At 31.9% G+C, this 72,089-nt stretch overlaps 3 protein-coding genes across 5 annotated transcripts; 2 read left to right on the forward strand and 1 right to left on the reverse strand.

Moving 5' to 3' along the window:
- The first annotated feature begins 29,059 nt into the window (after positions 1-29,059).
- On the forward strand, positions 29,060-36,951 carry LOC124832956 (haloacid dehalogenase-like hydrolase family protein). Its single transcript, XM_047307309.2, has 12 exons — positions 29,060-29,388; positions 30,566-30,702; positions 31,192-31,287; positions 32,137-32,256; positions 32,398-32,487; positions 32,755-32,931; positions 33,384-33,539; positions 34,635-34,784; positions 34,856-34,957; positions 35,862-35,971; positions 36,052-36,170; positions 36,733-36,951. The coding sequence occupies exons 1-12, from the start codon at positions 29,169-29,171 to the stop codon at positions 36,822-36,824; spliced, it is 1,569 nt and encodes a 522-aa protein (XP_047163265.2). The 5' UTR covers positions 29,060-29,168; the 3' UTR covers positions 36,825-36,951.
- Positions 36,952-39,716: 2,765 nt separating this feature from the next.
- LOC124832957 (VQ motif-containing protein 4) lies at positions 39,717-41,662 on the reverse strand. Its single transcript, XM_047307310.2, has one exon. The coding sequence runs from the start codon at positions 41,264-41,266 to the stop codon at positions 40,571-40,573; it is 696 nt and encodes a 231-aa protein (XP_047163266.2). The 5' UTR covers positions 41,267-41,662; the 3' UTR covers positions 39,717-40,570.
- A 21,541-nt stretch (positions 41,663-63,203) lies between these two features.
- On the forward strand, positions 63,204-67,194 carry LOC124832959 (lipoyl synthase 2, mitochondrial). Of its 3 annotated transcripts, none has more exons than XM_088093054.1 (4): positions 63,205-63,682; positions 64,684-64,895; positions 65,428-65,801; positions 66,753-67,194. In XM_088093054.1, exons 1-4 carry the CDS (start codon positions 63,252-63,254, stop codon positions 66,873-66,875), a joined length of 1,140 nt encoding a protein of 379 aa, XP_087949180.1. In that variant the 5' UTR covers positions 63,205-63,251; the 3' UTR covers positions 66,876-67,194. The 3 variants fall into 3 exon arrangements, with proteins under 3 accessions (XP_087949181.1, XP_087949180.1, XP_047163267.1); XM_047307311.2 differs by having other exon boundaries at positions 63,211-63,682; positions 65,422-65,801; XM_088093055.1 differs by lacking the exon at positions 64,684-64,895 and having other exon boundaries at positions 63,204-63,675.
- The last annotated feature ends 4,895 nt before the right edge of the window (positions 67,195-72,089 follow it).

The following is a 72,089-nucleotide window of genomic DNA, read 5'->3' on the forward strand; positions in this document are numbered from 1 at the left end:
ACTTTTGTTGTTTTTGAACGTTGAACATTTAATGTCATTTAATGCTTGTTCAGAACAATAAAGTACTTTTTTGATTCCTCTTATTATGGTAGCATTTGATGATTAAGCTTTTCTTTTATACATACCAAGCGTTGAGTAAGACTTCATATTTGGACAAAGTATTGTTTTAGCTCATAGTATCGCTTAGGCAAGTAAACGCTTCTTTTGATCTTTGTCTCTTCTTTAGACAAATAATGTTTAGCTTGTTTATGTTTTCTTTTGTATTTTAGGCTTTTAAACTTTTAGAGTGTTTTATCAGAAACATTTTCTTGACATTGTTTTGTTTTCGAGAGCTAATTGAATACCCTTTGGGTATGATAAGCCTTAAACGTTTAGTTTTTAACTCTCTTAGACACTTTAGGCATAACAACCGTTTAACATAAGGTCTGAGTGTTTTTGACTCTGATGTTTTTCTAATTCCTACGAACCTAAGTGTTTTAGTAAGGTTTTCTATGTTGGGGATTCATGTTCTAAGTCTTGTGTAGGTTTTCTATGTTGGGAGTTCAGGTTCTGAGTCTTTGTGTTTTCATCCCAAGTTGATTTCATATTATTATTATGTTTTAATGTTATTTGGTTAAATTTTAAAACATGAGAGTGTTTAGGTTCATAGACGATTTTGTCTCAACAAAACACACTCGTCAATAAAAGTGCTTTATCACATATTGTCGTAGTTCACTCCGATAATTGGGGTCCTAGTTGTGTCTGTTCTACTTTGGGTTTATACATGAAAATTGGACTTGATGGCCATATTGATCAGTTAAAAGCTCGCTTGGTTGCCAAAGGATATACACAAATTTTTGTTCTCGATTATGGTGACACCTTTTCCACTATGGCAAAAAAAAATTATGTTCATCTCTTTCTAGCTATGTTTGTTATTCATCATTGGCTTCTTTATCAGCTAGATATTAAAAATGCATTCTTACATGGTGAATTGCAAGAAGAAGTTTATATGGATCAACACATTGGTTTTCTTACTCTTGACGAGTCTCATCTTGTTTTGAAGACTAGACTGTCCAGCAACCCAAGTTTTGAATTTTAACAATAAACATGAAATGAAATATCCTTTTAAGAAGAGAAGTGCCTACTTGACCTATAACGTCTAAGCACTTACTTGAATCAAATGAAAACCTAAGGCTTTATACGAGAAGCCTCAAATACTATCTCAAAGTAAGAATATACACAACAACGTTTCTCTAAGGTCTATACCATTTAACACATTGCTTACAAGAAGCTTTTGATTGTTAAGGAAAGCCTACATGAAAGCTTTAGAGACAACATACTTAAAGACTTATACTCATATAGAGAAGAAGAGAAGAATATGTCATAACTATCTTAGAAATATGTGCAAAATAGTCGAATATACTTTTAAGCTATCAAACTAAAATATCCTTTAGTAAGAATCATATTAACCCTGAGCTTAAACATCTTACATCAAAAAGAAGTGCCGAAAGCAAAAGTATTTTGTAAACATAACATCATCTAATGAAAAGTATGCTAAAACATACATTGAAAAATAACTGTTCATAAGAGTTTAATGACTTATGTCGTCTACTATCAAAAGCGTTATACATCATCTAATCTTCTTTGAAAGATATACTTGAACGATGCATTAATTACTAGCAAGACAAATGACAAGATGTTTTGATCAAACAATACAAGTTAATGACTATAAACGATAAAAATGTTTAATGCATGAACTGTAAAGTGTTATTTTGCATGTATACCTTGTCCTTGTTATATTGCAGAACAAGAAGACAGTGGAATAATCAAAATATTTGTACATGTTGGATAAAGACTTATACTCTGATAGAGTCGTACAAGTCACTTCTCAATGAAAACTTTGATAAAGCATTGTACCTCTGATAAAAAGACTATAGTTTGATCTCTCACCTAAAGACTACCCACTCTCCTAAAAATCAACTTAGTATCCATTTGTCATATTTAAAAAGGGACGAAATAATGAAGACCAACTTAAGAGGAGTTTCTACTAATGAAACGAGAATTAATTGAGAGTATGAAAGAGAGAAAAGGTGAAAAAGATAGAGAAAACGAAGAAATACAATCAAGAATGATTTATTCTATTTCACCTCAGCATATATATAGATTGATGCTCTTCAAATAAAAAACATGATGGAAAAATGAAGAGATGAAGAAAAGAAAAAGAGAGTCATAAAGTATTATGCCCAAGATGGGATGAAGAAAAGAAAAGGAGAAAAAAGATGAGGTTGAAACATTTGAGGTTGAAATGAAATAAAGAAAAGAAGAATGAAGTTGAGAGCATAATGAAAGGAAGAGAGGAAAAGAAAGAGGGAATGCATTAAGCATTTGTTGCTCCCCACACTTATACACATCGTTTGAAGCTCTTCCATCCTGAAGGAACAGAGAAGAGAATGAGCATCCTAATCAAATAAGTTGAATGCTCAATAATGCTGCTTCTTAGAGCCTACATCGTATATAGCTCTTCAATCAAAGGAAACAATTTCATTAAAGAAGAATAAAAAAGATAAAAAGAACAAGTATTCGTCTTACTACTTTTCACGCTTACAAAATATATTTCTTCTCAAATTAAAGAAACAACCTCACTAAAAAGAAGAGAAAAAAAAGAAAGGACAAGTATGAAGATTGAAGATCAATATTGTTGCTCATCAAGCTTACATTGTTTGAAGCTCTTCAGTAAAGGAAGTAACCTCCAAGTTACAAGACTACACCTTATTATACGTATCCCCTCTTAGAGAGTTAATCGAGTATGTAACCACACAAGTGTCAAATTGTAAATGTAGACATATCCTCTCTATTAGAGTTAAACATTTGTACCTTGTAATATTCTGTAGTGAACTTGTTATGTGTTTTGGAGAGAACTAAAGCACCTGCAACTTGGAGTGGGTGATACTCAACTAAGTAGCATATCCAAAGGATACTAGAATGGTCTAGAGGTGTTAGGAGTGACTATAATACTCAACTGGGAGTGAGTGATACTCAACTAGGCAATGTATCTAGAGGATATAGGAAATTTCTATGGGTTCCAGGAGTGGTTATAATACTCAACCATAACTGGGTAAACTAAATCTAGACAGTTGTCTAGGGATAGATCTTGGAGAGGCTAAACTCGGACTAGACGTGTTGTCTAAGGATGTTATGAGTGGCTAGAATACTCAATGTGGGTTATAATCGATGCCAGGAGTGGGTTATACTCGGTGCTAGCAGTGACTAGAATACTCAATCAAGAGTGGGTTATATTTGGTGCCAGGAGTGCCTAGAATACTCAACCAGAAGTGGGTTATACTCAGGGCCAAGAGTGACTAGAATACTCAACCAGGAGTGGGTTATACTTGGATGCCAAAAATGGCTAGAATACTCAACCAAGAGTGGGTTATACTCGGTGCCAAGAGTGACTAGAATACTCAACCATGAGTAGGTTATACTCGATGTCAGGAGTGGCTATAATACTCAACCTAGAGTGGATTAAATTGCTTTTAATCCTCGAAAAGATTAATGAAACTTTTTAAGAGTTCTTAAGAGAAAATTGAATGTAGTTCAAGTTTGAGTGAACTAGTATAAATAATGTGCCTTAGTGCTTTATTCTCTTAAACAATTGTTATGTCTTTATGTCATCATCTAAGAGAATTTATATTTGTTGACCCTACATACACAACGTCTAAACATAATTCATGTTTGCATACTACTATTACAAACTATTACGAACCATTAAACGTTGTTTTCCAAAAATATTTTGAAAACACTATTCACTACCCTCCTATAGTGTTTTCATGTGTACTTCAATTGATATCTGAGTCTATCTCAAAATATAGTTCCTAACAAAAACTTGAAGAGATGTAAATAAAATTATCTATTTAAATTGTTTTAAAGAAAAAATTTCATGCCCATTAATATCAATTTCAACTTATTTTATAATCAAGAAAATGGTTTAGAAAGCTATAATGAAATTTATGTATTGTTACACTGGACTATTTATTTAGTAGCTATTTAAAAAATAATAACTATTTAAACATTAGTTAAGCTTGGTTTTAATTAAAAATATTGTATAGTTTATTTTTGTTACACATATTACTTCACCATTTGCTTCTTGGAGAACTAAAATGGTGTTGTCCTTTTTAAGCTACTGAATTTAAATTTATTTGCTACGTCATAGAATCTTCTATAGACAACAACTTTGATAATTAATTACATGATAAAAATAAACAACTCTTCTATTCCTTAATGTAATATTACCTAATACTGATTTGATCCTGTTAATGAAACACTAAGAATGATAATTTCTAAACAGAAAAGCACAAAAAACTTTCACCACAAAAAAATGACATATTTTTATTCACTAATATTATCAGTTAATTCTAAATAATTAGCACAAAAAATGATTATATTTTTAGTCATTAATATTATCAGTACACTTTTAATTTAACATTATCAGAAAAATTAAAAGTATCCAAAAGTAATTATTCATGAAAATATTTATCAGTCTCACTGTTAACTTAATACTGTATAATAATTATTAGTATATATTAATGAAAAGAATTAAAGTGTTAGACACATTTCACAGAAGATGTTAATGTTTTTCAATAAAAAAATTAAAGTGTATCACCACTTACTTAATCTGGTTAATATAACATAAAATCGATATATATATATATATATATATATATATATATATATATAATAAGAAAATGTTACTTTTTTTATATTTTAAAACAAGAAATGCATTTTTATGAATATTTGGTTCAAATAATTTAAAGAATAATTTTAATTAGAGAGTGATTATTAAAATATAAATATATTAAAGTCATGAGATTAATTTAGAGTTATTAAAATTAATTCATCTCTTTTAAAGATGTTTTTGTTATTTTATTAAATTTTTTAAAATATTAAAATTTAATGATAGTTTCTACTATAAAAAAGTTAGAAAATGTTATATTCTTTAATAAACTTAATATACAATAACTTCAGTTAAGTTCTTTTCTTTCATAATTTTTATATATATATATATATATATATGAAAATTTGTTGAGAATCATAAAATTTAAGATAGGTATGATTTCAGAAATTGAAATATAAAATTCATATAATATCAAAATTACGTTTTTGGATTTTAAAATTTTCCTTCAATAGTGTTTTTTTTTTCAATTATAGAAATCTTAATTTTTAAAATTATGGATTTTAGAGATTTTATAATTTTTGCTGTCCATAGTGAAATCATGTATTTAATGATTAAATTATTGTCAAATTCTATTTGATTGAATTATGTTGCCTTGGTAAATGTCAATTTAAATTAAATGAAAAAGGAAAACAACTTTATTGTGGCGACATGAAGGACAAGGGTACGCATTGAGTGATATTATTAGAAATTTGGAGGGTATTATTTATTCTATCACCAGATCATTGGTGCATTTAATGAAATGTGTTGATTTAAACTTTAATATGATTTTTCGTGTAACGTGAATTAAAAGCCAAAAGCCTATAATATAATTTAATTGTTGTTTAAACCCGGCGAATGGTTAAAATTGAAAGTCAATATGTTGGATTGAAAAGTTTTTACATGTTATGCGAATTAAAATCATAGACCATATGTTTGAATTATGATTGGAATTTAATTAAAAACCTATGACATGAATTTGATTTGAATTTAATTTATTAGCTTTGTTTTGGAAAGTCACATATCGTATCTCAGGGAATTAAAATCTTTTATCCTGTGACGCGAATGATTACAGTGTTGGATTTAATGTTTTGCAATGCAAGTTCATTGTTATAAAACATTTATGAATATATATTGAGTTGTCATTAGTTAATAAGGAATGTTTATGTCATCGCGGACCTAATTAATGACAATAAACTTTGAAACTTTTAACATGCTTAATAAATATATTTTTATATCCAAAAATAACATAAATATATAGATTTAGGTTTGATTATAGACAATATGAAATTGGTTAATTTAAGTGTCACTGAAAGGTGAACTTAAATAAATGCTTATATGATTACCTATCAGTTAATTGTCATCCAAAAGTGAACTTAAATGCATGACTAGTGTACTTATTTTGTATGAATTCATTAATTTTATCAAAGCATTAATGTATTAGTTTGTATATTGTTTCCAGCTTCCATGAATTTATTTAGTTTAAGCAACAATGTGGTCAAATTTAATTGACTAAACTATGTTAACTAGTTAGAACAAATTCAGTTCCAACTAGGTGTTTTTAACTTGAATATGGCTATTATTTGTGAATAAAATGCCCATAGCCATTACGGAGACCAATACAAGTGATGATAAGTCTCTTTATGAGGCTTGACATAGGTCTAATAGGTTGTCCCTAAACTTGATATGCATGTCTATGGCAGAGAATGTAAAGCCCTTCATGCATAAAACGAAAAACGACCTTCAAGTGTTCATAAATAAGGTGGAAAGCCAATTAAATAGAAAAGTAAAAGTAGTGAGGTTTGATAAAAGTGGTGAATATTATGGTAAAAATGATAAGAGTAGACAATGTTTAGGTCCATTTGCAAAGTATCTTGAAAGTCGGGGTATATGTGCATAATATACAATGTCTGATGCACCACAATAAAATGATGTAGTAGAAAGGCAGAATCATACTCTTATGGATATGGTTAGGAGTATGTTAAGTCATAGCAATATTCCTTTATCTTTATGGATGTATTCATTAAAGAATGTTGTATATTCGCTTAACAGGGTTCCTAGTAAAGGAGTTCCTAAAACTCCTTATGAATTATGGACGGGAAGGAAACCCAGTTTAAGACATCTTCATGTTTGGGGTTGTCCAACAGAGGTAAGGTTATACAATTCTCATGAAAAGAAGCTTGGTGCAAGACCTATTGGTGGTTACTTCATCAATTATCCTGAAAAATCAAAGGGATATATAGGTTTTATTGCCCTAACCAAAATACAAGAATAGTTGAGTATGGTAATGTTCGGTTCATTGAAAATGGACAATTTAATGGGAGTGACGAATCACAGACAGTGGACATTCAAGAGAATACTAGTATCGTTTTTAGACCTACTATCTCTTCTCAACTTGTTGTCCCTCTTATTATATCACAGTCACACAACAAGTAGAGACAACAAGTTAATGTTCCAATCCCACAAAATAAACATACAAATGTTGAACTAGCTGACAATGAACAAGTAATAAATGAGAAACTGATAGAAGAACCACAAGATGCAACATTAATAAGGTTTGTAAGGCAGAAAAAAATTGTTATTTTGAATGACTAAGTGGTTTACTTTGTTGAATATGAATGTGACTTAAGCATTGAGAAGGATCTAGTCTCTTTTAGACAAGTCATGGAAAGTAACAATTGAGAGAATTGATTGAATGCTATGAAAGAAGAATTGAAATCAATGGATGATAATAAAGGTATGAGATATAGTTAAATTGCTAAAGGATTCAAAAAGAGTTGGTATCTAAAATTTGGCGTGTAAATTAAAGAAATCAATTATTAGACTGAAACAAACTTCCTGACAATGGTATCTAAAATTTCATGATACCATAACTTTATATGGTCTTGTAGAGAACACTTTTGACCGGTGTATAAACATAAAGATCAGTGGGATCAAACTTATTATTTTTGTTCTATATGTTGATGACATTTTTCTTGCTGCTAATAATATTGGTATGTTACATGATTTAAAGAAGTTTCTCTTAGTTAAGTTTGAAATGAAAGATATGAACGAGACATCTTATGTGATAGGAATAAAAATATTTCGTGATAGATTACCACCATTAACCAATGTATATACATAAAGATCAGTTGGATCAAGTTTGTTATTTTTGTTCTATATATTAATGACATTTTTCTTACTGTTAATAATATTGGTATGTTGCATGATGTAAAGAAGTTTCTTTTTAACAACTTTGAAATGAAAGATATGAATGAGGCATCTTATGTGATAGGAATAGAAATATTTTGTGATAAATCACAAGGATTGTTAAGTTTATCTCAAAAAGGATATATTAACAAAGTGCTAGAGAGATTCAAAATGGAAAAATGTTTTCCTGGGGTAGTTCCAATTTAGAAAGGGGGCAAGTCTAGTCAAATGTAATGTCCTGAGAATTATTTGGAATGAAAGGCCATGAAGTCTATTCCTTATGCGTTAATGATTGGGACTGTGATGTATGCTCAAACTTGTACTTGACCATATATAAAAATTTTGTTGTTGGAGTTACGCCGATATCAACGTAATCCTAGAATGGATCATTAGAAAATTGCAAAGAAAATTCTTAGGTACTTACAAGGTACCAAAGACTACATGCCCACCTATAGAAGGTCAGATCATCTTGAAGTGATTGATTACTTAGATTCAGACTATGTTAGAAATCCATATTTGGGTATGTTTATCTATTGGCTTGAGGAGAAATTTCTTGGAAAAGTGCAAAACAATCAGTCATTGCTACTTTCACCATGGTGGCTAAATTTGTAGCATGCTTTGAGGCCATTATTCATGCATTGTGGTTATGAAACTTTGTATTGAGGGTTGGTATTATTGACAATGTTGTTATGTCGATAAAGATTTATTGTGATAATTATGTAACCTTCTTCTTCTCTAAAAATGACAAGTACTCAAAGGGTACAAAACCCAAAAATTTGAAGTACTTGTCGGTTAAAGAAAAAGTGCAGAAACATAAAGTGTTGATTGAACATCCTTGTGCTGATTTGATGATAATAGATCTGTTAACTAAAGGAGTACTGTCGAAACTTTTATATGCCATGTTAAAAGTATGGGCGTTATGGATAAGTTAATATTAACATGATGATGTTATCTATTTATATGCATATGTATAGTTATATGTTTGTACTGATATGACACTTGTGAATTTAAATAAAATGTTTCTCTTTATAAGTTATATACATGTATTATTGATTGTGATAACATGTTATGTTTCTTTTAGAGACCTGAAAGTTATAAAATTGGTCAAAGTTGTGTTGAGTTGGTTTGATTGTGTGATATATGGAAGGAATCTTGTCATTCATGACTTTTGCCCACTGTGATCCAATCATTTCAATTCATATAAGGATGATGACTTGATAATTCTAATTGTACTGTATGACCAGCCAGTCAGCCAAGGACCGAGCGGTTGACCATCTAGTGAGAAAATGATCGACTGGTCTGGAAATTAATCTGAGTAATCAATGAGAAGTTAATGAAAATAATAGTCATTTATTGACAATTAATAGGAATAATGTCATTTATTGGTAATAAATGGGTCAGACATGATGGTAAGCTAAATATAATATTTATAAATATATGTGTGACGAATGAGACAGGTAATTTTGAACTATGATTACTCATCTTTATTACAAAATAATTGAGTAAACCATTGACTTGAGCGTCAGAGTGTCTTTAACAAGTACCCACACCCACGCCAAGGACAAGGGGAAGAGAGAGAACAATGTGATCTGGATGATGGAATGGAAAACTTTGAATGCTTTGAGTAAGAGATCTCAATCCTACCCGAAACACTAATGAATAATGCAAATTTGAATTTTAGTATTAGATCTTCAAGTCACATGAACCAAATGGGAAGATGTTAAATTATATTAATTTAATATTTGGTTCATGAACAACTTTAATATAAAGATTATAATGCAATGGTTATTATAATATAAATGTATTAAAATTATGAGATTATTTTAGAGTTATTTTGTGTAAAAAGTTGAAAAAAGGTTACATTCTTCAGTGAAGATAATATATGGTGACTTTGATAGAAGGAGACTTCTTATGCAGGTAATTCTACATCATCAAGAAGTCATTAAAGAGAAGTAAAAGAAAGGAAAACATTGATTAAGAGAAGGGAACACACTGATTAATAAAACTTTGCAATGGATTCAAGTAATTATGTATAACTATAGAACTTGTGAGAATTTGTATAAAACTTGCAATGGATTAATAAAACTTATAAAATTTGTGAGAACTATAGAATTCAAGATCCTTTATGATTTTAGAAATTAAAATATAAAATTACTTACACTAGTGAAAAAACAGCGTATAACGTCACACGTTTAACGTTTAACCACTAAATAACCAACATTAAAAATGATTGGTGGTAATTTTGTAAATAAATGCAATTATTAAACGTCGTTTAGAATTATAATTCGACGTAAGACCATATAAAACGTGGAATGCCTCAGTGTTAGACGTCAAAAGGCTAGTGAATTCAATAAAAATTTGAGCGGGAGATTGAAAATTCATTAACTTTATCTTAGCACGCGAGACCCTCTTCTCTGCTCAAACTTTTCTTGAACGAAGTTTGACAACCATCACATGTAATATTTCTTTCATTTGATACAAATGCATGTTAATTGACTACTTTAAGTATGATTTTCGTTTGTTTTCACCGATTATTTTTGTGTTCTTGTCCTTCATAGGCGCATTTTGCTTTCTCTCTCACTGGTGGCAACACTTTATTCTGATGAACCCACCTTTTAAAGGTTAGTTTTCGTTTTCGTTTTGAAGAACTTATTTGTTAAACTTGTTTGTTGTTTTTTTTGTTGAATTTGTTTGTTGTTGTTTGGTTGAACTTGCTTGTTGTTGTTGTTGTTTGATTGAACTTGTTTTTTGGTTGATTGAACTTGTTTTTTGTTTGATTGAACTTGTTTTTTGCTTGTTATTGTTATTTGTTGTTGATCCTATATTGTTCATAGGTCTGCTTTTCAAGTTCATAGAGTTGTTAAAAAGGATTATTATTAATTAAAAAAATAAAAAAAATTGATTAACGTCGTATATGTTCAAAATTCGACGTTAAATTAACGTCGTATATTGACAAAATTCGACGTTAAATTTGTTGTTTTTTTAAATTCGACGTCAATTTAACGTCTCCCGAGATGACGTTGTTCTCAAATTCGACGTGAAAAGCCAAAAATATTCGACGTTATACGATGTTTTTGTACTAGTACAATTCAAAGTCTTCTTTTTTACAACATAAAATACGATAAAATTATGAAGATCATTTAGTGTATATTTAAATTTCTTCGAGGAAAAAAGTAAATTAAAATAAAAATTTGAGATAAAATAAAACCAATGTATATAGTATTTTTTTAAAGAAGTGACTAATAAAATTTTAATTTTTTAAGGCGTTGTTCATGTACGTTTATCTATACATACTCATATATCATCACAACATATTATTATTGAAAAGACATAAAAATAACCTAAGTTGATAAAAGAAAAGTCACATTACATACAAAAATAAATTTTTTAACATAAGAAACTATAAATAAAAAAGATATTTTAATTAAATTAATGTACCACAACAATTTAATTAAATTCAAAGAAAACAATATATATAACAATCATACAAATGACACATTCATACTTAAAAAAAATCAACGACAGTTTTTAAAAGATTTTATTTGTAAGATCCTCAAAAATCAAGTATTAGATGTAGTAGAGTGTTTTAAATAATGAAATTCCATTATTTTATTTCAAAAATACCAAAATTATAAATAAAATTTTCTAATCAGGAGTTTCATTATCTAAAAAAGCTTTATGTCTCTAAAACATCCTTCTTTAACATTTCCTCTGCCTTCTCTCTATAAATTCTAAATCCCTACTCATGTATCGGAAGATCAGAGACCGCCTGAGGGATTTTTTAGGCGAGATCTTCATTTCCAGCTGATTGATTTGAACTATAGAATAAATTGTTTTTTTATCATTTTTCCTTAAATTTTGGTGTATTTGAATGTAGGGATTTTCTTCACTCTTTTGGGGTCTGAGTATTCTCTAAGACTCTCTGTTGACCAGTGGTACTAATGGTATGCATTGATCAAATTTTCATGAATTGTAGGAGCAAATAGAGATCTTGGGCCATAGGAGGAATTTTAGAGTTCTTAGAACCGTTAGAGCGTCAACTAGGTAAGGGAATCTAGTTTATTTGATTTTGATTGGTACACATGTTATATTTGATGTTTGTATGATGATGTGGTGGTCAATTTGTGAAATTTAATTGAATCATGAAATTTGGTATGTTGAATTGCTTTTAAAAGTGGTGTATTGAATTGAAAACTTATGAATGATGGCGTGTAGTTGGATTGCTAATGTGAAAGTTGTTTCTTGATGAATTTGGGAATGTAGATTTAGTAAATCTAAGTTGATGTATTTTTACGGAACTTTAATTTGAAATAAATTAGAAGAAGAGTGAGTTTTGGGAGTTTTGATAAGTCAAATTCTAAAATTATGGTTTTGGGGAAATTTTGTAGTTTTGGGAATTGTCTTTGGGCTAGGACTTAATTGGCTTCTTATTTTGCTAAGATCTGGTGGTAAGCATCTGGTGGAGATTGTTTGGTTGTAAGCGTTTGGTGGAGAGTGTCTAGTAGTGAGCATGGTAAGCATTTGGTGAAGAGCGTTTAGTGGTGAGTGTCTGGTGGTAAGCGTTTGGTGGAGAGGGTCTGGTGGTGAGTGTCTAATGGTAAGCGTTTGGTAAAGAGCTTCTAAAAGTAAGCATATAGTGGCAAGCGTCTGGTGGTAAGCTTCTGGTGGTAAGCGTCAAATGGAGAGTGTTTGGTGAATTTGGGTTGTCTAACAATAACTACGTGGTTTGGGATCTCGAATTTGGGTTTTGAACATAAGTTTTGGATGTTTTTTAGGTCATTATGGGGGTTTTGCACCCTTCCTGAGCTGTTTGGTGAGAATTTCCAAGTTGTTTTCCCTGCCTAGTGTGTATACCAAGTTGTTATGAAGAAAATATTGTTACTATGTGATTGGTTTACGATGCATATGTGTTGATAATTGTTGATGTTTTTGAAATGGTATGAGTATGTTGTGAGAATGAAATATGTGTGTTGTGAGAAGAATCTCAAGGAGAGATTTTATGTTCAAGTAAGGTTTGGTAAGTGCTTGATAATGAGACTTTAGAGATAAGGTATCGTGATATTTTACCAACCATTCAACTCATGTCGACATAAATGAGGTGGTAGAGAGAATGACAAGAGGTCTTTACCCTGACCCTTTTGGGTCTATCGAGAGAAAGATTAATCTCATGGGAAAGTAGGTTGATTTATCCTTATTTATGACTTTGCAGAGTACAAATACTATCTTGGGTGCACGCCTTCAATGAAGTCTATGTCACCATCGGATCCGATAGTTGAGTATAAAGGTCACTTATTGTATGATTATATGTTTATGGAATTTTGTAAATTGTTGATTGAAATTTGATGTATTAAGTTATGATACTGTCGAGTGATACGCGAAGTGTAGTATATAAACATGTATATAGATGTGAATATATACATGGATGTTTTGTATAACAGTTTAACTCTTTTGATATACTATATGGTTAGGAGGTTTTGTAAACATGTTTTTTTATTGATATAGTTATTACTTTGGATAACTATAAAAGAAAATTACATGTTTTCTTGTCTATCTCCTATGTAATATCAAAACATATAATATTTGTTTTAGTAGATTACTCTCTTAAATGAGATGTTACATTATTAAGAAGTATGTCTTACCATATATTACATCTTATCTAGACTAGTACTTATATTCAATAAGTGAACTTAAGAATATTGGATCATTATATATATATATATATATATATATATATATATATATATATATATATATATTATGGTGTAAAAAAACTCTCTTTGATATTCTCACCTCCAATATATTAGTTTATATCAACAAAATCTAAATCTTGTGAACAAATCATCTTTATATTCACCTAATCTATTTCAAGTATCTAAAAAAATATATTTTGTTAACTATAGTTCCTTTTTCAAATAAATATCTGGATTCCAGTAAAAGAACCACTTAAAATCTAAGAACTCCGAATAAAATATTCAAATATTGTTAATTTTTAGTTGAAGTTTAGCCACCATGAAAGGGTTAAATATGTTTTTAGTCCCTAAACTATTGACCGTTTCTGGTTTTCGTCCCTCTTCCAAAGTAAGGTACAATTTAGTCCTCAATCTTTAAAAAACGTTCGTTTTAGTCGAAAAAACGAACGTTTTGAGGACTAAAACGAGGACTAAAAACAAAATTTTGAGGACTAAAACGAACGTTTTTCTAAAGAATGAGGACCAAATTGTACCTTACTTTGGAAGAGGGACGAAAACCAGAAACGGCCAATAGTTTAGGGACTAAAAACATATTTAACCCCACCATGAAATAATCACTTTTCTTTACCAAAATTATGACAAATTCATAAAAAAAATGAAAAAAAAACAAAGAATATGTAGAATATATAAAAACTTATTGTAATTGAAAATATAATAATATAAAAAGTATTCCTAACTTTTTAGCTTATACAATGTGTAAAAGGTGAAGTTTGAAGAAAATGATTCAGAGAGAAGACACAAAACAAATATTTTAGAAAGAAAATAAGATAAAAAAAAACCTTTCAATATACACGTAAAAAGAGAGAGAAGAAAACATGAGCTTACAGACTCAATATGCAAAAGTAAATTTAATAAATTTGTCAACTTTAATAAAAAGATATAGTTCACCATTTATCACTTAAAATTACTATTATTTATGGTTATGTTTGATTCTAAAAGTTGTTGTGGAAGAAAAAAAAACTACTTCTAGCATTAGCAATATTTCATTAATCCCTTTAGAATCAACTATTGGCAATTAAAAAAATCTGATGTAATATAAACAAATTTTTATTATATCAATTTAAAAATATTATTTAATTTATCAATGATAATGTTTTCAAGGTATTTATCGATAAATTTTTTACCCTCGAGAAATATTCATCGGTGAATTTTTATCATTGAGAGATTTTGTTTGTCAATAAATTTAGTTTTCTTAGTGAAAGACATGACTTGAGAATTCTATTAAATGAAAGGTTAGTTTCAATCACTTTTTTAGTAGAGTATAATAAAATGAAAGAGCTATATTATTTTTTATATTCTTAAGAATAATCACTATGTTATGTAATTGGACAACTGCGTAAGGTTATTTCACAACGTCAATTATAGTCAATTTTTTCTTTATTTTTTTATATAAGTTTCATTCACGGCTGAAAAATTAGTTTTAAATGGAATTAAATAATAATAATCCTAAATAACATAAAAAGAATTAATTTGTTAGATTTAAGTTGAAGATAACATTTATTACTCTTCAACATAAAGACAAAAATGGAAATCACAACAAATTATGCCCCAAATACGGTATCTAATATAAAAACTAAAACACCCAACTAATAGAAAATAGAACGAAATATCCATGTCTAAGTTGTCTTATTTTCTTTTATTTTTTCATCCTTCGAAAGCTTGAGAGTGTTTTATTTTACTCTATAATTTCCAACATTATTTTAAGTTTAATGTCTTTTTATTTTCTGATTCCATATAACATTAATTTCATACTGTTTTTATTTTATAGGGTATCATTCATATTTTACAATATATTTATAGTTTACTTTTATTTTATATATACATTTTTCTCTTATTTTTTAGTGGAACTACATTTCAATTACTTATATTTTAATTTTGTATTATTAGATTTATCTTTTCATCCTATTTTAATACAATGTAACATGAATGTTGTTATTATTATTACTTATATTATTATTATTGATATTGGTATTATTAATTGTATTTTTTAACATAAAAATATGAATATTAAAATAATATTAGTTATAACATCTCAAAAATATAGTAAAATACTATATTAAAGAGTCATTACGGATTTAATATGATAGAACAGTTGTTAACTATAATAAGTATAAACTTATAGTCATTCAAAATAACTATAAAATTTAAAACTTTATATATAGACAACTAAACAAAACTGTTTACAAGACTAGTCTAAAGAAATCTACAACACAGGGTCTCTTCCATTAAGCGTCTATTCTAGAGAAACTTCATCTCACTTTGCTCACACCCACAGGATGATCATCGCAAAGGAAAAACACATACAAACACAAGCATAAAAAAAGGGTAAGCTAGTTTATAATAAAAAAACAATCAATATAACTCAATAGCAATTTACATACAACAAACATATCAATTCACAATCATAAAATACGTTATGCATGACATTATTATGAATGGACTGTTCGGACTTAGAATGATTGTCGAGCTATGGCGGGTTGTGTACTTGTGGTGGCTTCTACTGCTTTACAAAGTCATTGGCAATGGATTTCACCCTACCACACTCACAAGGTTAGTTTGTTCCATGCCTTGGATCATACTAGAAACATCCAAGACTAAGACCTCCTGCTACTCCTCACGACATGGATCAATCTTCTCTACTTGAGAATGAAAGACCATTGGATTTTCAAGATAATCCCTTGAGCTCCTGCATTCATTCTAAACATACTTGAACCTCACCAAGATATTCCACTTTGGAACTACTTTCATCACTTTGAAATCACATACTTATACTTTGAATCACAACACATAACTTTGATAATTATACAATCTCAAAAATACTTATACATCATTCACAGTGAATCAATACATAACTTTGGGTATCAAAAAACAAGGATGGAAAGAATAAAATAAAAACCTGGACTAGTCGCTCAATGACCAAGTTCACTGGGCGACAATAGAGTTCTCTCGCTCAGTGACCCAACTCGTTATGCGAATAAAGAGACAGTGTTCCCAAACTCCAACCTCTCGCTCAGCGACCTTGCTTGTTGAGATTGTTGATAGGGGGAGCAAAGGTTCAGCTTAACCCACAATTTCAATTATATATGTGTTTTTGATGATGACAACACATAATTAATAATACATGTGTATTCTGTCTTACATGTTCTATATTTACATGTTATATGCTTTTGATCAATGTGTTAAATCTGTTTAAGCATATATGAGAACATGATTGTGTTGTTCATTGCATATCATTGTGTTACATATGTGTTTTTATATGTGAATGCATGACATATGATGTTGAAAAGAAAAACCACAAGCACTTATGTTGAACTTCAAATGTTTGGAAAAATAACAGTTTTAAGTCGATTTCATTATGGGATGAATCGATTAAAACTTGTGTCTTTGCACAAACTATTTTCAAGTGTGTTGTGAGATTTTTTCAAAGAGAAAGTTTTTCAAAACTATGCTTAACTTTTTTACTTAGTGGATTGCATGCGTGTTGTATTCGATTAAGTCTGTTATTGTTTTGAAATTTTGTTAATTCTTGACATAAATGTTTATCGGTCATATTTTCAATTGTGTTAACCAAGCATTAAATGATAGTCGACTGCATTAATTGCGCATTCAATTAATTGTCGTAATTGCTGCTAACTGTTATAATAGAATTGTTGTATTCAAATGCATTAGTAGCTAAGTCGATTAAAATTGCGTCTGATATGTGTTATACTATAAATTGACGCGGATTTGATTTCTGTAAGAACTTTTGTGATTTTGACATTTTCATATCTTTTGCAGAAAATTGTGATCTTACAGAAAGAGAAGAAAAGCTCCAAGAAACAAGAGTGACTATGGTGATCAAGGCTACTGTGTTTTTCAAAGTCTGGTCAACTTGCACATTTGGGTGTCATTGAGCGATCAGATTCTGCAATCTTTTGAAGATTGATTTGAGGTTCCCTGTTGTGATTACAGGAAGCAAAGCGTGTGTCGTTCTTGACTTTAAGAGTGTCTCAAAGGGTTTAGACAATAGTAAAGGGGATTCTTGGTGCTGGTGTAGTTTGTTTATTGCCTATATTTTAATTAGAGTGTTAGAGAGGTGTTTTATATTTTTGACGTGTGGTCGCTATAAAACCTTGTTGTAAAAACCTTGATCATTATAGTGCATTGGCTTCCTGTGGTTGGAAGGACACTAGATGTAGGCTTGGCCGAACTAGTATAAAAACACAGTGTTTGAGTTTTCTCATCCCTACACTCTTTATTAAATCAATTACGTTCTGCATTCATTCGATTAAGTTTTCGCTGCATTGAAAGTCTTTTACCTTGCGATTCAAGAAAAGTATAAAGGCATCATTTTTGTGAAAAATATTTCAAAAGATTTTGTTTTTTACATTTCACCAATTCACCCCTCCCCCCTCTTGGTGTGAGAAATTGAACCATTCTATTTTTAACAATTGGCACTAAAGCTGATTTTCATAAAATATTTGAAAAACGAATCGATTATTATTTCTGTTTAATCGATTGATCCTGGAAAATGGCTTTCAATTCTCTAAACTTTGGTGAAGGTGCATCCACAAATAGACCACTATTATTTGCTGGAGAAAACTATGTTTTTTGGAAAATAAGGATGCAAATCTTTCTTGAATCTGTGGATAAAGGAGTTTGGGATGCAACTCTAAACTGTCCATACGAGCCCACTCAAATTGTGAATGGAAAAACTGTTCTGAAAAACTTTTCTGAGTGGACTCGGGATGAGAACCGTAGAGCACAATATGATGTTAAGGCTAGAAATGTAATTGCTTATGCACTAACAATGGATGAATTTTTCAAAATATCACAATGCAAGACTTCCAAGGAAATATGGGAGGTTCTTGAGTGATGCATGAAGGCCTAGACGAAGTGAAACGGTCCAGGAAAAACTCCCTTGTACAAGAGTATGAATTATTGAGGATGAAAGCTGGTGAGACGATTTCTGAAGTGCAGAAAAGATTTACACATATAGTATGGCTCTAGGAAAAGTGTTTGATAAAGAGGAGATCAACATAAAGATTCTGAAAAGTCTCAACAGGAACTGGTAGCCAAAGCTAACACCATATCTAAAACAAGAGATTTGACTAACATGAATATGGCAACTTTGTTTGGCAAGCTTAGAGAGCATGAACTAGAACTTGGAAGGCTGAAGGAGAAAGAAGAAATTGAAGAAAAAAAGTCAATTTCCCTCAAGGCCACAAGTAAGAAAGTAGTGAAGAATCTTCAACCAGAAACTGATTCAGAAGCAAACCTGAATAACAAAGAAATCTTGAACATGGTGGTAAGAAAGTTTAAACGATTTATGAAAAATAGAAGTTCTACCACTGACAATGCAGGTCCTGCTAGAGGAAAAAAGAATTCAAGAAACAACATTGTACAATGTTATGAATGTGGAAAGGATGGTCATATCAAGCCTGACTATCCAAACTTGAAGAACAAGCAGAAAGAAATTACCAAGTATCCTCAAGACAAGAGCAGAAAGCAAAAGAAAGCATACATTTCCTGGAAAAACAGTGATGGAGACTCCTCAAGTGATGATGATTGTAGCATTGAAGAGGAGTCAAATTTATGTTTCATGGCAGGCTCTGCACACTCTGATGATGACAGTGATAATGAATTTGAGAATGAACCAATAGAGGTCAAGTACCACATGTTGTTGGATGCATTTCAGGAAATACATGTAAAAGCCATGCGACTCCGATATAAGGTAAATCGATTATCCTCTGAGAGAAGAGACTATGGATATAGAATTGATAATCTAGTAAAGGATAATAAAAAGCTTGAAAAAGATCTTGAAAATGCTTTAAAATCTACAAAGATAGTTAAGACCGAAATACAAATTGTTGAAAAAGAAGGTGATAATTGTCTAGTACATCTTGAGAAAATTGATTACTTAACCAGCATGTTAGCTAAATTTTCACAAGGTAAAGAAAATTTCGATGTTGTGTTAAGATCATTTGGAAGGGTAATCAATAGACAAGGTATTGGTTACAAAGCAAAGAGTAATAGGATTAATTCAAAGAGGTTTATTGATCTCAGTAAGCCTATTACTAATGCATTTTTTTACTACAACAATATTGGTGACAATGTTAGAAACTGCTATTACATAAAGGTTGGAGTTCCAAAGGGAAAATTCAAATGGATTCCTAAGGAACTGCCTCCTGCAACTGACAAGACAAGACCCAAGTTCAAATGGGTACCAACATCAAAATCATTTAATTGTTTTGCAGGAAAGTATCTGCAACTGAAGCAGTATAGAACTCAAGGATGAACTACAAAGTAAGATTCACAAGCTCTTGAGTCTTTAAATGTGGTAATTGAAACAATTTTTTTTCATGCATCATGCATCATAAATATTTGGATGAATGACTGTTTTATGCATGTTTGTTGTGTTCTGTTTGATTGACTGAATTTTGTGAAAATAATGTTGCGCGAATTTTAATCGATTGTGTTATGAACTGAGTCGATTATAATTTGTGAATGTGTTTCTCTATTTTTGGTAACACTCTGTCTGATACTAGTCGACTATGTCTTTATTGAATCGGTTAATAATCTCTGTTTTAGGCTCACTAATTTTGAAAACTTAAATAGGCCTAATTATAGGTGATGGTTGTTTGTGCCCTTATAAGAGTTCATGTACTTTACAAAATGTCTCTAAAATATGATGCTCAAAACTGTTACCAATGAGGAGCATTGATGTCTTAAAGGATAATGATTTTGATGATGCTACAAAGTGAAGAATATGAAGACCCTTGCATTATTAAGTTTAAAAGCATATTTTGACAACTAAAGTCAATAATGACCAAGCGGTAAGCACTGAACGGTAGACTTCATGACCAAGACCAAGCCGTCAGGACACGAGTAGTCATGACCAAAAACTTAGGACCGAGCGGTAAAGTTATGACCGAGCAGTGGAGGGCATGACCAAGAGCACGTAAGAGATGAACAAGACCAATCAATCAGGACTCGAGTCAAACACAGATGAAGACCGAACGGTCACTATCAGCCAACGGCCGAATGCAGATGCAGACCGAACGACTACAATCAGATGAAGGCCAAACACAACTGAAGGCAGAACATTGTTCATGGTCGAACACAGTTCAAGACCGAACGTAGTTGAACATTAGCGAAAAATCAGTTGTATACCAGACGATCACCAATATTGGCCGAACACAAGTTGAGGACCGAACGATGTTGAACATAGTTGAAAGATGAACACTCCTAAAAAGTTGAATGACGCATAGCAATTGAAGACCGAACGGTGTCAAAGACCAGTCGAACGACAGAAGGCAATCAGGGTCAAACCGAACGGTAGACGAAGTTGAACAACTGAAGACCGGCCGGTTTGAAATGTCAATATTCAAACTATTCCAAGTCTCGCAGATAATCGATTACCACTTACAATAATCGATTATCACTTGCAGTTGAAATGAGTCTTTTCAGTTTCGGACCAGTAGGCTATATATACCTTTGTCAAACACTTCATAAACCAACTTTGCGTAACTGATAATATAATGCTATTTGAGGAAGTTCTCAAGTGCTAGTTCATTGCTATTGTCAAGTCTTGTGAACAGGAGAAGCTCGCGCTTTGTGTGTCAAAGGTCGGAGTGGTTCTGTTCAAGTTGGCAGATTGTTTCCTTCCGATTCGTTCGTCGAAGGAAGGTGTTTTTGTTACTGTTATTGTCAATCACTGTATTGTAACTGTAAAACTGTTTTTAGTGAAAAGGTTAATCACTCTTCATAGTGATTAACGACTGGACATAGAATCTTTTGATTCGAACCAGGATAAAAATCATTTGTGTGATTTTTCTACTCCCTACACTCTTTATATTTTTTGTTCATCAACAATTTGATAAAACGTTTAAGAGAAAATTAAAGGAACCATTTTTCAAGTGACTGAACAAGCTTTTTACTTTTAACAATCTGTATCGAACCTTGATTTAATATTTCCGCTATGCAAAATCGGTACTGGTTGTTCCAACAATTGGTATCAAAGCTTGTTTTGATATTCTTTCAAATTTTTCAAAAATGGCTAGTCATCAAAATCAAGTATATGCCGAGGGTGCTTCCATCAACAGACCACCACTTTTTACTAGTGATAATTATGCCTTTTGGAAAGTCATAATGGAAATTTTTATGGGGTCTATTGACAGAGGCATCTGGGAAGCTGTACTAAATGGTCCTTATATTCCTAAAAGAACGGTTGATAATGTAGAAGTAGAAAAAGCATACTTTAAGTGGACTCCTGAGGAAAATAGAAGAGCCCAATTTGATATTAAGGCTCACAATATTATTTCATTTGCTGTTGTGCTTTACGAATTCTATAGAATTTCTGTTTGTAAGACAACATAAGAGATGTGGAAGGTCCTCAGAGTCACACATGAAGGCACTAATGATGTGAAACATGCAAGGAAAAACACGCTCATCCAGGAGTACGAGATATTCAGAATGCAACCTGGAGAAACAATTTCTGATGTTCAAAAGCGCTTCACTCATATTGTGAACCACTTAAATGGGTTGGGTAAGACATTTGATACGGATGAATTAAATGTAAAAATTATGAAATCATTGGACAAGTCTTGGCAACCAAAGGTGACAACTATCTCAGAGTCACAAAATCTCACCCAAATGTCAATGGCAATTCTCTTTGGAAAGCTTCGTGAGCACGAGCTTGAATTGAATAGATTGACTGCATAAGAGGATCAAGGAAGGAATAAGACTCTTGCCTTCAAATCTGAAATATCTAAGGGGAAAAGTTCAAAAAGAAATGATGATGATGACTTTGATGATGAGGAAAACATGAGCCTCATGATAGAGAAGTGTGCCAAGTTCATGAGAGCAAAAGGAAAGGAAAAATACCATGGTGAAAGAAAAGAGAATCAAGGTTCTCCATCAAGCGTGAAGTGCTATGGATGTGGAGAAAAAGGACATGTGAAGACTGACTGTCCTAAGAGCAAGAAAAGTGAAGAAAAGAAAGAAAGGAAATTTCCCAAGAAGAAGAAAGCTTACATTGCTTGGGAAGAAAATGTGTCTAGTACTTCAAACTCAAGTGAATCAGATGAAGGAGCAAATATTTTCTTAATGGTTGACTTAGAAGACGCTAGAAGTCAAGTAAGTGATTCTAGTTTTGAGACAAGTGATGAATTTGATTTACAAAAGGCCTTTCTTGAATTATTAAATGAATTTGAGAAACTAGACTTTGCTCATAAAAATTTGAAAAATGAGTTTAAGGATTTGCAAATTAAATATGAAAAAGCTTTAGATGAAGAAGTAATTTTGACAAAATAAAATTTGCAACTTAGAAACAAGAGTATCTGATTTTAATGAAAATAAGAATCCTGTTAAATTTTTATCATGTAAAAGTCATATGTTTGATATTGACATACTTGAAAACTTACTTGCAAATTCAACTAAGGATATCTCACATGTTAAAAATAATTTTAGAAAAAGTAACGTTAAAGACAAGAACATGTATCATTATAAGAAATCTAAAGTTAAGAGAACTCGTAGAGTTTGGGTTGAAAAAGGGACTTTTTGAAAAATAAGGTGCATGATATTTGTTGTTTTTATTGCATGAAGCATGGTCATACATCAAACAAATGCAACATTAAACACTTTGGAATTCCAAATGGAAAATATGCATGGGTGAAAACTGTAAAATGATGCTTGCTTGCATGAACTAACCCCAAGGACCCATATTGAGATTGAGGACCTAAATTCTTGCTTAACTTGTTTTGTAGGAACCTACAAAGTCAAAGAAGTCATTGTGGTATCTTGACAGTGGTTGTTCAAGACACATGACTGGTGACAAGAAAAGGTTTATCTCCTTTGAGAAGAAGAAGCAAGGATTTGTGACATATGGGGATAACAACAAAGGAAAAATTATTGGAACAGGAGACATTGGAGGAGGAAACACGTTGACCATAAAAGACGTATTATACGTTGAAGGTCTCAAACATAACCTCCTAAGCATAAGTCAGTTATGCGACAAAGGTCTCAAGGTAACATTTGAAAGTGATAAATGTACTGTTTATTTTAAAAATTCTTCAGATGTTGCTCTACAAGGTGTTAGGCATAATAATATTTATTTGATTGATATTGAAAGTGCATCTAGTCATAGTATAACATGTTTAGTCGCTAAAGAGGAAAATCTCTTGTTATGGCATAAAAGAGTTGCACACATTCATATGCAACATCTAAATAAATTGATTTCAAAAGATCTTGTAATTGGATTGCCTATGTTAAAGTTTGAAAAAGACAAATTATGCTCTGCATGTCAAAAAGGAAAACAAACAAAATCTTCTTTTTCATCCAAAAGCATGATCTCTACATCAAAACCTTTAGAACTTTTTGCATATGGACTTGTTTGGTCCATCTAGAATTAAAAGTTTTGATGGGAACTATTATGCCCTTGTAATTGTTGATGACTATACTAGATTTACTTGGACCCTATTTTTGACTTCGAAAAATGAAGCTTTTAAAGAATTCAAAACTTTTGCAAAACGTGTTCAAAATGAAAAGGATTTGAAAATCAAAACTTTGAGAAGTGATCACGGTGGTGAGTTTCAAAAGGAATCCTTTGAAAAATTTTGTGATAAGTATGAAATTACTCATAATTTTTCTGCTCCTAGAACTCCTCAACAGAATGGGGTTGTTGAAAGGAAAAATAGGTCATTAGAAGAATTGGCTAGAACTCTTTTAAATGAATATGATGTACCTAAATATTTTTGGGCTGATGCAGTTAGTACTACTTGTTATGTGCTGAACAGGATGCTTATTAGACCCATTCTTAAGTTAACTACTCCCTATCAATTGTTTAAAGGTAGAAAACCTAATATGTCCCATTTAAGAATATTTGGATGCAAATGCTTTGTATTGAATAACGGTAAAGATAATCTAGGAAAATTTGATGCTAAATCTGATGAAGCTATCTTCTTAGGTTATTCATTAACTAGCAAAGCATACAGAGTATTTAATAGAAGAACTTTAATAATTGAGGAGTCAATACATGTTGTCTTTGATGAAATTGTGGACCTTGAGGTAAACCCTCTAGAGTCGAACAAACCTATTGCAGGAGATGAAGATTACTTAAAGGAAGCTCTTGAAGAGATGTACTTAAATGAAAATAATCATAGACAAACTCAAAATCAAGAAGTGGATCCTAAGAACTATAAACAACCACATGACCTGCCTATGGACAACATCATTAGAGACATTTCAAAAGGGGTAACTACTAGACGTAATTTAAATAATTTTTGTCTAACAGTAGCTTTTATGTCTCAAATAGAACCCAAGAACATAAAAGAAGCTCTTCAAGATGATAAGTGATGCATTGCTATGAAAGAAGAGATAAACCAATTTGTAAGGAATGACGTTTGGGAACTTATTCCTAGAAAAGAAGACTATCAAGTCATTGGCACAAAATGGGTGTTTAGAAATAAGCTTGATGAAGATGGAAACATTACAAAGAACAAAGCAAGGCTAGTTGCAAAGGGCTATTGTCAAGAGGAAGGTATAGATTATGATGAGACCTATGCCCCGGTACCCAGGTTAGAAGCAATTAGACTTTTACTTGCTTTTGCATCATTAATGAAATTTAAATTGTATCAAATGGACATAAAAAGTGCATTTTTGAATGGTTTTATAAAAGAGGAGGTATATGTTAGTCAACCTCCTAGATTTGAAGATTTTAAATTTCCTAATCATGTGTTTAAATTGAAAAAGGCATTGTATGGCCTTAAACAGGCACCTAGGTCTTGGTATGAAAGACTTAGTAGCTTCTTGATTGAAAATAATTTTTCTAGAGGTAAGGTTGATTCACCTTTATTCATTAAGAAAGTAGGAAAACATTCCTCTGAAATGTGACAACACTAGTGCTATAAACCTAACCAAGAACCCTATAATGCACTCTAGAACTAAGCATATAGAGATAAGTCATCACTTCTTAAGAGATCATATCAAAAAAGTGATTGCTCTATAGAATATATTGATACTTTGAATCAATTAGCAGACATTTTCACAAAAGTCTTCCCTAAGGATAGTTTCTATGAACTTAGAAGAGAATTAGGAGTTATAGACATGTCTTAGACTCAAGATTTCTGACTTTTTCACGATTTTCGTACTCCCAGCGTATTTAATCGATTATCCAAGGGATATAATCGATTACTTTGAGCGCCTAAAAAAGGTTTCGGTTCGCATATAATCGATTATTACGAGGCATAATCGATTATCCTAAAACGCTCTTCACATATGGGTAGTTATGAACGAATAATCGATTATTACCATCAATAATCGACTGTTCTTGAACTTCTAGAAATTATTTTTTGAAGCGATAATCGATTATCAATTACAATATTCGATTATCACCCGTGCAGTTTAAAAAATAGAGCTGTTACAAACGTTCTAAAACGAATATAAACGGCCATAAACGACTAGTTGATCAATTCTTCCTATAAATAATCCCTTATAATCGATTAACGGCCACCTCTTTGCATCCAGAAACTCTGCTCCCGTGAGATTTGCACCAAATTCTCTCTTTTTCCCATCACTCTTCACATATCCCATCATTCTCATCCTGCCATGGCTGATTCAAGAAGACCTCGTAGAAGGACTGCTGGTGCTTCTTCATCTCGTTCACGAGATGCTCGTCCTGCTTTCATTGAAGGTTGGATCTCTGATCCAGAAAAGCATGCTAATTTTTCCAACTTTTGGTAGGAACGTCGGCTCGTGGCAGTTAAATTCATCAGGTTGGATTTCTACCGGTTTTATGGCTTCCAATTCCCTTATTTATTTGGCGCTCAAGGACTCACTCATCTAGTAGAACAAAAAGGTTGTATATATCCTGATCTCATCAGAGTGTTCTACTTCAATTTAAAATACCGCGATGGAATCATGACCACAAAGGTGAAGGGGGTCCCAATTATTTTGGATGACGACATATTTGCTGATGACAACACATAATTAATAATACATGTGTATTTTGTGTTACATGTTCTATATTTACATGTTATATGCTTTTGATCAATGTGTTAAATTTGTTTGAGCATATATGAGAATATGATTGTGTTGTTCATTGCATATCACTGTGTTACATATGTGTTTTTATATGTGATTGCATGACATATAATGTTGAAAAGAAAAACCACAAGCACTTATGTTAAACTTTAAATATGTGACAAAATAAAAGTTTTAAGTCGATTTCATTATGGGATGAATCAATTAAAACTCGTGTCTTTGCACAAACTATTTTCAAGTGTGTTGTGAGATTTTTTATTATAGTGCATTGGCTTCCTGTGGTTGGAAGGACACTAGATGTAAGCTTGGCCGAACCAGTATAAAAACACATAGTTTGAATTTTCTCATCCCTACACTCTTTACTTAATCGATTATGTTTTGCATTCATTCAATTAAGTTTCCGCTGCATTGAAAGTCTTTTACCTTGCGATTCAAGAAAATTATAAAGGCATCATTTTGTGAAAAAGATTTCAAAAGATTTTCTTTTTTACATTTCACCAATTCATCCCCCTCTTGGTATGAGAAATTAAGTCATTCTATTTTTAACACAGCTCATTGTGCGAATAAAATGGCTGTGATCCAGACCCCTCAAGCACTCGGTTAGCGACTCAACTCACTAGGTGAATCCAGAGACAATGGTCCAGACCTTTCATTCACTTGCTCAGCGACTTAACTCGCTAGGCGAATCCAGAGACAGTGGTGTAGACCTCTTAACCAGCCGCTCAATGACCCAAGTCGCTAGGCAAAAGCTCAGACAGTGGTCCAGATCTCTTAACCTCTCACTCAACAACCCAAGTCGCTAGGTGAAAGCACAAACAATGGTCTAGACCTTTTAACTTCTCGCTCAGCGACTCCACTCGCTCAGCGAGTCTGCATAATTCTGCAACACAAAAACTGCAGAATTTTCACCTTAAACCACTCTTGACCAATTTGATGTATTTTTCCCAAATTCTAGCCCTCCTAGATCTTGTTATATATACACTTAATTATACTCAACCAATTGTACATATACCATCCTAAACCTATTTTAAAGTGTTTACTTACAAGATTCAACTCCAAAATCCACCAATCTCACTTGAGAGACTCAAATTGAATTCTACCATTTGTGACACAGTTTTAAGCAACTTAGGGACTCTAATAAGTCTCATATGACTTACCAAAACTCTCCAAACTGACCATTTGAGCACAAAATCACCAACTCAAGTTTTCACTAGTCCACTTCCTAAAAACAAGTTCTAAGCTAAGGTAAACTATACTTATCTATTACCATATCTTCTCATCACATATTTCATCCATTCTAATCACTTGAACAACTCACAAAACAACTTATAACAGACTTCAAATATTTCAAACCAGTTCACAACTCTTCTTTCACAGTTTCACTACCTAAGACCTCATTTTTAGACACAAATGACCTACAACCAATAGTAACCATTTCTCCCAACAATTAAATCAACTCAATTAACTTCATAAACATCAAATCCAAAATTAATAACACATATAAACAAATTCCACATATTTTTAAAACATTCATCATCACACCAAGCATAAATTACCCACTTTACACACCATTCAAGTCTCAATTCATACAAAGTCAGAAAATTAATATTTTTAACCATATTCCTATAACTTAATTAAATTCATCAACTAAACTAATCATCAAGACATATTCACTAGCTTCCTTACCTCAATAAAACTTCCACTGCTCTAAAAATCCCCGACAGTTGCTTTTTTCGCAAGGAATCTCTAGAAAAACCTACAAATCACCTATTGGCGATTGGAGACAAACCTTAAAACCTAACTTGAATCAAGAATTGAAGGAGAAAGATTTTTGACACATGCAAACAAAGTTTCTCTGCATGACCAAGAATCAAGAAAATAACAAGGAAAAAGGGATGAAAACTTACTTGTTCTAAACACCAAATTGATCGGGTAGAAAGGTAGACCTTGATGTCGTGATCGTCTAGACACCTCCTTATGGTCAAATAGATGACTTGAGATCAAGAACACTTAGAGAGAAGTGAGAGAGAACAAAGAGAAAATATTTTAGAGAAATATAGTGTTTTTAACCTAATGAGACGAATTTAGAAAATTTTATTTATATTATAAAATTATTTTATAATAAAATTCTCGATCTTATTATTTTAATACACTTACCAACTCTAATACTTTATTTTTAGTTCTTACATTATTTATTTTTAATTAATTTTTTTATAAAAAATACCTGTAATTATTTATTTAATTGTTTCAAATTATCAAATTCTTTATTTAAATATTATCTTAATATAAATATAAAAATAAAACAAACCCACGTTTCCAAATCTAGTTCAAAACCCTAAATCACAAATTGAGCTAAACATTCCTATCCTAAAATCCCATACATATTTAACTGAGTCAGATATTCGATATCCCAACAAAACACACTCTCATGTGTAACGTGTAGATAGACAAATGTTTTAGCTTACAAATTAAGCTCCATTCATATTCACTCACTCAAGAGTCTTTTTCTCTCTCTAGAATCCATGGCAGCCATTGGTCTCAACGGCGTGAAGGTGGGAACGACGTCGTCTCAGGCGTACCTTGAAGGCAAGGCCGTGAAGGAGACAAGGGCGTTGATGGCTGAACTTTGTCGTCATTTCTACACCCTTGGATGGGTCACAGGCACGGGTGGCAGCATCACCATGAAGGTCCATGATGACTCCATTCCCAAGCCTCAACAGCTCATACTCATGTCCCCTTCTGGTATCTTCCCTTTGCCCACCCTTTCGTTTCCGAGTCACAAGTTTAGATTTTTTTTCTGCGTTCTTGCCATCTTCGGCTTGTCTGGTTTCTGGGTATGTGCTTGATTATTTCTCTTGTGCAGGACCTTTTAAGTCTATTTAACCTTAGTTTGGACAAGACTTAACCATGTAGAAGAAAAGCAAATTAATCTTCTCTAAAATTTATAAAATCATTCTCGTTTTAGCTTATCTAAAAGTTGATTTTTAATTTTTGCACTAGTTGTTTCTTATTTTGGTGGAGATTTCTTTTCTTTGTCTTCTTTTCCAGTAAATGCTTATGTATTGTTTATGTAGTAATTGATGGAAACAAACCTTACTCTCAATGTGGTTATTGCCTAATTGCTCAAGGTGTGCTTGGATAAATAGCTTAAATTCTTATTTGATAAACTTTTCTATATGCACTTTTAAAATAAAACAAGAATGGAAGAGAACTTTTGTATTTCTTTTCTTCGATATACATAAGCCTAGATATACATATAGAAAAGTTTATGTATCTTAGGAGTTTGGTGCTCTGTAAGTTAAAAATAATTTATGTATCTTAGGCTTTTTGAAAATTTAGATGAGATAAGAGAACTGCTATAAAAGTTAAGGACATAAGTTGATTTTAACATATAGCAAAAAGTCAATTCTTCTTACCTTGCTATATATTCTTATAAATGCTTTTGGAGAAATTTATCTTAGCGTGCATTAAATTATTTTCTCAAGTTAAAATCAACTTATGCTTTTTGTCTTTTATAAACGCTGTCATGTCTAACTTTTCTAAAAAGTGATGTGTACAAGCTGATTTTAGATAAGGGGAAAATTTGAATTCATTTTGCCTTTTTATTTTTCCATTAAGTACTTTCGGAGAAGCTTATCCAAACATGGCTTTGATCATGTTATAAGTTTGATGATGAAATATAATCTAATAAGTCTGAAAGCTTATATTGATAAATTTTACCTGAAGGTTGTTGAAATAAGGTAAGAAGAGTTTATTAGACGAACAAGTAATTTTAGGAGTTTAAGTACACCCTGTAGAAGGTCTTTGATACATTCCTTGATAATTTAATTTCTTTGTGCTAGAGATGATGAAACACTACTATTATGTCCTGTTAATTGATTCGTTTTGATCTTCCTTTTTTGCTGAAAAATGTGTGCAGGTGTTCAGAAAGAAAGAATGGAGGCAGAGGACATGTATGTGTTATCAATCAGTGGAAGCATTTTGTCTGCTCCATCTCCTAAACCTTACCCACACAAGCCTCCCAAATGTACTGATTGTGATCCACTTTTCAGGAAAGTAAGTTTGGTTTAGCAATATAAATAATGGTTACTGTAATTGAGTGATGCAGACTTTGATATACACATTGTTCTTTATATATTTCCACAATACTATAAGACGTTGCTCAACTACTATATACATTCTCTTTGTATTTCTTTTTTGTGTATGGTAGCTTGTATTGTACTTTTTTGAATATATGAGTGGTATCACTTAAATTCCGGACATTTGGACTTATGGTGGCATTAAATAACTGTGACATTTGGTTGATAAGTGTCTTTATACCAACTTTTTTGAATAAAATCTGATAAATGCTATAATATCTGCAAGTTTTACTTCAAACAGGAAATGCTACTATTTGGTAAATAGAAGTGACTGAAATTTCTTGAGAATAACTATCTTTTGGTCTAATCCACTGTAGGCTAACCATAGAAACTTACAAGGCCTATCTCTTTTTATAAATTAGCTATTGATATAAGCTTCATACATCTCTTTCACTTTCTGTTTTAGGCATATGAAATGCGAGATGCTGGGGCTGTTTTCCACAGTCATGGAATAGAATCCTGTCTTGTAACAATGATCAATCCATTATCTAAGGAGTTTCGAGTAAGTATTTTGTTCGTGGATGGTTTTTTGTTTGAGATTAAAGACACTTTCAAAATTCTGATACATAATTGTTAGTTGTCATTGTCAATATATCTTTGAACGGGGTTTAGATTGGTAATAAAGGATGCAGCCGAGCAATAGTCTCATTGCCTGAAGACTATTTGTTGAGTGCTCAATTCCACACATACAACTATCTGTTGACAAAAAAAACAAGAGTTTATTTATTCCAGAGAATTTTGTGGAGAAAAGATTAAGTTCCAAATAATATACTATAAACAATAACTTGCATCGGATATCCTTCTTGGTTTGCATCCTCTATGTGGTACTCTTAGTTCAAAAATAAGCAAGGCGCATGACACTCAAAAAGAGTGAAGTAATTAACAAATATTGACACTAGATGAACATTTTGCAGTTAATTTCTGTTGTATTTAAATATGTGGCTTCTACCACATGTATGTAGATATTTATACCCAGAATTGGAAAGTTTAGCTCTGCTTGTAATACTGCAAAAATTGTGAAGGAGGAGTAAGGGCCACAAATAGGGCATTTATATGTTATACTTGTACAGAACAAATACTTTTTTAAATGGAGAGTTTTCTTGGAAGAGGGTGGATTGGGAGAGGCGCCTGGCATCCTGCTTCCCTTGGATCTTTTTCTGTTTGTTATTTTCCTGATCAAATATAGGATGCAGATTTTGTGCTGTTGTAGCTTATTACAAGTACTTTGGGAAAGACCAAACATAATTTTAAAGTAATATGTTTCTTTTTCATGATGTTTTTCTACATGCTTTTATTTCCTCTTCCTATAATACTATTTTCATTTGTTTCTGAATGTCTCAACAAATGGCAGATCACTCACATGGAAATGATAAAAGGAATCAAAGGGCATGGCTATTATGATGAACTTGTGGTTCCCATAATTGAGAACACGGCCTATGAGTATCAGCTCACAGAGTCTTTTGCTAAAGCTGTATGTTTCTTCTGATGATTCTACATATGTATTATATATCTGTTGGGAAATCTGGATGATTTTTTCGCACTTTTCGTTTTCTCAAAAGAAAACCATGGCTGATGTAACTTAGTTTGTTATTATTTCTTCCCCATTTTGTAGATTGAAGACTACCCAAAAGCAACAGCAGTACTTGTTCGCAACCACGGGATATTTGTCTGGGGAGATTCGTGGATCAGTGCAAAAACTCAGGTTTTTTCTATCTACATTTCCCAGGGAGACTGCAACCAATTTCATATATATTTTTGTAGCATTATGCTTGAAGTCCCCATAAAATATAATACACTAAACAATAGGTTTTTTTTGGAAGGGGTGTTATTTACAGTTTTCATGCTCATTCTTGGAGTTTCAATAAAATATAACACTCTTCTAAAAGACAGTTGTCTTTTGGAAAATTGCGAGGGGGGCAGGGTGCATTTGTAGTTGTGCTTTCTGGTAAATTGATGTTATTTTTTTCAGTCTGAGTGTTACCATTATCTCTTTGATGCTGCTCTCAAACTTCACCAAATGGGATTGGACTGGTCTACTCCAAATCACGGTCCAATACAAAGTGCTAGAAGGGGTCTAAGTACTGCTGGGGAGTCGAATGTCTCAGTTAAAGCAAGTAAATCTAATGGTGAAATTGATCCATTCCCAGTGAGTTCACTTAATCCTTCCATTTTTTTTAAATCTTTAGGCCATTAAGGAGCTGTTTGTTTTGTGAAAATTTTCATTTTCTCATTTTACATTTAATTAAAAAAATATCACCTTCGTTTCACTGTATTCCATTTTCAAAAGTTTATACAAAAGACAGCAAAAACAACTTTCTGTTGTTTTCTATTTTTCCTGTTTGCTATACAAAATTTTGAGAACAGAAAATGAAGTGAAAAAAGAAAATAAAATAGGAAAAACGTTTTTTCTAATAAAATGTCTCTTATATTTGAGTTTTTTTATTTTCTTAAATTCTTGAAACAATATCCTCTCTATTCACCGTGGACTGATAGCGCTAGTTCCCAATTCATTGAATAGAAGGTGCTTCACATATCTTGCAGTGATTGTCTTATGGTTTGAAATTAAATTATTGATTTTTATATCTATTTGGGTTGCAGCGTTGCATTGTTCTTGACATTGAAGGAACTACTACGCCCATATCATTTGTTTCAGAGGTTCTCTTCCCATATGCCCGTGATAATGTTGGGAAGCATCTATCTCTAACATATGATACCCCTGATACCAAAGCTGACATTGAGCTGCTTCGTTCCCAAGTAAGTTTTTTAGCTTGTATGGTTAAGGAATTTTTATTCCTCTAATTGGAATATTTGGTTTAGACATTGAATTATTGTAATATGGAATATTATCACTGAAATGCTATGTTACTGTGTTAGAGATGTGAGTGGAATTGTGGTTTTGAACTACTCTGTGCATGGTTATTAAAACATTAATGATTGAATTGGTTGTCTTGTTTATGTCAGTCAATTCTTCCTAAGTGATTATACTTTTTTTGGAGTTTATTAAAAGCATAAGAAGTGGTTTATGAATGTAAAAAAGAGATGCCGTTTGGTTTTCTGTAATCACAGAAAGAAAAGGGCTTCATTCGTCACTGAGTTTGTTGGATAGAAGAAAAACTTGTATAAAAAGGAGTCTATTCATTTCACACTGGAAATTGCCCAGTTTGTTACTACACAAAAAATACCCCCCTTTCCTTTCTAACAGAGGCCTAATTTAAGGAAGGCAGATGCAAGCAACTAAACCAAGGAACTACTACAGAAAACCTAACTGATAGGTCAAAGGGTTTAATTTCAATTTTTACCCCTCTTCCTATAATACACTTTTAAAGTCTTATTTGTATATGTCTATCAGATGCACAGGAAGCCAAGGGCGTGTTTGTTTTTTAATGTTTAAATTTTCCGTTGCTATTTTTTCACTACTGATTACAGAAATATCACTGCTTTCATTTTGTTTCATTTTTTCAAAAAATTGTTAAGGTAATGATAAAAACAAGTATTATAGAAGTGTGCCCTGTAGTCGCCTAGATAGACTTTATGGTAGTAATAGGGAAGTATGAAACCAGGGACTGATAGATTGTAATATTTGGAGAATATGAGCGAAGAGAAAGATTTAATGGCAACGATATATTCAGTGAGGTATATATTTATAGGCTTTTGGAGAAGAGTGCTGAAGAAGCCAATGCCAGTGTTGACTCAGCACTGATGTGACTGGTTACAGGCGGTCATAACTAACTACAGAAAAAGAAATAACCTACAAATAGAGACTAGAATAGTAGTGTGCACTACAGAAACTTGTATACATTGCATTGAGAGAACTTGGACAGTTGACATCTCATTCATTTTTTATAACAGGTTCAAAGTGACCTTGAACAAGGCATTGCAGGTGCTGTGCCTATCCCTCCAGATGATGCTGGGAAAGAGGAAGTCATTGCTGGAATCGTTAGTAATGTGGATGCTATGATAAAAGCTGATAGAAAAATCACTGCCTTAAAAGAGTTGCAGGTAGTTAAACTGAGTTGAATTTTGGTCTGTTGAATTCATATTTGGCATATTGCTGACATTTAGCTATGCAGGGTCACATATGGAAAACTGGTTATGATAATAATGAATTGGAGGGAATAGTTTTTGATGATGTACCAGAAGCTCTAGAAAAGTGGCATGCCTTGGGTGTAAAGGTTGTTTTCACTGATTCTTAGCTCTATACCTCTTTTTAGCTCACTTGCTGACTATTTTCCTGCATTTTGACCATAGGTATCTTTATTGCTTAAGCATCATGCCAGTGTTTGGCAGAAGGGCATAAGATAACCATAGGTTAAGATGCCCTCTGTTAGCTAAGAACCTGTGCGGTTGTGAGGGCATATGATACCTTTCCAAACCCATTAACCGTTTTATATGAATTTCCAATTATATCCTTTTATTTATCAGCTTTCATTCTTATGAATAACCCATTCATCTTTGGTCCACTCTCTTTTTCTCCTTGGTTTGGTCTAGGTGCCCACAGTGGGCCCGTGAATGTAGGAAGGACTCCCCTAAGATAACTGGATAGTGGATACTGTCCCACAATGAAGAGTCCCTCTATCATTTACTTAAATCTGTCATCCATCCATTACATTCTTATCTCCTTCATCCAACCATAGTACCATTCTTTTTCTCTTTCTGCCACATGTTGACTCACCCTTGGTTCCACTAAACTGGCTTAAGAGGCATACTATCAAGCTACCAAGGAATAGAAACAAAGAGTTGGCCTATCTATTAAAAAATTCTACTTGCCAGCATTAATGTTTCTGCTTATGGTACTGCTGAATGTCTAAAACGTAAATACTTGATGTCTTACTCTGAATGCCTATAATGTCAATTCTGAATGGCCCCTATCTCCTTTCTCTAGTATATTTCTCTTACTACCTCTTTAGTTATCAAAATATACAATTCTGCACCCGGCCAAGGGTTGTGAGGGTGAGGTAATTTTTACTTTCTGCTGTCTCAAAAATGAAATGAAGTGTAATCACATTTTATTCGTCATTGATATTTGGAGAGCATATTTTCTTGCATTTGAATTGCTATTTCTGATCTACGCAACAGGTATACATATATTCTAGTGGTAGCAGGTTGGCTCAAAGGCTAATATTTGGAAAAACAAACCATGGGGACCTAAGAAAATATTTGTCTGGGTTTTTTGACACCACTGTGGGGTAAGGCTTTTATGTTGATGTTCCCCCTAGACGATTCCTGTCCAAAGATGCATATATTCACGCAAAACTCATTTTTGCAGGAACAAAAGAGAGACACGCAGTTATGTTGAAATTTCCGAGTCACTCGGTGTTGATAAACCATCAGATATTTTATTTGTAACTGATGTATATCAAGAAGCCACGGCTGCAAAGGCAGCAGGTATGAACATTTTAATTAATCCATCTTCTTATTTATAAGTTAAATTTTATCAATAAACTGAGTCCATCTCATGTAGTATGTTTTTGAGCTTTCTTAGGGAGCTGGCAAGAGTAAGTAAACTGAACCAAACATATTTGTAACTATTTTTTTTTTTGGTTGCAATGAAGACTCTATAAATGTCATGTTTTATATTAATGTTTGGTTCACTAACGGTCAAAGATCAATTATATAAATGAAACAGAAAATGAGTACAACTTGTGTGTAATGTGTAAAATTAAACTTGTAGAAAATTGTTATCAACTTCAATAATTTATCTGTGCACCCTTTGGAGTCCTGCATCTACTTATACACACCACTTGCACCCACACACATCACTGTATGGCTGACTGCAAGCAAAAAGCAAAATCTAACTTGACATTTGTGTAGGCCACACTATCAATTGTGAGTGTGACCTCCCAATTGGTGTGGTAGAGAAATTTCTCTAGGATCCCACTTTTATGACTAAATAAGAAATTGCTTATTTTGTCTGCACATATATTTGTTTACAATTGTCCTGTTTCAGGTTTGGAGGTGATAATTTCTATTCGCCCTGGAAATGGACCCCTCCCTGACAATCATGGGTTCAAGGCAATCAAATCCTTCTCAGAGATCTAGGACTTGTAGCAGGCATCTGGAATGGCATTAAATGTGTTATCATAACTAAGAATAATTGTGTAACGTTCAGTTCTTGGTATAAAATAATGTAATATATTTTGCTTCAATTTCTTTAAATTTCAGTTTATATTGCCTCTTTCAATGCTTTTTTAAATTATTTAAATACATTCACTGTACATTTTCATCAGTTATTTTTAAACGACATGTTTTTGTTCTCTAGACATTGACATTCTTAGTAACCAAACAGATTTTATTAGTGAATAAGGATTGCTGAATAAAATGAAATAAAATAAATTGAGCTTTTTCTTCACAAGTCAAAATTAAAGAAAATTGTTTTTATGGAAAATTCATTGGATTAATTTTAACATGCATGAGGAATTTAATTTATTCTAACTTTGTAATTTCTTTTCTAATAAAATGTTTATAGAAAAATATGGGGTAAAATTTACATGTATTGAGTACAATCAAAATAGCTATGATTGGTGTTTTTTTCAATGATAAAGACTTTCATCGAATCTTTTTAGCAAGATGTAAAATATCAAAGAAAAAAAATTTGAATTTGACTGGGGAAGGGGACAAAAACAGTAATTAAGGTACATGAGTAGAAATCAGACTTATTCTATAGTCCAATAATGCTTTTTAATATATATTTTCCCCACTTAATTTGGAAAAGAAAATTTGAAGATATTATTTTATTGAAATGTATGTGTGTGTATATATATATATATATATATATATATATATATATATATATATATATATATATATATATATATATATATTTCTTATTTTATTATGTAAAATATAAACATTCTAGGAATGGTACAAGTTTTTTTTCTTCCATTGTTGAATGAAGCCAACCGAATTGCACTCTGTTAGGTCAAGATGCCTTCCCATTTAAGCAATGAAAGAAAAGCACTATATGATTTCCAATTCTGAAAAAGGTAATTTTTTTCACAAAAATTTTACATCATTCCTACGTTACTTTTGTTATATTTAGATTGGTGTGGACGAAGTGAATGAGAAAGGAGTTCCTTTTGCTTCGTGTTCAGGCTTCGTAGCGTGTTGGGAATTCATGTGTAATTCTTCAGCAACGTTGTTAATCACGCATGACATGCTTGCCGTTTTTTTTGAACTTTGATTTGAAGGGTTAATTTCTATGGAGTATTAAATCATGAATCTTTGAACTCACAATAAAAATTTCATAAATCTTTGAACCTCTATACGTCAACAATGAACACCAACACTTCATACCAGAAACACAATTCCAGTCAAAACAAGTACCCTTCAAGCTTTCTTCCATGAATTTCCAACATGTCTTTATCTTACCTCTGCAAAAGTTGATTATGTCTTTTTTATCATTAAAAACAGAATCCACTCTGCATATAATTTTCCCTGGTCCAAGTCACAGGTTCTTTTTTTGTTTTTTTCACTAAGCTTATCATTAACACTGAAGCTACTTAGTTTTCCTTTAACCAAATTTCAACCATCTACACATGTTGTGTGTAAAATGGACCTTTCTAATGCATCCACAATATATTAAAAAAGAAAACAACAAAATCAACAACCTTTTTTCCACATGCCTAGTTTAAAATATAATTCAACTTGACACACCCATTGGATTATTTCTGCATACACAATTTATTTTTCTTTATGCATGTTTCTGTCATTACTCATCTCGTTCCATACTTTTTATTTCATTTTCTTTCTATCTATGTATGTTTATGAAAAAGGAATTTCTACAAGCTTGTTTTTTCAGTTGTTTGTGGTATATATGTATATATCATATAGTGTTAGCAACTTGGTCATGTTACAAGCTACCTAATTAGGTGCTATCTTTGTGAAAAGAAGTGGTGTAGCAGAAGATGTATAAAAACTAGGAGGAAGAAAAATAGAATAACTTGGCAGTTTACTGTTCACTGCACCAGCACTAGCAGCTGGGTCCAACCTAGATGTACCTAAATGACAAAACAAAGTCTAAAAGGGAGAAGAAAAGAAAAAGGGTGGTCTTCACATTTTCTCTTCTTTTGTTATTTACATATGGTTTCTTTTCGACCTTACTTTCTCTTAGGATGATGATTGTAACAAAAGTCCCACTTTCTCTATCTTATCTCCACTCTTGTCATTTTGTCTACTCTTCAATGCTTCCCATTACAATATAAGAAAATTTAAATCAACAAAACAAGAACTAAGAAAGGGAAAATGGAAAGAGAGAGGAGAAAGCTTCCTAGGTGCTCTATTTTATAAACTATTGGAATTTGGTGATCTCATGATGGTGCATTTACTTTAATTTTTGCTGACAGTGTGTATAGAATTTATGACTTTCATTACTGCATAAAATGCAGTTTCAATGATCGTAAAGACTAATTATATATGTTAATTAAAAATTAATGCAGTGATTATAATGAAATAAATTATGAAAACGTTAAAATCATCCCTGCCGATGATTATTGATCTATATTTATTTATTCAAAGTTTGACCCGTGTTCCACAATAGTGAAACTTAATCAGGATTTCAGTAAGAACAGGTAAAAAACATGAAAGAAAAAGAAGTTCAGACTGTGCAAAATGTGTGTATAGTCCTGTCACTCTTGCACAGGCATGTTAGAGAGCCACAACTACAATTAATTCGTTTACCTTGTTTGATTTCTCATACCACAAACCACAAGTGTTATCATCATCTTATGTTGTTAAAAGTTTGGTCTTTGTTTCCCTAGTACTAGGAAAACATTAGCCTCTTTATGCGGGCCACACAGAAAGTTATTGTGATCAATAAACATGCATTAGTCTTACATAAGATACAATTTTTGTGATGAACACATAAGTGTGCTATGTCTAGATTATTGTTACAAGTACGAGTAGGGTACTGACATTATGCATAAATGTTCTGCATTTAAAAACGAAGCAAAGAAAGAAAAGTGTTATTTGCTTTACTTCTTGATCAGATTGTACTTGAAAACTGACACAGAAATGGTTTTTCTAGCCATAGGTGTCAGCAAAAAAGAAAGAGAAATAGAAAAGAAGCAAAAACACATTATCATTATCTGGGTTCAGTTACTTGAGAAAACTGATTAGACTAAATTGGCATATAACCAAGAAGAGGGACCCTCCCACCCTTCATCAAGTTAACCCACCCACCTTCCTTTTGGTGCATCTTTCTGCGATGATGACAACTTAGGATACGGTTATGTCCTTTCCATCACTGAATTCCAGTAATATGTGTCCCTTCCAAGCAACCTCATTCCCTTGTCTTCTCTTCTTTTTTCCATCTTTGGATTCTCTTCATCCGAACACACACTTCACAGGTGGTGGTTGGTGTGACAAAGCAATCACAAACACAGACACAGTGAAGACCATTATTCATTGAATTCATCACACTGAATCAAAAGAGACACCCTGGCTTATGATTATTCTCAAGGTGTGTTTTCCTAACAACAATAATGACCCTTGAAGAACTAGATGAAACAGGGAGAGAAAAAAAAAATCATTGGACAAAGACACTCTTTTTTGCTTCTTTCATTTATGGAAAGGAAAAAGATACCAATATTTTGAGGTGGGAAAACAAAGCAGGAGAATAAAGAAAGAGTTGCCATTTCATGGTATGAAAGCCACTTTTACAATTAGACCAAAGCTTTGTACCTTGTTGATGGAGGAAACCGTAAACCATTCAAATCAAAAACCCATGTAACCATTCTCTCTATCTAAATCATCCACAACACAGGACACAATCTCTTATCTTTATCTCCTCAGGAGGGTGATTCTGAGACTCTAGGTGAGGTAAGTGGGAACAAAGGCAAGAGCTGTGGTTCTGAGTCTCTGGGGGTGGACATGGGAGAGGGATGCAAGTAGAAGCCCTTTTCTGCTATGGCCTTTTCCTCCTCTGATGAGTTTCCTAATGAAGGGGAGGACTTGTCAAAAGGGTCATCATTCAATGGGGTGACAGGGCTGAGAGCAAGGGAAGGGAAGTCAAGCAAACTTGGGGAGAGGATCTCTGGCTTATTTCTTGGTGAGAAACCAGGAGAGTTGTTTCTAGCAAAATTGGGCATCAAGGTGTTGAGCATGAGGCTGTTCTTGAGGCTGTTCCTCCTCTCATAGAGCTTTCCCTGCTTCTTTGGTGGAGTCTTGATTGGGGGGATGTTGAAGTTTCTTGATGGTGGAGGTGGTGGTGGTTGAGGCACTGGATCTTGTGCTTGCTTTGTTGTGTCTGATGAACCAGTTAACATTTGGACCACCTGCTTGAAAGTGGAGGTATCAGCTTGGACAAAAGTTGTAGGGTAGGGGTTGGAATCAGATCTGGGGATGGTCTTGGGAGTGAGGGGTGGTGTTGTGATTGGGATGCCATTGCTGTTGCTGCTGCTCATGCAATTGCTCACATTGCTTGTTGGAGAGTTCATAGGAGAAGGGTGGCTCTCTCTTTCTTGAAACCTTGAACTGATTTCCATGCCCTTCAACCAAAAACCAAACCAAGAGAGAAACCAAAAGGGTTAGGGGTGATTTGGGTGGGGATTGGAGAAGAAACACATGAAAGAGTGAAAAACAAGGCTCAAGAGAATGAAAGAGAGGGTTGAAAAGAAAAGAGGGTTGCTTGCTTATTGTGCTTTGCTGTTCTTTCTATACTATACTATATACTATTTTTTTTTGGTTTCTTTTTCTCATACTATTCAAACTTTTTCTGAGCAATAAAATATTTCTCTCCCTTAAAAATTGATTTTTTCTTTTGTGGGGCTTGAGGGTGTTGCTGGCTAGAGAGAAAATACCCCCAACAAGACTAGGGATTTATAAAGACAGAAGGCAAGGGAATTGTTAGAATTGGGAATTTTGGTATGAGGCATCTGTACCACACCACTGGCAAAGCTATCATTGTTTGTGGTGTTAAACATATTTGTGACATTGACTTGAAAACCTAACTGCCAAGACTATTGCATTTGCATATGTGATGGGATATTTATGTTCCATGTTTCAATTCATTCCTAGACTCTCTGCCTTTCTGTTCTGTTCTGTTATCTTATGTTGCTTTGTAATTCAGATACAAAAATACTCACATGGATATGTAAACCACTTAACTTTGCAACCTGCCTAACTTAGACAAATAAAATGACAGGGAAGATCAAATAAGAGAATATAATGTTGTTTGTGTTCAAAACTTCAAAGAATATTTTTTCATATTTGTTTTTTGCATTTTGGAGAATAACTTGTTTCTTTTTATAAGTGTACACATAAGTTAATACTAACTGCTACATCTTTTCCTACTTTTAGAATTTGAAATTCGTTCAGTCAATTTATCATAACTTGTTTAATACAAAAATTATTGTATTCAAACTTGGGTTAAGCTTATAATAAAAAATTCCATCTTAAGTTAAGGTTAGAATTCTTTTTGTTTTCTAATTCTTATAAAAAAATTAATTAAATCTTTAATTTTTATTTAGTTCAATTTCATTTTTTAGTTTTTTAAAATGATAGTATAATTCATCAACCAAAATTTAATAAAAATCAAGATTATAAAAATAATTGAAAATAACTTTTTAAAATAATAATAATAATAAGAATAAGAATATCATAAATAACAAGTTCTAAGTACATTTTAAAAGTTTTAAAATATGTATTTTTTAATTGAAATTTAATTTATTGGAAAAAATTAATATGAAACAAGTAGGAATATAATAATAAAGTCTTTCTGTATTGCGTCACTGGTACAAGTCTGGACACAGAACTAAGTCAGAATAGTGAGAATATTTATTTATAATCAATTTCTTTGAATGCATTTTTAATATTTTGCTCATGCATATTAACTATCTTATTTTCTTTTAATTAAGAAACAGAAAAATGTTTATTTGAATTGCATATTCAATTTGAATATGTATTCAAATTGAAATGTAACTCTAACTTCTAATATATTTTCTTAAAAATAATTCTTCTTTTTACACACAAAAAAACCTTTTAATATTATAAAAGATAAAATGGATGAGACTTTTTGTAAAATTAGCCTGCATGTTCACACCAAATATATCAAATGCATACGTGAACTTTTTGACAAAAGAACATAAAAAAGGATAAAAGAATCTCAATTTGCAGCCTGATATTAATACTTCAAAAATAAAACTAATCATATTCTCAATCAGTTATATGATAAACGTTATCAAAATGTTACAGAACCATATTTTTTATCATTAACTAAAATACATGATAATTAATGAAGAGTTGCAGAATTTTATAAATTTCAGTAAAGTTAAACTATTATGAAAAAAAATATTCCAAAAGTGTATTAATAATATATAGCTAACACATATATACATCTGCTTAAATAAACAAAAATTATAATTACATAGTATTCTACCATATCAGAGCTGACTGCAGAACAGAATGAATGAGAAACATATACTGATGAGGCAATAGTTTATATTGGATAAGGAATTTTTTTAGTGGTTAATATATAAGAGAATCATGTTGTAAGAAAAAACAATCATATATTATATAGATCTTAATCATATCCTATTATAGTTTGTTTTCATTAATTTTTTCTGTCTTGCAACATGATCCTCTCATGTTGGATTGTTCTTTTGTTAAAATTTTCAAAGCATCTTGTACTGGTACTGAAACACGAAAGCTGAGTTATTTGAATTTACATTCAGTATTCAAAATATCTGCATCAGTAAGAAATAATTAACATGTTAATATGATGATAATGGGCTTAATTAAATGAATTATTTAATGAGTGTTTTGTACCTTAATGGCTTATGGGAATCAGTTCGAAAAACAAAGTGCAGCAGCAGCAGCAGGAGGAAGCACTTGTGGATTCCATATAAGTTTGATTGTACAAAGCTGCTGACTGGTAACATGTAATTTCAAATATCTCCACTTGAGTTAGTGGTTTAGATTTTTCTTTCCACACTTTAAAATCTTGAAAAGCTAAAAAAGAAAAGGGAATCAAATTCTGATTTATATTATTTACATTAAAAAGGAGATAGACAGCAGAAGAAGAAGAGACGATGGGGACCAAATGCCAATAAGACAAAGTCACACAGTGCTTTTAAGAATTTATTTATTACTCTTTAATGGATGATCATTATTAGGGTAATGTGGAATCCATTTTTAAACCCTTCTGTTATGCAGAATTTATTCATTTCTCATGAAAATAAAAAAGTTGTCAGTTTATTATTACCTGGTTAAGTGTCAATGAAGAAACCTACTGTACTGGCTATCATTAATCATCATATAATGCTTTCAATTTTCAGCATGGATAAATTATTATATGTCAAAGTGTGGACTGCATAGAAAATGAAAAGTTTTGTTTTTTTTTTACATGATCTTTTATGGTAATTAATTAGAGAAAATGAAAAGTGATTAATAAAAGAGGTTTTTTCCCAAAAGGGTTTGATTGATGAGGTGCTAAAATGGGTGAGAGAAATTAAAATGCAAATGGGTGTTAGAGAGAAAGTGAGATACCATGCCCACCTTGAAGTGGGAAATGAGTAAGCATTGAAGAATGAGTATAGCAATGAACACATGACAGAGCGCAATACCAAATTATGTGATATCTTCTGCAACAAAAGAGACCATATACTAAAATTAAAGTGAAGTCATGATCTATTTTTCTGAAAATGACCCTATTTTTTGTTCTTCGCTTCTATTGGTGGACTCACATGATTGCAGAATTCGCATATACAATAACAAAATTCTTCAACCAGAGATATTATCAATGGAATTTCCATACAACACCCAACATCTACACATCTTCTGTAACTATCATAAGAAGACAAAAAAACAACATAACCCTCCCTTCCAAAACATGTTATTCTTTACATCATAACTCAATTCCAAGCTTTGTTCGAAATTCAAGCAAGAGTTTAAGTTGAATAAAAAGAGAAAATGGAATATTATATAAGAATAAAGATCTATTAATTTACTACTTTGAAGTTTTGGATTGGAAATAATATCAATACTTTATGTAATTGAACTCAGATCTTATTCATGTTGTATCTTTCCTATCAAACTCTTTCTTAACAAGTATATATATTTTGGAGATCTTATATCATTTTGTTTCGGTTTGTGGGGTGGAAATTAATTCTTCTAGTAAGAAGTGTCTTCTTATTTTTTGTTCTGGTCATGATTTAGTTTTTAGACATCCTCACATCTTTTGGTCTGTTTGGGTGGCATATGTAGAAAACATTCTAACACTCAAATGAGTATTTGTTTGAATAAATGCATAATTAAATAATCAACTACTTAAATATTAAACTTTTTCGATAGACTTCTGATTAGAGTTGACCCAATTACTGTTCATGTATCCCTAACTTAGCTTAAAGTTAACTTGATTATTTTTGACAATTAATCTTATTAATATTCTGACCAACCTTTTATTGTTTGTCGTCACGACAGTTCATACAATACACATTTAAAGATAAAAGATCAATTTACTACTTACAAATAAATTAATTACTTTATAATCTTTCAAAAGCTAGACTAATTACTCTCCTTAGGTAAAATGTGATGAAAGTAAAAGTGTTACATGGTGCATGCATGTTCCAAGAAAGGGGGTTTCCAAACTGATGCAGTGGTTGATTTATAAAATAAAAAGTTTACTTTAGTGCTTTTTAGTGACACAGAAGAAAAGAAAGTAGATATATATTGAAGCAATGAAAGGGGCATAGTGTCCTAAAACCACTATTGAACATATTTATATACATCTTGAAGAGCATGGAATAACCTTCCAGACAAAGAGCACATTAAAATATACCACGATGCTATTTTATTTATCTTGAAATAGTGGGATGTGCATGCTTTGATAAATTTCTACAGTGTTGATAATTATAGCTGTCCATTGCCAATTGGTGAAGAGAAATATGTTCCCTAAACATACACAGACGGTGACTTATAAACTATTTTCTCATGTCAATGCAATAAACTGACCAATCAAAGAGCAAAATTCTATAACAAATGTTATTGGCCGGCTTCTTTGACTCCAGTCCATACACACCCTTAAACTATTCAAACTATTAGGTGTCATTGCTGCTTCTTATGCAATAGGTGTCATTGCATCATTTTTTTAATGCTAACTTTTCAGTTTTCACTTATTTTATCAATCAACTATACTTTTTTACCAAAATAATAACTTTTAAACTTCATCAAAGTCACACCAAACTAGATATTAATAAATGGGTCACAGAATATATCTAACAAATATTAAATATAGTTAAAATAGATTTGGAATAATTTTGATATTATATTGAAAAAATGAATTTTAAATTTAATTTAACTTTAAAAATCAACTTAAAAGATTATATTTACACTCACTCACTCACTCGTATACAATAAATTTATTCATGAATCTACGTGAGATGTTCGTTAATTTTATATCATTCGTATAAATTACATAAAACTGAAAACATATGAGCCTAGTAAGTAGGAACTGAAGCTAAAACAGACCTTGAAGGTGACATAATTAAAGGCTAAGTTTGGCGGACCTGCAAGGCCAAGACAATTATAATATATATATATATATTAAAAATTTGTAGAAAGAAACATAAAAAGATTGGGTTTTGAATCTAAATAAGGCTACGCCGAAAAGTTTGACAATTGGTAGGCCACTTTAAATTGATTGTTAGGCAAAGTCCACAGAATTTGTGACAGTTTTTCCTTTTTCATCAGAGAAAAAAAAATCATAAAATTAACCGACTTATCTGCTATTAGGGTAAATTAAGAGTTCTTAGAATCAATTGCTACATGTGAAGTGATGTCTATTTTAAATTTTAGAACTTTTATTATGATTTTGTTTAAAAAAAATATCTTAAAAAAAAGAAAAAAAAAATATAGTTGAATTGCTTTCCTTAACAGAAATGGTATATTTTAAAATGTGAGATAATTTAATTGAACATGGGAAAATCGTTTAAGGTATGTTGGAATATTACTAAGGCCTTGTTTTGCGGAGAAAGGAACGTATGACGACATAAATGTTTGGTATTGTTAGAATATTTTGTATTTTAGGTATGTGACACCCTAAAAGAGAACATATAATACATTTATTTTGTATATGTAATTACGTGTTACAAAATTAAATTTAAAACAACAAAATATGTATATATACTTAAACTTTGTGGAGTGAAAATTAGTTTCTTTTATTATTTATATAAGTATTTGCTTCCATGCCAAAACACGTAAATAAAGGGCAATTTAACATTTGTATTAAATATTAAATATATAATACAATTGAATATATTAATAATGTTGATAATTGTTTATCATAAAATACATGAAAGATTCACATCAAATGAATAAAGATTGATATATTGATATATAGTGTTATTGTGGACTTACAGTTGACCGATAAGGTAAGATGACATATTAGCTTTAAAGGACCAAACAGTCCAAGCGCAAGAAAGAGTTTCGCAGTCGTTCGGTCCCGACAACCGTTGAGCAAAGTTAATACGCAATTAATATTGTAATGGCTAAGTGGTTAAAGTTTGCATTCATGATCATTAAGAGGTAAATTAATTGGTCTGATTAATTTGGAGGTAAACCCACTTTTGATTCATACTTGAATTAATATAGACCTACAGAGAAAGATTATGACTTGAGCGTTCGAGTGTATTCTACATATCACTTGATTTTGCACAATATATCATTGATCATATGGTGTGATTCATCATCTAGCTTATGATCAATCAAATAATATTTTCAATGCCATACAGAAGTTTAAACAATATTTAGCACTACATTAATGTTTCAAAATTAAGATAATATTATCTTACTCAAAATAACTATCACAAACCAAAAATTCACATAACCTAAGCTATAAATCAAGTAACTTAAACATGTAACTATTCATGTATTCATCCAACTTTCAAATAAAATTAACTAAAACATTCATGCTAACATGTTTACCGTGTCCAAAATACAATTATTTCTGACATGTAAGTGATTGACAAAATTTGTAAGGTGAACAATTAATAGTATAGTATTTTGAAGAGTCTAATAACTTTTTACTTTTATTAATCATAATCTAATTTATGTTCCAACTCGATAATCTCAACACCATAAATACAATTTACACTTTAATTAGAAAATCTAAAATAAAATTAAATCAAAATATTTTATCAACTTTATGTATAAATAAGAAAATGATAATAATATCCAAAATTCTACACATTGTAACATTCTTAAAACAACACAAATTCAACTAATCCAAATATGAATTACTCAAATACTATACACAAAATGATTACTCTAATTGTTCAAAGTCTAATTACTTTATAATGTATCGAATCATCATAATTCACCCAACATCAATTCGGGATTAACTCCATATCAAATCTAAAATCAACTAAAATAAAATGAAAATATTAACTTGTTTTACCTTAATTTTTGTATTATTCGAATAATTGCTTCAAAAACTTAAAAAATATCTATAAACAAACATTAGAGTCAAAATGTAAGTTAAAGTTTCACGTATAGAAACAAAGAAATAAAGATAAACTTATTATTTTAAAATTTTGGATTGAATATAATATTATAATATTTTATATAAATTTGTTATTGCTTATTAGTATCGAATCTTCATAGTATTTCATTTAAAAAGAAAATCAAGATATGTTGATTTACCTTTCTTTAAATAATGAAAAACTTTTTGCGTAAATATTTACTTATATTTGGATTACTATTTTCCAAAAAGTATTTCAAATAACATATGAAATAGAATTTGAAAATCAATCTATATTTAAAAATCAAAAACTAAAAACTAAATTTCACTTTCTCTTTACACACACAGACGACACAGACACACACAGACACAGACACACACACACATGCACACACACATGCACACACACAGACACACACACACAGACACACACACACACACACAAACACAGACACAGACACAGATACACACAGACACACACACACAGAGACACAAACACAAACACACATACACACACACAGACAGACACACACACAGACACACACACATAGACAGACACACATAGACACACAGACACACACACATACACACACACACGATTTTAACATTAAAATTTTATCTTTAAAATAAATATTTTTAAATAAAATTTTATTGAGAAAATAATTATTTTATCCAAATGAAATAAAATATAAGATACTTTAATTATTCTATTCAAATAAAATCTTTAAAAAATGAAAAGAATTTAATTATAAATTATTCAAACATATTTAATTCCAATTTGCTAGAAATATCTTACTTTAAAACAAATTATTGATATAAAACTTTGATGTTTTTATTTAAACTTTGTTTGGAGGTTAGAAAATAAAATAATTTTTATCATAATACTATTATAGTATATGCTTCTAATTAATATGTTTTCTTTTTCAATTTTGTCACAATATTTATTATTATTATTTTTTCGTATTTATATATGTAACATTCCAAAAATATAATAATATATTATATAAAAGAGTCATCACAAGTCTAATATTAACAAGAACAATTAACAAAGATAGGAAAATAAAGTAAGGTTTAAGTCATCCAAAATAACTATAAAACTCACTTTTATATACAAACTAGTGATACCAAAACTATATCTAATGTCTACTCCACGGAAACTTCATCTCCCTCTGCTCACACCTACTAGATGATCATAGCAAAGAAGAAAACACAAAACATACAAACACAAACAAAAGCATAAGGGTAAGCTAGATTATAAAACAATTAATATATCATTTATAACATATCACACTTAAATCAAATATGTAACATTCACCAATCCAAACATCTTAATATGCAAGGACCTAAACCGAATGTCCGAACTTAGAATGATTGTCGAGCTATAGCGGGTTGTACACTTGTGGTGACATCTACTGCTTTACAAAGTCATTGTCAATGGGTTTCACCCTACCACACTCACAAGGTTAGTGTGTTCCACGCTTTGGATCATACTGGAAGCATCCAAGACTAAGACCTCCTACTACTCTCACCACATTTGTCAATTTTCTCTACTCTAGAATGAAAGACCATTATAGTTTTAGGATAACCCTTAAGACTAAACTACCTGCATTCATTCTAATAATACTTGAACCACACAAAGAAGTTCCACCTTGGAACTAACTTTCATAACTTTGAAACCATTGATATCACTTCACCTTTACATTGAATCCATATACATATTATTGTTTCCACTTCATATTATAAATCAATTCATACTTCATAATAAGTATTATAAATCAATAATTCAAACACTCACATACATTGAACACACTTTAAGAAAATATATAAAAACTTAGTTGAAAATATGATATTTTCGCTCAGCCACCAAGTATGTTCGCTCAACTAAAAGTGTTTGCAAGCTCACTCGCTCAACCACCATGACTCGCTGTGCGAAAATAGAGAGAATGGATTATGTTCACTCAACGACTACACTCGCTCAGTGAGAAGTGTTCTGCTTGCTCAGCTAGATACACTCGCGCAACTAGACTGCACAATTTTGCAGCACAAAAAGTGTAGAATTTGCACCCTTCAACCACTCATGACTTATTCTATGTATCTTTCCTAACTTCTAACACTCATAGAATGTATTCTAAACTCAAATGAACCTAAACAAATGTATTTAAACCAATCTAAACTCATTTTAAACTAATTGACCACAATATTTCAATCCAAAATTAATCAAAACCTCACTTTAGTGACCCAAATTGAATTCTACCAGTTATAGCTTATTTTTAAAAAGCTTACAGACTCCAACAAGTCCCAAATGACTTACTGACACCCTCCAAAATGACCATTTAAACACAGAACCTAGAATTCAAATTCTTACTAGTCCAAACCCCCTAAAACTAGTTCTAAACCAAGCTAAACTCCACATATCAACCACCAAACACTCTTACATCATATTTCTCCCACTTCAACATCAAAACCAGTTCTAAATGACCAAATAACTAACCCCCAAACCTCTGTTTTTCCTTCCTAACTCTTGTATCAAAATTCACATGTCAAAATCCCCTTATTTGAATGTAAAACCTTCTAAAAACCATCACATTGACCCATACCGGTTTTCCTATCAGATTTATACCAACTCATGATGCTAACAAACCTCAAATGACATATAAACAGACTTGCAATACCAAATTTCTCCATCCAAACACTATCTCACTATAATACATATCAAAACCTCAATTTTAACTACCAAAGCTCCTAATTTTTCATCTCCTTATTCCATAAACTTTACAACACACATTCCAATCAGTAATACAACATATTCACATACAATTCATAACCAAAGTATCATCCAAAATATCTCACATTAGAATTTCATCATCAAATACCAAATATACCCATTTAAATGAGTTAACACTAGCACAAAAACATATATAACACAAAATTAGTTTAATACACTTATAAACACCAAACATACATCATAAAACATCAATTAAAGAAAACTCTAGCTTTTTTTACCTCACACGACAACTACTCAACCCAAGGAACGTTCCACCGATCACTTGAAACGGAAGGAACTTTAAACGAACCTACGAAACACCAAATTAGAAATGGCCAAAGTCCTTGAAACTCTAGATCAACCAAGAACAAAGGGAAAAAATCAATTGATACATGCAAAACAACTTCTTTGCATGATCATGGACCGAAACTCACAGGTAAAAAAGAGTATAAACTTACTTGCTCTATGACAGAAATTGATTGGCTAGAATTATAGACCTTGACGTCGTGATCATCTAGAGACATCCTGATAATCAAACAGATGACTTATGAGCAAAAACACTAAAAGAGATGTGATAGAAAACAAAGAGAAATGATTTTTAGAAAAATAAAGTGTGTTTTAAGTAATGATACAAATTTAAAAAATTATATTTATATTAAAATTATTTTAAAATAAAATATTCGGTCTCACTATTTTAATACACTTACCAATTTTAATATTTTATTTTCTAGCTTCTTACCTTGTCTATCTGTAAAAAAAAACCGTGTTTGACACGACAATCATTTAACAATTTATATATATATATATATATATATATATATATATATATATATATATATATATATATATATATATAAATATAAAGTAAGATAAACATAAAAAAATAAAATAATTAAAATATACTTAAAAGTAGTATCAAATAAGAGAAAAAAAAGGATGTTAAAATATTATTGTAAGTGCAACACAGTGGTGTTCATGCAATATTTTCTTTCATATTTTGCTTTTAGTAGAATTGATTCATTTCATACTAGAAATTCCATTTTCATTACTTTATACAGAATCAATTTTGGATGAATACAAAATTAAGAGGATCAATTCTTCAATCGTAATGTACATTATGAAACGTGTGAAAATTAATTTAAAGTTTTTGGATGTGACAAAATAACATTGTTTTTAAACATAAGTGTATAGAAAAAAAAAGGACAAAAAAGTTTTACGTAGCAACTATAAATTCGCATGTGTATAACAAATTCTCGAGCTTTTCTTTTTATTTTTCCTTTTAGCTTTTTATTATAATTGATTATGTTCGATGTTTTATTTTCCTTTTCAATTCTGAATTTACATTTTGTTTTGATTGAAATTATGAAAACTAATGGTTATAAAACTAAGAATGTAAAGACCATAAAAAAATGAGCATGCAATCCTTCATCATGCTTATTTATAATTTTTGTTTTTTTAATTTAATTTGGACTGCGTTATTTTTTATGTTTTTAAGCTTTTAAAGATAATTAGGTTGTTTTTATTTTCTAAATTCTTAAGTCGATTTGTTTAATTATCCTTTTCTTTTATATAAAATGTTTAAATTTTATTTTTCCAGTAATTAGAATCTTTACAAGTCAAATCAGTTCGGTGTTTTAATTTTCTCTAACGCAAAAACGATCAAACTAGACATTAATTTTGACGAAAAAAGTTAATCAATTTGTTCTCTCTACAAATCCCGCATTTTAGAAAATGTTTAAGCTATAATAGGTATAAAATAAATATTTATTTAATATAATTAAATTTTATAATAGAATTTATGAGGTGAAATGTCGGTTCAATAACTTAAGCTAGCTATTATATATATATATATATATATATATATATATATATATATATATATATATATATATATATATATATATATATATACTATTTGAAAAAAAATTGTTCTAAGAAGTTTAAATTGTTTTATATCTTTATAAATATGATATTACTTATTTTCATTACCTGATAAAGAATTTTTTTAGTTTTAAATTTTGAACATTTTCTTGCTGTTATTTTTTTCTTTTTAGTATATATAGACAGTTTAATAAAAATTTAATTAGTATAATCAAGATAACAAATAATATTTTAAATTCTGATGATTATATATTTTTGGATCGTAATTTAGTCAAATAATTTACTTATATCTTTTATTTAATAATTTAATTTTAACAGTGTTTTTACTAAAATAATCATAACTTATTTAGTGCTGGTAATTTATTTCTACATGATTTAAATTCTTATAATTAATAGTTATAATATATTAAAATTATGTGTAATATAAAACATAATCGTTATATTTATCTTTTTTTTTTCTATTTTTAAGTGATTTAAAGCTACTGTAAAATAATGAACTTGTATTTTTACTCCTTTATAAATATTTTCGTTTTATATTTTAGTTCTTAATAACTTTTTGTTCTTTTAAAATCTTTGATATTTTGTTAGTATTTCTTTTTCGGCCTTTATTTTTAACTATAACTAGTATAGTATTGCGAATATAAAATAGCAATAAAAAATAGATTGTTTTTAAGAGTAGAATTGGATGGATTAAAATATTTAATATTTTATGAATAAGATGGTCGTATATAATTTTTTATTTTAATATATTCCGAAAAATAATAACCACTTTTTATTTATAAAATATTATTAAAATAAAATTATTACATACAACTTTATTTATAATTATATATTAAATATTTTATACTAAAAAATGACAAGTAATAAAATATTATAATATAGTATGGATTATTTATTTTATGTTAATTTTATTGTGTAAAAATAGAAAAATAATATTTTTTATATTACATATAAATTTAATATATTACAACACATTTTATTATTTTTGTCTTTAGAGATAAAGTTCTGGTTTTGAAATATTATACCATAAATCATTTTGTGATCATTCAAAATTATAATATTAAATTGATGTGTAGAAAATAAATTATAGATTGAGTGAATTATAATTATTTCTGATGAAATTCAATATTAAAAGTAAATTGTTGACTTAAGAAAAGAAAAATATATATAGCCATCGTATTTATATTAAATATAAACATATTATTTAACTAAATTACGTGTATAAAAAACACTTTGTTATCTTAATTTAAGCATTCTTTCTCATTTTGCTTATATTAATTATTATTTTTATTTTTAGTATCAAACTAACTATGATTAATAATGAAAACTAAAAAAAGTTACAAAATAATAGAAACTTAAAATCAATAAATATATTTTGAGAGCTAAAACTATATTTAAATATTGTGAAAATCAATGTCACGATTGCTTAAGTTGAAAACAGACCTGTTCAATAACTTCTAATTTTATATTCTAATAACTTTTATTTTACTTTGTCTTTGTATCTTAAATTAAAAAAATTTCGTGATCGAACCAACTCGAATTTACCGAAACAAATTTATCAATAATGACTGACCTCTTCTTTATATCAGAAACCGAAATCAATTTGCTATATATCAAGGTTAGAATATATACACACGAAATTGATTACAAATTATTAATGTATTAATACAAAAGTTATAATGTTCTGACACCGTTCAACTTTAATTCTTATTTAAAATAATGATTTGCTTGACTTTTATTTTCTGAACTGACCAAAATGAATTAAATCAATTAAAACGTAGACTTAAAACAACATTACAATGAAACAAAAAAGTTTTAGATGACATTAACTATTAATTACTATCTAATTACAATTTCTTGCCCTTCCTCCCTCTTTCCACTCAAAGGACAAATTCTATTGTTGTTTAGTCAAAGTGAAGGGTCCCACCGCCCATACTTTTTCAACGTTTCCATAAACTAAATTATTATCTTCATACATATATATTTTATTTTCTTATGTAAATTTTATGGTGAAATTTATTAAGAAAAATATTAAAACTATAAATTCTAAAAAAAATATTTACCATAACTTTTTTTTCTTAATAATACAGTTTACGCAAAAAGTGCATGAAAGGCTTTAAACATTTATTATTTTGGGCTTTTAGCGTCTGATATCTTCAAGACGTTTTATTGGATTATGTTAATGAAACGTCAGATCGTATAAGAAATATTAAGAGACGTTAGATCTTTCTAATCGGATATCTATAGAGACATCGGATCCCAGGCAGAACGAGACAACACACGTTGGATATTTTAGAATTTTCTAACATTGAAATGTAAATGGTATTGAAGGAGCATTTCCCTATTTAATAAGTGAATTCTATAGCTGGAATTTTTATAAAAGGAACAGTGGTTTATACCAATTCCAAATAATTAATAGTTATTTAAAAAATGTCAACCGGTAAAGGTGTGAACTTGAACTAATTCAAACAATGGTGCATGGCATAAGAAACTACTTAGCACAGTAAAAAAGAATTGAATTTTTATTAGAAAATCCAAAAGGGTTTGACCCGATCAATTTTGGTAGGAATCGGTTACTATCAGAAGAAGAATGGCGTTCTTTGTTTTCTTTTTTCTACTGTTTTTTTATCCCTAATGAAGACATGCAAAGAGGTTGCAATAATGAGGTCAAAAAGGACCATGTCTGTGAACAAACTAGTTAGACAAGAAGTGCTTCCTATGACTAAGAATAGACTAAAAATGCAGATTAAATAATTTGTCTTCTCCAACAATTTGTTTGGACCAGACCAGTCAATGCCTTGCAATGTTCAAATTACTATTCAGAGTATTTTTGTGCTTAACTTTACCTACACTTCATTCATTTTGAATTGGTCTAATGATGTCTACGAGGATTGTAAAACAATTCCTCCATTTCTATTATATCATACATCTATCTTCCCTTTACCTCATATCATATATCAAAGGTAATTAACAGTCAATAAACAACTCAAATTATATACTTTCCATATCTAATTAGCAAGAAAAAAAGGTTTCTTACGATAAAAAGTAACCTCATAAGTTTTAGAAGAAATGAATGAAGAAAAAATAATTATTTGTGGAAAAAATTTCGATAAGTTAGTAAAAATGATTTAAATTACCTTTTGACATGTTTCCTAAACTATGCAAAAGTATTGTGTGGGGGTAAAAACACATTAATAAAATTTTGTAAATTTTTGATAGAGATGAGAGTATAAGGGGATAAAAATATGCAGAGATTGTTAAGGAGTAAAAGAAAAGCAGTGGATAAGATAAGGTGATATGAAGAGGTTGTGATGAAGGTAAGGGGTAAGAGGATGATGATTAATTGCAGTCAACAGTGAAGAAGAGATTGGGATTGATTATTATGATTGGATAGTAATAATAGTATCTTGTTGGAGTAGGTCACTTGTAGTGGGGACAAGGTGGAACTGATGGTAGAAGGGACCACTTTGGACTTTGCCATTACAATTTCAAACCTTAATCATCATCCCTTCTTTTTAGTTTCAACTCTCACATTCAAGTCTTTCATCTATGCAATGTGTGAACATAAACAACTTTCTCTTGCACCCCACAAACATTTAGTGCATTCAAACGAAAGGTTGTAGCTAGAATTATGCATGCATTTGGGGTGGTATGCCACAAAATGTAGGTCAAGAAAGCCTTTCTTTGAACACATAGGTATGATGTAGTTATCCAATTGGTTAGAGATAAATGTGGTGTTAATTCACAAGCATCAACAAAATCCCTCAAACCATCTACCACTTGTCACTGTCAAAAAATGGTCCCAGTCTAGTTACCTTTCCTAACATGCATAATGCAATCAATGTCACTCACTGCTTTAGATGTAAAGTGCCACCAAACCCTAACTTTCAAATTTCACTTTTCTTTCAAATAACACTCTCTCTTTGTTAAAATTACAACAATATATTTCAATTATTCTTCATTTAGCTTAACTTGGAAAACATCTTCAATACTGTTTGAAAAAATACAGAAAAAAGTATGTGTTATTTGGATATTAGAAGAGCAGAAGAAAAAGAAGAGATAAATGCTTTCAGAGTTGTAGTTAAACTGTACTGTTAGGTGAATGGTCAGAAATAAAATATACAACATGATTATATCTTGCTTTACTTTAATGCAGTGTATGAAACATCTAAAAGTAAGTTTTGTAGTATTTTGGAAAAGGAAATCTTATGTGGAGAACAACTATAAAAGAGGCTAAAGGAAACAGTTAATGTGCATAACCATTTTATTCAAACTGGATTTCTGCAACAGTTTCGATGTCACACTACAATATCCAAAAATAAATCTAACCAGTGATGTAATTATGCATGAATGAGTCTTTTCATAAAGTAAGAAAATGAAAAAAATTGGTTTTCAGAAATTTAAATTATATATTTAATGCATAAATTCAAAATATTTTTTGTAAATGTTGGCTATAAATAAATTAATTTTAACTGCTACACAAAAAGCCACCATTAAGATTTCCAATAATTTGCAAACCCATCAATAAATGCAATCTGGATTAACAGAAATTACCTATTATTAACTTGAAATAAATGTGCAATTATTAAGGGCCAGTGTGCGTAAACTGCAAAGAAGCGTTAGAACACCAGTCAAAATGTTATAAACTTGGTTATTGCTTCATCCACCCCCCACAATTAATAACTGCACTTCTATAATAAGAGAAAAAGATTCAAACATCATCACATTATCATTGCTGCCACCATCCCATTGTTTGCTGCAGAGGAAGAGGAAGAACGAGAGAACACTGCAGGGGAAGAAGAGAGAAAATACAAAAAAGAAAAAAGAAAAAATATTCTGGAAACCTCATTATAAAAAGACAAATTCTAGAATACATTTTATGTGTTTTGAAAATTCTATTCTAGAAATCATATTTTTGAAATTTTATTCTGGAAATTTTGTTTCGTATGTTTTAGAAAGCTTATTTTAAAAGTTTTCACTTTTCCAAAAGGTAAAATATTGTTTTAAAAATTTGAGGGGTGCACGAAAATATTGTGGAGGTACAACATGTAAACATCCATAAACTTCTATTAATATGATTTTTGGGCTTTTTGCGTCATGTAATTCACAATTACTACTGCAACCCATTACTTTTTAAAATATATTTTACTTCATGATGATAACTTATGGATTTCTGTTCTTGATTTCAGAACAAAGTTTTTCAAATTTTTTGGAATACAATTTCCTTGTATAAGATTTTTACAACATATTTTTTAGAACAAGATCTTCAAAACATGAGATATTTCTTCAAATGAGCTTTCCGTAACTAGTCTTCCAGGATACATGGAAGGTTTTGTAGAACAAAACTTTACGAAACAAACTTTTTTAGATATATAAAATGTTTGTAGAATACAATTTTTAGAATAAGATTTTTAAAATAAGTTTTCTGAAACATAGGAAATATTTTTTAAACAAAGTTTTCACTAAATCTAAATTTTACTCACTCTCCTTCGTTATCCCCTCAAAAAGGGTAATGAATAACAAAGGTGCAGCTAAGAAGAAAGACCATTTTAACTTTTCTAGTGTCAAAACGGAGTGCAGGTATTAATCATGGAGTGTATGAAGCAAAAGCAAGCAATATATTGATTTTAGTTCTCAAAACCAACTTCACTTCGGCATTTGGAATAAGGCTACTTCCATATTTTCCTCCCGCACCCTATATTTTTTAAAATCCCAAAAATAACCCTCCTATAAAGTTATGCAATATGAGAGTGTGATGGTGGAGAGATATTATTCGTTGTTGGGAGTTCATCTTGCATGGGTAATTCTGGTGCTTTCTTGTGGTTTTTGAATTTGGGTAATGGTTGGTAGGCTATTAGGTGTGTGGTGGTGTCCATTGGATGTGGTGGTGTTGTTCATTGCTATCTTAGCAAGACATTTCAGATTTCACTATTTATAATGAATTTCAGGATATTTAACATATGATGTAGCCCATAACATTTACTAGTGCAGATTCACTAGTGCAGAAAAGACTTTAGAAGTCTGTTATTTTTCGTTTTTTACGTCTGATCTCGACCTAGCGTCTTTACGGGTGACGATGATGGGACGTCGGTTTGCACTGTCATACGTTTATATAGACATCTGACACTACAGATCAGATGTCTATATAGACTTCTGACACTACAGATCTGACGTCTATATATACGTTTGACACTACCGATCAAACGTCTAAAGCATCGCTGTATTTGATTGGATCTTTCTTCGCTTGAGGCCTCTCGGGTTGCTCCTGGCTCATGGTGATTCGAGTTTACAACTTTATATTTTAGTTGAAGAGAATGGATTGTACTTTTTTTGTATTGGATGGTTTTAAAAACGTAGTGGAGGGAATTAGAGGAGTGCAAAACACAAGAAATCGCCACCCAAGGACATGAGCAAGACTGCACCAAAACCCAACGAAAACGCATTTTAATCGGTTCAAATGAAAGATAAATTCATCAAAGAGTAATGTAATCAGAGTAAAACTAATTTTAAATGGTGCAAAAGTGAGAAAACGAACCTGAAAAACATAGCCCGTGGAGAGAAAACGCGAGGAAGATGATGAACATTAAGTGTGTGTAAATGGAGTCAAAAAGTGATTGGCGGGATCTGACATCTAAATGGAGTCAAAAAGTGACTTTTTAGATTTCAAAAATGAGTATATAGAAGTCTGTTCCATCAGACGTCTATATGGCTTTAGAAGTCGGATTGGCGGGATCTGACGTCTAAATGGAGTCAAAAAGTGACTTTTTAGATTTCAAAAATGAGTATATAGAAGTCTGTTCCCCCACATTAGACGTCTATATGGCTTTAGAAGTCGGATTGGCGGGATCTGACGTCTAAATGGAGTCAAAAAGTGACCTTTTAGATTTAAAAAATGAGTATATAAAAGTTTATTCCCCCCACATTAGACGTCTATATGGCTTTAGAAATTTGTTCCCTCTAGAACAGACGTTTATATGGTTGTTTTATTTACGAAAAATACCACAGGTCATTTTTTATGTCGGATATAAAATGTCGAATGCCCCAACGTTAAAAGGTTAGTGAATTCAATAAAAATTTGAGCGGGAGATTGAAAATTCATTCACTTTATCTTAGCGCGCGATACCTTCTTCTCTACTCAAACTTTTCTGGAAGGAAGTTTGACGACCATCACATGTAATCTTTCTTTCATTTGTTACAAATGCATGTTAATTAACTACTTTAGATATGATTTTCGTTTGTTTTGATAGATTATTTTCGTGTTCTTGTCCTTCATAGGCGCATTCTGCTTTCTCTCTCACTGGTGACAATACTTTATTTCGACAAACCCACCTTTTGAAGGTTAGATTTCGTTTCATTTTGAAAAACTTAATTGTTGAACTTGTTTGTTGTTTTTTTTGTTGAACTTGTTTGTTGTTATTGTTTGGTTGAACCTTTTTGTCGTTGTTTGATTGAACTTGTTTGTTGTTTGTTATTGTTGTATGTTATTGTTGTTTGTTTTTGATACTACACTACACATTCATAGTTCATGCTCTATAAAATACCAAAAACTGAAATTTGTTGTTTTTTTGTTTTTCAAGTCTTGTAGAATTGTAAAAAGGATCACAATTAATTAAAAAAACAAAAAAAATTGATTAACGTCGAATATTGACAAAATTCGACTTTAATTTGCTTTACTGTAAACGTCAAATTGTTCTATGTTCGATGTCAATTTAACATCTTCCGCTATGACGTCGACCTCAAATTCAACGTGAAAGGCCAAAAATCAACGACATTATACTATGTTTTTGCACTAATGGATGAACCCTTTTCTTCTTCACTAGCTTTGAGCAATGGTAGTGTGAAGTTGATGACATACCACCTAGTCATAACTCAATCACATTCAAGAAGAGCTAGATTCATATATGCAAAGTGAAGCAAAACTCTTTCGCTTGGGCTATCATGGAGTATTACTAAACCTTGTATTAAGGGTCAAGTAGTGTATGATTTCTTTTTAGGCCTTGTATTAAGGGCCAAGTAGTGTAGAGTTTTTAAATAATCTTTCTTAAGTTGTAGGGCAATATTTGATCCTAGCTTAAGCTAAACTTAGGTGATTAGTATTTTAACTCTAGCTTGGTGGAGGATGTTCTACATGAGACATGGTGACCATATGACAAACTCTTAGTGAAGAGTTTTCTTACAAAGGTATTGACCATGTGTCATTTCCCTAGTGGAAAACTTTTGCTAAAGTGGTTTTCCACGTGACAAGTGTTATTAATGAGAAGCATTGATATCTTGAAGCTACTGTGAAGTTTTGATGATGTTAAAAGTTGAAGAATTGAAGACTCTTGTTGTATCTACATTAAAAGCATTTTGCAAAAACAATTGTATAAGAATAACTTTGATGATGTAAAAGTACTTAGAAGTTTTCCTTTTTAGTGAGTCATTGCGCAAATAATAGATTATCAAGTGTAATAATCGATTATCACGAGCCAAAGTAGAAAGAGATTGCTTGCGCAAATAATCGATTATCCCTCAGAATAATGGATTATCATTTTTTTAAAACCACATAACAGACGCATATAATCGATTATCACTTTTGATAATTATTACTGGCAGTTGGGAGCTACCTTTTCAGTTTATGACCCTGCACGAATCTTGGCTTATAAATAGAGTTCTCCACAGCTCTTAGAGAGTAACTTTTCATTTGAGAGTATTAGAGTTGTGTGCCTAAGGAAAACTCTCTGTGAGTGAAAAGGGAACTAAGCCATTTGAGAATACAGAAAAAGTCTGAGGAAGTTCTTAAGTGTTAGTGTGCTCGAGTAAAGTCTTGTGAATAGGAGAAGCTTGAGCTTAGTGTGTCTAAGGTCGAAGCAATTATCTTCAAGTTGATTGAGCCGAAATTCTTTTGTTCGTTTGTCGAACGAAGGTGTTCTCTGTTCTTTAATATTTGCTTATCTGATTGTAATCTACAAACAATATTTTAGTTAAAAAGGTTAATCACTGTTTATAGTAATTAACGACTAAACCTAGAATCTTTCTATTCGAACCAGGATAAAACACTTTGTGTGATTTTCTCTATCTCTGCACTTTTAGTTTACCATCTATTTGTTAAAAGTTCTAAACGAAAATTAAAATTTTTAAAAGAACCAATTCACCCCTCCCCTCTTGGTTATTGATCATAACACATTCTTTAAATCATTTTCGCTGCGCGATACCGGTTTTCAACAACAAGCTCTTAGTGGAGAGTTTTCTTATAAAGATAGTGGTCATATGTTATTTTTCTAGTAGATAAACTTTTCCTAAAGTGGTTTTCCATGTGTGACTATAGGAGTGGAATGTTTTTCTAAAAGTTAGAGTGTCACATGTCAAGTTTTCCTTCACCAAGATAAGATTTTTAGGGTTTCGTGCAAGATAACATTTTAGGGTTTTGGTTTACTTTTGTAGACTCCTTCATCTATAAATAGTAGTGTCTATCCCCTTTTAAACGAACTTTTGAGATTAGCAATGAAATGCTACCAAAAATTTGAATTATTCTTAACTTGTCTCTAAGTTATGGCTAGAGCATACTATAAGGTCTCTCTAGCCACCCTTCTCTAGAGTTGACCAACCTCTATAAAAGCACCATCAACAACATTAATCCCACTACAAACACACCAAAATCAAGAGCAATCACCACCATCTCCATAACTTCCTTGCCACTTCTCCCACCATAGCTTTTTTTTCTTACTTTGGTCCAACCTAACTTGAGAAGGAATCTATCATTTTGTGTTGGAGGTACAAGGACTTGTGGTTTCTACTAATGGAGGTGTAGGGACTTACGATCCAACTTTTCTAATATAGAGATGTGATTTTTTGATAATGAAATTAGAAAAACTCTATGAAGGTGTGGTGACAATGAACATAGAGAAACTCTATAAATATTTGGTAGTCACCATCACATCACAAAGATGGAGTTTGATCATTTTCATTAGAAATTTTTAATATTTAAAATCAAAGTTAACTCATTTTAATTAGACTATGGGTGCATAAAGAAATTTTCTTGGAATAATGTTAGCCCCAAGGGGCTTTTTTCACTTTTTAATTTGGTAAGCTCATTAACATAATAAGGACAATAATATCTTAACAGAGATATTTTAACAACATTTTGATAGGTGTCATTTTTTATTAGGTTTAGAGTACATCGTTATAATATCAAATAAATCAATAAAAAATTAATACACATATTATGTCAAAATGTTGTCAAGTATGTAAAAATATAATTTTCCAATTAATAAAGCATACATTAAACAAAACTACGAATATGTGTGAGCGTGCGTGTCACGTGAGTCTCCGTCCTCATGTTCCTCTCTATCTGCGTTAAGCAATGTGTGATTGTGCGAGACAGAGATAGATGATGATGCATTCACGGATTAGAAGCGTTGGCGCAAACATCAAATGCGCCGCCAGACTCTTCTGTTCATCATCGGCAACCTCTCCAGTGGCACCGTCGCAATTCCCGCAGACTCTGGCGGGGCTCCGGGCGCGGCTGGAGGAGGAATCACCGTCGCTGTCGGACTTCATCGCGCTGAGATCGGAGAGCGCGTACTCGGTGGAGGTCGGGACGAAGAAGAAGCCGCTTCCGAAACCGAAGTGGATGAAGGAGGCCGTTCCCGGCGGCGAGAAGTACGTGCAGATCAAGAAGAAGCTCCGCGAATTGAAGCTTCACACTGTTTGCGAGGAGGCTCGGTGCCCTAATTTGGGCGAGTGCTGGTCCGGCGGCGAGACTGGCACTGCTACGGCAACTATCATGATTCTCGGTGACACTTGTACTCGAGGTTGCAGGTTATAATCCAATCGTTTCGATTTCTATATCTATAAATAAACATCTACACTATCACGAACGGAAGATACGCATTGAGTGTTTCTAGCTTAGGCTTCCACTTCAGCTTTAGCAGGAACAGGGACGTTATTTATTTTTGAAAGTGGCTTTGAGGAAGTGTATCTAGATTTGGATAATTAGGTATGGTTGGTGTTTCAGTTTGATTGATAAGTAGAGCAGATACCACTCGCCAGTAGAGTTGCAAAAATGATATGAAGTAGTTCTGTGCTCATGTTATGAATCCTAAGGAATGCTGGAGTTGCTTTAAGTAATAAGCATGTTTTAGAGATTGAGTTGTTTAATGGCATAGCACGTATAGTTGACTGAGATTGTAATAATTACACGTACATCTTAGAATTTGCGTTACTCAAATTCAAAAACTAGTTCAAGAAGTCAGAGCTGTCCCATTCTTGTATATGCTACTTTTGTCATATCATTAGTGAACGTGATCTTTCCAATACACCCGATAATGGCTCGGTAACCAGCGACCCAATAGGTCGAGTGGCAATCACTAAAATAGGGTCTATCATCTTTAAATTTGGTTTGGATGTATAGCAAAATTTGATTTTAAAATTTAACTTTTATTGTCTGATCGATAACTATAACTATACTTTGGGGTGATACTCTGACTTCTCTTACGGGTACTGCTAGTTAAGTTTACACATTACATCCTTTTTATTCGGGAAATTACACACTGTCATCACTGTGTATTTTATAATGCATACCCTTTTATAATTAAGAAGTTGCTCCTAGCTGTTCTTACTTGATGTACAATTTCTACAACATTTATTCTAATAAAAATAACTAGGTAAGAAAGGTAGCCGTAATTTCCCAAAGAAGTATAGGATGTAATAAGAATTAACCACGGGAATCTTAGTATGATTATCCAAGACTTATTATAGTTGTACATGGATTAGTTTTTTCACAAGAAACTTGCATCTAATTATTTCGTGTTAATTTCCAGATTTTGTAATGTTAAGACATCGAGGACTCCTCCACCCCCTGACCCTGATGAGCCCACCAATGTGGCTGAAGCAATTGCATCATGGGGTCTAGAGTATGTGGTTATAACAAGTGTTGACCGTGATGATTTACCTGATCAAGGGAGTGGTCATTTTACTGAGACAGTGCAGAAGCTGAAGGCACTGAAGCCTAATATGCTGATAGAAGCCCTAGGTATGTATTTGGATATTTCTAGTTACCGAAAATATTTTGGCATCTCTATCAAATTAAAATTCCAAGCCTAATACTGATAGGTGGGCACCTAGTTCTATTTACAAAATCAAGCATCTATATGGTTTGCAGTTATAGTTAGTGGATGATGGGTATGAAAGGAAGGCAATCTTTAGTTAACTTTTGTTTCAACTATAGGATATTAGGTTGGAAGGTGGATCAGGTGGTACCCATTGTGCTAATTCCCCATGGAAGTGTCAGTTGCTGAATTTCATAGATGTAGGACTTTTATTATGGAAATGTGATATGCTAACGGTATGGCTTTTAATAGAATTATGAAGAGATCTTGTTTACAGGTCATTGAGAATAAATTTGGTTCGATTTTGAATTTACATCTTCTTGTGTCAGGTTTCAGTCTTAGTATATGTTTGTTGAGATGAATTATTATTACTATGCTTAATTAAAAACCTTCTTAAGTACTAACTCAAATTTCTTTCTTTGATGATTACTGCACCATTGTTGTATTAAGTTCCAGATTTTCGAGGAGATGCAGACTGTGTAGAGAAAGTTGCTAAATCAGGATTAGATGTCTTTGCACATAACATTGAGACAGTGGAAGAGCTACAGAATGTTGTTCGGGATCATCGTGCTAATTTTAGGCAGTCCTTAGATGTTCTAATGATGGCCAAGGAATATGCTCCTGTTGGAACACTCACTAAGACTTCAATAATGTTAGGTTGTGGGGAAACACCTGACCAGGTTGTGAAGACAATGGAGAAGGTGAGAGCGGCTGGAGTTGACGTGATGACATTTGGGCAGTACATGAGACCTTCAAAGCGCCATATGCCAGTATCTGAATATGTTACCCCAGAGGCCTTTAATAAGTATCAGACTCTTGGCATGGAAATGGTAAGACTTTTGTTCATGTGTTTGAATTTAACTTATTTTGGTTTGGAGAAATGCTCATTTTTTTACTGCCTAGGAGCTGTTGAAAAAGATAGCATTTATATCGCATAATGAATTGGTTACCAAAAGTAATTGTTATAATATATGATGAGTATCTTGTAATACCAATATTGTATCAAAATATTTTAGAGTACCTTAGAGATTATATTATTAGCTTGGTCTTCCTTTTTGTTTTGAAAAGATTAATATTAGTTTTCCTATTTCTTGATTTCCATGTTTCCTTATATTTCATGATTTGACTCCTTATTTAGTTAGGGTTATGATGTAGTGTTGGCATGAAAAAGAATTAGTTTATTTACCATCTTATTGTAACTCGTCATTCAGTCTCTTTTCCATTTCGTCCCTCTGTTCCAAAAATTTAATAATTTCAACAGTAATTACTGATTGTGTACTTTATCATCAATTTTGCTGGCCTTAATTTAATCTAATACTAAATATCAGTTCTGTACTATAATAGTGTTTTCTTTTTGTTTCTATGTTCTCTCGATGTATTAGATATTGAGTGGCATAAAACTTATTAAACCTGAGCTTCTTGCCTGTATTTATTCGTCTCAAAATTTGGAGCATATAAAATCATTTTTTCCCTTTCAGTTTTTGTAAAATAATCATATCGTGCTAATACATGGAATGTTTAGACTTGTCATTCCCTTATTTATTCTAAGGAGTTAGCACACCCCTGACGCAGCGGACCTGCCAATAGCAATCTTTATCTCACATTCTATTTCTATTCATCACCAAGCGGTGCAATCATGGAACATTTCTCTCCGTTTAATTGTTGCATCCAGCATCATGATGATTTGTGGAAAAACTGTAATATTATTATAAAACCTGCATATGGTATTTAATTATTATAGCTTGATCATGTGGTATAAACTGATTCTACTTTGTATGAAGGGATTTCGATATGTGGCATCGGGGCCCATGGTGAGGTCTTCATACAAGGCTGGTGAATTCTATATAAAATCCATGATTGAATCAGATCGAGCTGCATCTCCCTCAAAGCTGACATCCTCTTGACGCATTATCTTTTCGTTATTTACACACTTCATTGTGCATTATATGTAAGTACCGCAGGCTTACTACATGCTGTTGATGCTCATGCCACCGAGTAATGAGTAGAAGCTTATAAATGGACATGTGCTGTCTGCCATATTTTTCTCATCCTCCTTCCCAACACAAACACCAATTAGTGGATTGGCTGATTTATTTGGAAAATGCAAATTTCAAGGTTGTATATGTTCACATTTACGTGTATTCATTTTTTTTTCTCTATTCAACTGGTGCTAACTAATACCAGTTACTGTAGTTATTAAAAGTAATGACTGTTTATCTCTTATTCGATAAGTCGTTTAAATCTGTTTTTTTAATTCAATTTAGGTTTATTTTGTAGTTGACGTTCAAACTTATCTCACTGGACTTCAGTTTTGAATTAGAGTTCGGTAATACCAAAGAGCCTATATAATTGTTCTGGCAAATTGTCCTGAAATTATGTTTAGGACATTGTTACATTTGAAAGGCACTAGTGTCTGTCCCTCAACATCCTCTGGGGAATGATGGTAGAACAATTGAAAGTTGGAATACTTTAAGTAATAATTTTTTAGGTTAACTATATATTTTTGGTTTCTAATTTATTAAATGGTTTTGGTTTTATTCTTTCTTCCAAAGAAGTTTACTCTAGTTAGATTCTTATTTTTTCAAAGTTTATAGAATTAATTATGATGTTAAGTGTTTTCTTTACGTGATAAATGCTGATTCATGTCAATATTTCATTTAAGATATGTGACAAATTATTTAATTTAAAAAAACGAAATTAACTTTCTATTTCATTTTCTTTCTTTTCAAGCTAGTCCTTCCAAATCTCCTTCAGAGGCTTTTTCTCCAACATCCATCCATACCACATTCACAAGAGGTGTTTCCCTTTCTCTTCTACAATCGTGGACAAACGGGCATAACAGGGTACTTCTTTATTTGTGCCTCTATTTCTTGATCAAAGATGTCGTTGGTGACTGCAATCGGAAGCCTCAGCTACTCAACTTAAACATTGTTGTAATTCTCCCTTGTCGTTTAGATCTATTATTGGCCCTGCCACCACCATTGGAGGTGTCGACAACCAATATCTTCGTTGCTCGGATCTCCCTTTTCTCCTCTTCTCTTTCTCTTCCAAGCCTAGATTGGGAACATCACAACCTTTTTAATATCACCATCGCATTGTTCAGACCAGTTGTCGTGACCATGTTATGTTCGTCGGAAGCACCACCAAAACCATTTCACTTGTTTCAAGCACGATCTCAAACCGGAACATATTCCTTTGCCTTGATTTTCGTTCTTCCCAATTTTCTCGATTGATTTTGGTTTTTGAATATTGTTTTGGTTGGTTGTTGTTTGAGAATGCAGAGGAGATGGAGAAAAATAGGGGTATTATGTGTGCATGTGTAAATGGTTAATTAAGAAGAAAATAATTGATGGGTGATTATTGATGATTGTTGTGTGTTCTATGTGATAATTGTGGGTTGTGAAGATGGAAAGTGTAATGAAAGGGTTAGAAGATGATGAGATGCCTCATGAGTATAGTGGAAAAGGTGTTTTTTGTTGTTTGGGGTGGATGAATGCTTTCTTGTGTGTTGAAATGGAGGGAGAGGAAGAAAGATGAAGATGAAGATAGTTGATGATAATGGAGGAGAAAGAACATGAGCTCGTTGAGGAAAGCGATAGATATGTTTGTTTTGTAATGAGTAGTTTTTGTTGAAGAAAACCAAAATTGTGGATGGAATTGTATGACCGTCCGATTAACCATTAATGAGATGCACAAACAAACCACCACCAATACCGAACGGTTAAGGAGTCTGATTGATCGGTCAACGGTCAGGGCAATTAACTATAATGTTGAACAACTTAATGGTAAAGTGTGATTACTAACAATTGAGTCGCAATTAGATCATTTTTAATCAAAAGTCCACTTCAAAATTTATAAATATAGGTTTGAGATAAGGAGGTAGGTGATTGTATTTACTATACCATTAATATTTAAACTGTCAAATGTTGAGCTGACTTGGACATTAGAGTACCTTTTGTAGGTACTCTTTGAACAGTTCTAGATGAGTGGTTACAAGAAGACATAGAGTGGAAGACAACTTTGAACCCGTTGGAGGCTTTCTAGAAGTTGGATGTTAACCTCGACTCTACACCTCGAAACATTTTAAAACCACTGTGGGCTCGGGCATTCAGCAACCAATCAAAATCCTATGGTGATAATTATAAGGAATATGACGAGCAATGTCATGGCAGAGGTGTTTGAAAATCATCCTAGTCAGTTCGAGATGTTGAGAACCATGCAAGGACAAATGGAAGAAATGTAGAGGAGGTATGAAGAGGAGTTGACAGCTCTTAGGGTTGAAAAAGAAACTATGCATCAAGAGTAAAGCGCTTGACAATTTGTGCCCTCAGCTTCAACATAACAATAGCAACAACAGTTCCAGCCTCCCTCAACCAGACTTAGAGAAGACCTCTGCAGGATAGCCCACAAGGGCAATAGGGGAGCAAGCAAGGAGAACCTGTCATGTAGACGAAGAACATGACTGACTTATTGTCTTTCACAACGACCATCATGGAGACCCTTATGCCTCTAGTTCCCCCAATCTTTGAGAAATATGATGGATCGACTGATCTGGAGGAGCACTTGAGGATGTTCGTCAACTAGATGGCCTTCTACACCGCCAAGGATCCAAAGGAGCACCTGAGGATGTTTGTCAATTAATGTGTATATGTTCACATTTAGAACGTTTTGCCTTTCCTTCAAGGGAAAGGCGTTGACGTGATTTAACTCCCTACCACTTAACTTCATTGACAACTTTGTGGTCACTTGCTTGTTGTTCAACATGCAGTTTACTACAAGAAGGTCGCACCACCTGACCACTCTTCCATTGGTCAAACTCAAGCAAGAAAAGGATAAGTCCTTTTGTTCTTTCATGGGTCAGTTTGGGAAAACCACTTAGATTTGAAACCTTAGTCATGAGTTTGCCCTCACACATGTGATAATGGCATTGAAGCTTGAGTTGTTCATTGATAGCTTATGTATAAAGCCAACCAAAACCATGAAGAAGTTAAGGGAGAGGGTCATAGTGTATATGTGGGTCGAAGACATGAAAGACTTCTGCAAGCTCCAAAAGCAGTAGGAAGCTTCCATGAGCGAGAAAAATGAGAGCAAGAAGTTGAACAGTGCTGGCGACAAAGGGGTTGAGTCTCGACCGAAGGACATACCCCGTGCGCCACATTTCCATTAGTACACATCGCTAAACACACCTAGAGCCAAAATACTTGAAAAGGCTCTAAGTGTTGGCTTGATCCCCCTAAAGGTGAAGGGTTACACTCCTAGGGCTGACGCCAATAAGCACTACCTCTATCACAAGAATATGGGCATACCACGAAGGATTGCATCACTCTTCATGATCAAATTGTAAAATTGATTTGTGCGGATCACCTCAAGAAGTATAAGAAAATCGAACGGGAAGGCAGAAGCCCTCCTTGTAAGAGAAGTCCTGAGAGGAGAAAAGAGCGTTCTCACCACTCCTCCAAGACCGAACAATGACGTAACTCCAGGCATAACTGTAAGAGTCGAAGCAAAAGCCGAGATTGTCCATTGTGCAATATGTTAAAACTATCTAAGGAGGATTCGCAAGAGGCAGATCCTCATCGTTAGCCCACAAGCATTACATTCAGACCCTAAAGACTATCCACCTAGTGGACAAAAAACTCAAGCCTATTGTTAACTCTCGGCAAGTGTAACCAAATCGTATCAAGTAATAATAAATGGTAAGACCAAGTATCGTTTCCCAAGAGACTCACGACACTAAACAGTTATGTGATTACTCAAGTAATTAAGACTCTAAAGAACAAATTTTGGGGGTGTTGAATGCAAATGCAATAAAATAAACATGAATGCAATTTGATCAATTGAGGTTAAACACAAGAATGAATGAATGAAGTTGATGATATTGTTGTTGGGGTTTAGATTTCACCTAATTTACTCTCATGCATATATGAATTCATCTTTCTTCATTAATGTTAATGTCACTTTCTAATTTACCTTAAACCCGATATCTCTGTGAAGAAAGCCTACTCCTAATCACTAGTTTACAATGTCTTGTCTCCCTAGCAATTATTCATGCATTACATTCGCACATAAGCTTAAAGGCAACCAACCCTCATATCCCTATGTCTAGGCAATACTGCTTTTGGGAGAGATTCCCCAGATCTAGATTTCCTCGTATGTGTCCATATCGACAAAATCAATAATCATGCAATTGAATGAGTTAAACAAAGCATGCATATAGCAAAGAGGAAAAACCCTAACAATTAATGAAGTAAAGCATATATAATCAAGAATCAATTCAATACATGAGACTTTAAGAAGGTTACATCTTTCCCAACAACAATAAGGGTTAGCCCTCCATCGTCATGAAAAAACTAGATGAACAATGGAAGAGATAGAAAAAACCCTAGAGAGAAGAGAAGAGTTGCCACAATCCCCAAATCTACCCCCAAGGGGTGAAAAGTGTGTTTCTATGCTTAAGCCATCAAAAGATACAAAACCTAGGACGTGCAAGTCCTTAAATAGAACATAAAAATAACAGAAAATAGGTCCAAGCCCATAAAAATAACAGAAAACAGGTCCAAGCCCACTTAAAATGGCACTCAGCGGCACTTTTGCCGCTCAGCGGTACTTGCGGCTATTCAGAATGAAGCTCAGCTGCATTTTTAGCCCTCAGCGGTGATTTCGGCACTTCAAAACTAGCGCTCAACGGTAATTACCGCTCAACGCAACTTTTTCTGCACTCTGGTTGACTTTTCTGCATTCTGGTTGACTGGTTGACTTTTCTGGTTTCTGATTGACTTTTCTGCATTCCAACCATTCGGTACTTTAACTCTTCTTTCAAATCAATCCAATAACCTAAAGAATCAAACGAATCTAGCACAAAACCATTAAATTCACCTTCAACTCTTTTATTCACAAAACTAAAGCAAAAACATGAGTTAAAGCAAGTTTCTAAGTTAAAAAGGGTTGATTGATTATCAAAATTAAGTATAAAAATAATGATTTTTCAACCGTTATCACCTATGTCGCCTATCACTTTCATGGACGAGGACTTCAAGTTACTTGACCTTGATTAGGATGACCCCATGGTGATAACAATTGAGGTAGCTCGTTGTGAGGTCAGTAAAATATTGATCGAC

The sequence above is a fragment of the Vigna umbellata genome, chromosome 6, assembly GCF_029865625.1.
Source record: "Vigna umbellata cultivar VRB3 chromosome 6, Vumbellata_1.0, whole genome shotgun sequence".
In the NCBI taxonomy this organism is placed as follows: Eukaryota; Viridiplantae; Streptophyta; class Magnoliopsida; order Fabales; family Fabaceae; genus Vigna; species Vigna umbellata.

Excerpts from the sequence above, each read along its gene's own strand:
- LOC124832957 (XM_047307310.2), bottom strand. The coding sequence starts at position 41,266 with ATGGAAATCAGTTCAAGGTTTCAAGAAAGAGAGAGCCACCCTTCTCCT.
- LOC124832959 (XM_047307311.2), top strand. The coding sequence starts at position 63,252 with ATGATGATGCATTCACGGATTAGAAGCGTTGGCGCAAACATCAAATGC. Across the intron at positions 63,683-64,683 it reads ACTTGTACTCGAGGTTGCAG|ATTTTGTAATGTTAAGACAT; the intron begins GTTATAATCCAA and ends GTTAATTTCCAG. Across the intron at positions 64,896-65,421 it reads TATGCTGATAGAAGCCCTAG|TTCCAGATTTTCGAGGAGAT; the intron begins GTATGTATTTGG and ends TGTTGTATTAAG.
- LOC124832956 (XM_047307309.2), top strand. The coding sequence starts at position 29,169 with ATGGCAGCCATTGGTCTCAACGGCGTGAAGGTGGGAACGACGTCGTCT. Across the intron at positions 32,488-32,754 it reads GGATCAGTGCAAAAACTCAG|TCTGAGTGTTACCATTATCT; the intron begins GTTTTTTCTATC and ends TATTTTTTTCAG. Across the intron at positions 33,540-34,634 it reads TTGAGCTGCTTCGTTCCCAA|GTTCAAAGTGACCTTGAACA; the intron begins GTAAGTTTTTTA and ends TTTTTATAACAG.